General features: G+C 36.5%; 1 protein-coding gene across 8 annotated transcripts; it reads right to left on the bottom strand.

Annotated features, from left to right (window-relative positions):
• Window positions 1-26,229: 26,229 nt before the first annotated feature.
• LOC110466164 (protein FAM167B-like) lies at window positions 26,230-65,692 on the bottom strand. Of its 8 annotated transcripts, XM_021522521.1 has the most exons (5): window positions 45,521-45,620; window positions 42,028-42,155; window positions 41,113-41,189; window positions 28,350-28,938; window positions 26,230-27,968 (listed from the first exon to the last, which is right to left on the bottom strand). In XM_021522521.1, exons 4-5 carry the CDS (start codon window positions 28,857-28,859, stop codon window positions 27,714-27,716), a joined length of 765 nt encoding a protein of 254 aa, XP_021378196.1. In that variant the 5' UTR covers window positions 28,860-28,938; window positions 41,113-41,189; window positions 42,028-42,155; window positions 45,521-45,620; the 3' UTR covers window positions 26,230-27,713. The 8 variants fall into 8 exon arrangements, with proteins under 8 accessions (XP_021378196.1, XP_021378192.1, XP_021378194.1 ...); XM_021522517.1 differs by lacking the exons at window positions 41,113-41,189; window positions 45,521-45,620 and adding an exon at window positions 65,598-65,692; XM_021522519.1 differs by lacking the exons at window positions 41,113-41,189; window positions 45,521-45,620 and adding an exon at window positions 57,571-57,644.
• Window positions 65,693-72,089: the final 6,397 nt, after the last annotated feature.

Raw genomic sequence — 72,089 nt, 5'->3', positions numbered from 1 at the left:
TTATTATCGATTATACATAAAACTGAAAAAGTTAATAAACATCACTGGCTTAATTTATACAATTATATATTTCCTTAGGAATATTACTTTCTTCACCGGTTAGATATAAATATCATAAAATCATTAATCTTCGTGAAGATGTAGAATGACATAAATCCTTAAGGAAAAACCGGGATGTTTTCCGAAAGTGTGCAGTGATTAGATCGAATTGTCAAATCCAGATGTGTTTCGAAATGTTCCAGTTCGCAGGAATTGTGAAAATCAGCAGACTTTCATAGTCCGCACAACCGACGTTGGATAATGATAACAATAAAAGTGTTTGGATCAGTGGGAGAGTTACCAAAGTGTACGTGGGGTCAATTCAGATATCCTACGACAATAAATGGCCTGCTATGCCGAAAGCCCACTGAATGATAGCATGGTGTTACCTTTGCTTACCCCAAAAGCATGAATCGGTATTAAACACGGCGTGGTTTACCGCCAAAATCTCGATTTCCTTAACTTTTGTTGTTGTAACAAAAATACATGTTCTGCCATTCAGCAAAAGAATATCGGTACAGTCTTCATAAATAACTTTGTTTTTAAATGGGAAATTCTCGTCTTTAAATCAAATAAAAGTATCATATATCAAGTAACTCATTCTCATATTAGTACGGAGTACTCTGTTAACCCGCGCGACTCTTTTCTTATTCAGACTAAAATAACGTATGTAGCTGGATATAAAACCCGGAGATGTTTTATGAACCGTGTATTACGTACTTACACATCAAAAACCAGACCTGCTGAAACACGTAAACTGCTCTTAATGGTCTTGTTTATTAGCAAATAGAAATTAACGCCTTTATAATTGAAAAAGGAAATATTAAATTCTAAAAATGGAACTAATACACATTGGTCGCCCACGTGTGTCATATAATAAAACCATATATCAACATGTGGCCTGACGTAAGAATATTATTTCTGTTTCAATTTTTAGAAAAATGTTAAGATTTTGCACATGAAATCATTTGAAATGACTCGTTGTGCATCGTCAATTTGTATATATTATTGGTTGTGGTATGTTTACTGCAACTACAAATAATTAATGGGAATCATTTGTATTTACGTTTTTACTAAAGATTTAAAAAGACATTCAGGTATCGATGAAAATGGCATGCTTCGAAAAGATCTATTAAGATTGCGTACACGGATATACGATTGTGTACGCTGCCTAACACCGAATGCTCGTAATCTTTGCTAAAGTTCAAGATATGTGATATGTAGCAAGTGTAACATGTGTTAAGGTTGTATGCTACATTACACATTATACCCGAGTTAAGGTTGTATGCTACATTACACATTATACCTGTTATTTGTGGTAGAGTTAAGGATATATGCTACATTACTGTTACATTTCTGTTATATAAACTGTATGAATTTAACAACAATTAAAACACAAGTTTTTACGACGAATATAAGGCACACTTGTGGCCAGGATGTTAAAGCTCGGGGGGNATGTGGTCGGGCAAACTGACTCCATACCTTTTTCACGTCCGATCGGGGAATAGAACAACGGCCGCCTTGGTGAAAGGCAAGATCGCCATCCACTGCGCCAACCGACCGTATGACGAGTTGAATTTATTTATAAAAAGATAATAACTTGTTTGATGCTGGTATTTTTTAAAAAACTTTTTATGTTTTAAACTGTAAAATATGGCCAAAACGTCAGCGGGGACCAATCATATACGCTAAGTTTGATAATTGAGCCAGCTTGGTTCCCAAAAAAACGAGACACGACTTAGGATGGCTGGATTACCGATGATTACCTTTTTATACCATCAGTTTCCAAAAACATTCCCAAACATTGAAGAAGATATGTTGTATGAGAGTTTTTCTTGAAAAAAATGCTTGAATTCAGATTTACATTGTACCGTGAGACAAGCTTAGTGGCGTGGGTACTCGGTCTAACATTTAGAACAAGACTTTGGTCTATACAAATATTACCTCATATACACGGCTCTCGGCTGTACAACATGCTTAGCCACAGCGGGACCGGATTACACGATGTGTAAATAAATTGCATATTGGCATTTTAATGATGTCTTTGATGTCAAAATTAAGTACAAAAAAAACATGACGGGTTATAATTCCACACTGATAAATTGCTTTGGAGATTTACAGACACCATCAAGTGTGTTATCTTGTCAGGATGTTGTAAATGGGGCTGTATTTATAAGGAACCCAGTGGGTAACTAAATCTCTAGTACACGAGGTAGCTTTCTAGTGTAGAACGTAACTCTCCAGTACAGAAGGAAGCTTTCTAGTGAAGGACGTACATTGTAACTCCCTATTAGAGAAGGTAGCTTTCTAGTGAAGGACGTAACTCTCTAGTAGAGAAGGTAGCTTTCTAGTGAAAGACGTAACTCTCTAGTAGAGAAGGTAGCTTTCTAGTGCAGGACGTAACTTTCTAGTACAGGAGGTAGATTTCTAGTGTAGGAAGTAACTCTCTAGTACAGGAGGTAGCTTTCTAGTGTAGGAAGAAACTCTCTTGTGTTTCCGGGTTTTGGGAGTGCCAGTACACAAAACATACCACGGCCTTAATATTGTCAATATCTTACGTTTCATGGGAACAATTGCTTACATCTGAACATTTCATGATATATACCATCCATCGTTTGGCACTGCCAATATTATAACCTTATTACATTCAGTTGGCATTCATATAGGCTATGAATGTCATGAGCTGATTGTTGACGTTGGATACCACTGACCATCTATCGACAGAAGGCTGTTCTGTTTATTGCTCAAGTAATACATTAATTAAACTTAATGCTGAATATGGATAAATGTACATCAATGTAATTCAATTTTCCATTAGAAAAAAATATTCCAAAAATTCTAATGTAAGTATTTAACTATATTCAGTTATAATTCATACGCAATATGAATATCAACTTGGGGAAAGGCAAATTCAACAGGAAGCGCTGGCACGCTTAATTGAATTTTCCATCGTCCAGTTGGAATTCATATTGCCTATAAATCCAAACTGGAAGCAGTCCAATGTTTAAATGATATTCGGAGTTTGTATGAAAACATTCATTTTTTGTCCAAGTGTATTTCTATTGTCTGACACAGCGGAAGGCTTATTTAGCCACTGCAAGCGGCTTTTCTTAAACTTGTTCACAAATAACTAATAATGACCTAGAAATAATCTTCTAAATTAATCATTTGTATACGGAAAATTTGAGTTACACAACATTTTAACGAGGCATCATTTAGACATATCAGTCATTGACTGGTTTAAAGATTTAGAAGCATTTTATTTGGGAACAGTGGTCTGGTTTTAGTACTGGTCCTCTTGGAGTATCCGTCTTACTAGCCTCCCGGTGAAGCCAATAGTTGGCAGAACTGTCTATTACTCTGCCTTATACCCACGATGTGTTGTCGTTAAGGATAAGAGTCGTGTCCCTAATAGTGTAATGAACAGTTTATTAAGCAGGTGACTCTCGTTTAGTAGTTAAATAATTCAAGCGATCAGACCTTTGAGTTAATTATAGATTTGATTTTAAAGTAGTGATGGTCTCTTTATATACTTCAGAACAATTGTGCACCATCCCAACTCTGATAAAATGATAAAAAAAAACTATTTTGTTATTGATCGTCTCAAAATTGATATCGCATTTATCACTCGCACACAAACTCTACGATTTATGAGCTGTGGTTAGTTAGGAGAAATGCCGGCCCCTTTTTCTGTCATTGTAAATCTCTACATAAATCTCCACACCATCCTTTGAACTTGTAAAGGTTAGTAAATAGGATTTTTGAATGTACTTATCAGCGAAAAATACATTTATCGAATTTGAAAACTTATCTTTGTAACTTCGAGATTTCTGGTCGAAATGAATCATGTCAGTTACCAAATGCGTACTTATCAATATTATATTTACATTTGCGCTGCAACCCACTATTTGAACATTACCAGAAGAAATGCATTTCATAAGATCATGAACATATTACCTCTCGCCTCGCTTAACGTTCCTTTATTCTCGTAGAAATAGTAATACAGATATCTATATTGTCACTTGCGGAAGTTGTGTATTTATTGTTAAAGAGGACTTATTAATGCTATGATAACTTATGGATGTGTTTGATTCGGGTTCATCCTGGAATGGATGTTTAAATAATCCGCTTAATCGGTATGTATATTCTCCTAGTGTTTTGTTTTATAACAATTCATATGTCGTTCTAACCATTCAAATTTCATATAAAGGCATGCTTTATTATGATTTATCACAATTATTATGAATATTTACAATGTATAACAAAATATCCCTGCCGTCTTCGTAAACTCTTCCCTTCTTTTGTCTATAAACTGAGATTATTGTCTAACAACGTAAACTGTACATGATTTTCAACTAATAGTGCTATCAAATAAAAAAAATATAAAAGAGATTCATAGTACAACCGTAGAACTGTCCCCTCTTAAGAGGTTCATCAGGTAGAAATGATACATGTCAGTTAACAAAAAGCGTACTTATCAATATATTTACATTGAATCGTTTCCCCTGGTGAACCTCTAAAGATGGGAAAGTACTAGAAACGTATTTTAAAAGAAACTCTTTTGTCATCTCTTTTACATCTAACCATTTCAAAGAGTTTGGACTTTTAGCTTCGTCACTTCTTCAAAATGAGTATTACTTTTACTTGGCCTCTTTATTTGTGTTACTTACAATATCAAAGACATCGATCAATTAGCAAGTGCAGCCTCCTACCTTGTTTAAAGTCTTGAATGAAGAGGAGTTGTTGATGAGCCGTTGACAACACAGACCAATAACAATACGAGCGCTGCACCCATGTACGTAAACTCGCACGAGTATCCTACTGCAGAAGTGAGATGATATATACGAAAAAAGCACCTGTAATTCACACCGTTACCTGTCAATATCAGATCACAAACTATTGAACGATACAACATGTACCATAATACGAATTTCTATTGATTTTTGATATATTGGTATCACATATCTTATACTATAAAGGATACGATTGGTGGAGCAGAAAGTGGGCGGAGCTAGGTTGGGTTTCTCTGACTTCTGGGGTTTTAGATTTACAGAAACTTGTAAGAAGGTATGTAACTTACAACATATTGTGACATCTTTTCTACGCAAAAAACCCATTTAAACAGCATATTAACCGGACGAGTTTCATTTCATGTTTATCATATGACAACCGTGTTATGCAGTGTAAACATCCACGTTAGTGTAAAAGTGGGAATCTTTACTGTGTTGAAATGCTCCCGTTTCCGCGTCGAGTAATTTTCCATCCCGTTTCCGCGTCGAGTAATTTTCCATCCCGTTTCCGCGTCGAGTAATTTTCCATCCCGTTTTCGCGTCGAGTAATTTTCCATCCCGTTTCCGCGTCGAGTAATTTTCCATCCCGTTTCCGCGTCGAGTAATTTTCCACACCGTGACCAGTGTAAAAAGTCATAACAAAAAGATATCCGCTTTTACAATACACATGTTGTGTATTACCAATACAATAGCATCGATTGTGATGTCCAAATAGAACCAAAATACTTGTTGTGTATTACCAACACAATAACATCGATTGTGATGTCCAAATAGAACCAATATCCTTGACCTGAGATCCCATTGAAGAGGGTCGACATGATGTCGAAATAGTTGCCAATGAGGACGACACATGTCAAAGTAAAAATTAAACAAAATATTGCAAAAAGTCTGGATATTTTGACAACATATATTTAATATCATTGAAACATGCCTCACGTTTAGGACTTTAACATTTAGCTCGACAGTTTTCCTAAGTCTCATATGCAACAGATACACCGACACATCACTTCGATTTTATCAACATTCATTTGTCAAGTAGAGTTAACTAAACTTTCAATTTGACGATAATAAAAACAAAACATCCCGGAATAAAGGATGAAATTGGTTTTAGAAGATTTTACTGAAAATCTAACAAGCTGAAAAATTAAACCCGTCTTCTCCATTTTCGTATTGTAAAACATCTAAAAAAATCTACACTGATTCCCATGATGATGGAAACGTCTCTCCCGAATACAATACCTTCGCAACCAAAGTGACATAGAACAAGATGGTAATACGTTTGGTAAAGATGTTATTATTCTTTGGGTGCCATTTTAACAAAGCGTTAACATAAAATATCCGCAATCTACCTCTCGCCAAAAGCATCTGGTCTAGAAAACAGCAAAAAGGATAAATGTTGTTGTTTTTTTTTGTTTTTTTTTTATAATAATTAAAAATGAATCGGTCCAGAAACTCATTGACCTCTATATACTTATGTTAATATTAACATATTGAGATCGGTCAGGTTCAGGACAGGATTTTTTCATGTTTTTTTCTCTCATCTGAACTCAATTGAAGTGCTTTCTTTTGAATGTGGACTTCAGTTATTTGAATGGTTGACGTCACAGCTTATTTGTTGTTGCACAACGTACTCCATTTGTGCGAAAACGAGGCTTTGACTAATTGAATATGCTACCACTGTGCGATGAAGTTTAGCACGAAGCAGTGATTTGTTTTCTCCCACACTTTTCTACGGTAAAATGAATTGTAAGTGTACATGTAATAGTGTACCTAAAAAACACTGCAGTCATTAAGGGCATATTTAATATTTAATGTGTGACAAAATCGATGACGGTAATCTGAGTCACACTACATAAAGTGATGACGTCATGGTGACGTTTTCCTATTACAAGGTATTAGCGCGTTTTAGCTGTTTTTCTCAAGGTAGGCGAAGACAACTTTATCTTTAAAGTGAGAAAAAAAACGTAGCACCGTCAAAAATGCGGGTAACCCTGCCAAGCAGGCATGTACCATGTCGATAGCTTAATAGATATCTAACGTAGATTTTAGATGTAAACACTTTTAATTCCATCAGCTTGTCCCCGGGTCCGTGAGGTAATCATTACCAAACCTTGTTTACTTTATCTCCAAGTTACGGATAAGTCATTGACGCCATGTTTGTTTTGATGAAATCCACACCGTATGTAAACAAGATGGTCCCGCCTACTGTTGATAGGGTACCCGATGGTACAATAGATTTATCTATGACGCTATAATAGCCAAGCACAGGTTCTATGACTTATGACGAAGTAGTTTAACTTTTCATTCAAAACGATTATCAACATAGCTTCTGTCCTGTAAACCCAAGGCCACAGATGTGTTGGTTTTTAATACGGGGATACATTTTAGCATGTTGAAATTGTTTCACGAAAACAGAGATAGTCACCTTTAAGCGTGAACAGTTTTCAGTGTTTTGTCAAGTCAATCTTGCCCTCTTGGGATCAATTGTACGTTATGTAAACATGGGTGTTTTCGTCCATAACAAATATTAAATGTCATCAAATACTTCATACATTCTAATGTGTTGTGTCTTATTCTTCTGCAAGCGGGCAATGTTTGCAGACAAATATTAAGTTACACGACACATTGTCTGCTGGCACAGCTATATACTTATCATGTAGATTGTTGAGTGTGTTTCGGACAACGGGGTCAAGAAATAGAGACTTGTGTTTCTGTTTCCTTTAGATTGCAAGCAGCAAATTCATTTTTGGGTAATGGGCCTGCTATATTGATCTCCTCTGGAAGTGAATCCATTGCAGCTAGCTCTTGTTTAGCCTATCTTCTGTGTAGTCTCCCACATTCCCCGTTGGTATCTTGGAATTAGAATTCCAATTGAGTGTAGGGGTCTCTTGATAGTTAGGACCTTTCTTGAAAAACTCTTGTAGCTTTGCATTTTGATAAAATTAAGTTGGCTAGTTACGATATGTCCAGCCGGAGCCATAGTTGTATGGGCACGTGAAGCAGGAACATGTGGCAGTAGGAGTTATTCATATATAGCTGCTGTAGCGAATGGGTTAAGCAAAACTGACGAATTACTGGGTACTTGTGTATCTGAAGAAGAGTGGTACGTTAGCTTGGATGGAATTTTGATCAAATATGTTACTTGTGTTCAGGCTGTACACCTCTGAGAAGTCATAAACATCCTGACCTATCTTTGTTTCCTATACACATTTTTGGAAAAGGGAGTTTATGGAATGGCAAAAAATGCAAAAGGAATTGTATATCCGTGTGCTCTGTTTTTTCAGATTTAACGTTTGATATAAAACGTTCTGCTATGAAACTTTGTTAAATATTGAACGGATTAAAGAAAAGCAGGTTGCTCTTACTAAACCAGCCATAAAATGGGGGGGTCCGCGTGCTTTTTTTTGTCCCGATATTATTTGTGTCATTTTTCACCATTTCGGGATCAAAATTCAAAAGTGCTTCAATAACATTTAATACGTAAAATAAAATACCAAAAAAGTATTTTCCACTTTGTTGCAAATAATTTTCATTATCTAGCACTTTAAATAGTTGAACAGCAAAAATTAACTCGAGTTGAAATCTTGGCCTTTCGTGTAGTGTAATATAAACGAATTTTCAAATGGCAGCCGAATTGGTAATTTTGTAAACTTCCTTAGAAAATGTTCTTCAAACATCAGACATTTAAATTTTGTCATCTTTTTCATATGCGTGTTTGCTATTAGAATTGATATATATTTGTTAAATATTACAAAATCACCGTACACGAGATCAAAACGAGACTTGAACGTGGTTGAAACCTCAGAAGAGTACATCCTTGATGGTATCTATCCCCTTGTAAGTGGTTTCTACTTCCAAGAAATTTCATGTTACCGGAGAGCCGTATGTGGTGATGAAATCACTCTGACGTTATATCAGACACCGCCTTCACTTGTCTCGTGTAATTGTATGACGTCATTCCCTCGTGAAATTCCGAAGCCATGTTTTGAATCAGATTTTGTCTTTGTTTGTATTTATTTTTTTTAGTTGACATTACTGTCGGGAACTAATTTGATGATGAACTAGAGTTGACGAAGTTCTATTCACGTTTTCTAATGAATTATTAATGGAATGTTGATAACAAAATGCATTCATTTATCTACATGATAAACGTGTATCCGTCATCATTCGTTAAGTCTTTAAATTAAGACTGAAGAGTTCTACTTCTTCTTAAGGTATTATATTAATTACGTAATTATGTAAATTTTATTGCTTGAAACATGATGATACATTAGTGTATTAGCATTTAATTTAAATAAAGCCAAGTTAACCTTATATAAGATCCTTTCAGTGCAGCGCTATGGTATTTTTGTAATTTCGAACATTTTTTTTTTATTTATTTTTTTAACCTTTATTGCTGTAAATGATTTCATTGTTAGTAAACCATTTTCAGCAGACTGAAGGTAAATTTATATAGACAATTTCCATATAAGGAAAATAACGACGTAGTGAAAAATGTGCATAAAGTATTCCATTTTCTTTTTCGGTTAGGTTGTCAATTGTAGCGGGATAAAATAGACAAGACAACGAAAAACGTCGGTGCCATTACCGTGTCCTGAACTTATCACAACATTACCAGCCTAAAATAGAAAAAAAATCCTTACATATACAGCAGCAACTAGTCAATTCAATACCAGCATTTAATTCACATTCGTCAGTCATTACCGTTTTTGATGTAAATATGAACACATTTCCCGTACACAATTTAGAACAGCCTACAATTATAGTTACAGACTGACTCTCTGGTTACACTTTCTTGGTTCAAAATAAGTAAAGACATGGGAAGTCGATTTCAATATTTATTATAATATCTGCAAACCGACTGTCAGGAAAAAATATGTTTTTTCTTTCGAAATATTCGGTAATGTTTATGTTGGCATTAGGAATTACCCAATTTCACATCGTAAGTGATATCTGTTTATATTTAACAAAAGAGGCGTCTACAATAAAATTCATCAGTTTGGAAATATGCAAATCAGAGTTTTACTTTATAAACAAACAGTATACGTATTAAACGTGCGGCAACGTTAGAGACCGACTGGTCCCTTTGTCAGTCAGAAACGTACTATGTTTTAAAGCCGCATACTTTTCAGTTGTAGTTTAATTTGAATTAGCGGTTGTTTTGGTACAACATTGTTTTATAAACTAAGATATGTAGATATCTACTAATTTACCATATAATAGCAAAAAACCAGAACTGAGATGAGTAACTCTTTCCGAATGGTGCGTAGCGTCTCTTGCGTTACATTATTAGAACATGGCGCCAAAGTTATCATTTTCCCCATTTTATTTTCGGCAATGTACGTACTTAAGAAAATATTAATAAATAGAAAAAATCGCTTAATCTCTCATGCAAAATTAAATGATTCGCACTCTTAAAAAATGCCAGTATTCTCACATACTCGTTAAAATGGTAAAGTATCCAATGACTAGTACATAGTGTTAATGAATTAGCAAAGTTACCATAAAAAGGAAAGAACAACTTGGATTAATATTCATGAAGAAAATATTTTTCAATGTACGACTACGTAACAAAACGGATGAGGCATTCTCTCCCTGTACGTTATCATCGTGTTTGAATTTTCACAAGTTAATGATATTTTTTATAAAAACGTTTCTGTTTCCATTTGACTTAGGAGATGTAGTACAATAAATGATGGATGAAAAGTGGTAAAACACTTCGCTCCTATATCAAAATTCGAAAGATCTTATTAAGAGGGATTGACAGTAGTTGGAATAATATGTTTACACAAATATTTAATTTCAAATAAGTTTGTCGCCACATTACATGTATTTTGTTAAGAATCTACCTTATGTGAAGGAAACTATTTACATATGTCTTGTCCATCAAGCGTGTAATGTATTCACAATTTTATTGTAACAAATGAACAAAAACTACAGGCCGACATGTCCAATCAACACACTGATATCTATGTGATATGATTTACCTTTGTTGATGTATTGAAGTAGTGTATCTCTTTTTTACGCAAATACAGAGGTAATCCGTTTGTCTCTTCAGACGAATAACATTTATCAAGAAAACAAGCAAACTCCCGTTTTAAAAAATAGTCTTATTCGCTGTCGAGCTTCGACTTAAAAGTTAATGCATTCGTTAAAAGAAACTCTATTTAAAAGCATATAGTTTACACTCCATCACAAAATGGTATTCGCCCTATATACATTTTGTACCTCACAAAGGCCGTAATTACGACTCGTGTATTGCAAATAGCCTGTGCAAACGGCCTACCTAAATGCTCAAAGGGTGGTCTCTACACTTTCAAAATATATTTTAAAAACACGATGCTAAAGAATTTGACTGTCATTTTCGCGACGAGATTGAAAACAGAATCAAAATGTTAAAATCTAGTATTCATTCAAATGAAGACTTGTTTTTATATGATATTTTTACTTCTAGTGAAATCAATATAATTTGCAAAAACCTGAAGTCAAATAAAGCAGGCGGACATGAAGGCTGGTATATGAACATATTAGATATGCAGGAAACTCTGTAATTTACCATATATAGAATTTATTCAATCTTGTTGTTAAACAAGAATATATTCCTGGAAACAGGGAATTATAGTACCTCTATATAAAGGTCACGGAAAGCCGAAAGATGATTCTAACAGTTATAGGGGAATAACCCTTTTGCCAGTATTTTTTAAAATGTTTGAAATGGCTATTGCAAAGAGAATTAACAATATAATAGAGTCCAATATATTCCCAAACAAGCAACAGTTAGCATATCAGAAGAATCTATGTAGTCTTTGTACTGCGTTTAATTTGCAGGAATGTGTATTTTATAATATGGAAAATGGTTCAGATGTATATGTGTCGTTTTTAGATAGCACTAAGGCGTTTGATACCGTTTGGCACGACGGTCTACTAGTAAAATTGGATGATATTGGCCTTACTGGTAAAGTGTGGAATAATTTAAATTATATGTACACGGATATACACAGTTCTATAATTTTTGATGCTTTAACCTCCGCATCAGTAAAGATGGAGTGAGATATCTTACAAGGCGGGGCTCTCTCAGCCAAAATGTACTTAGTTTTTACTAATGCAAGCAGACGATATATGTTTGGTTAGTACAAATATTACAAGTCTAAATAAAATGTTAACTATTTGTGAATCATACAGTCGGACGTGGCGATTTTTGTATTCTTCATCAAAATGTAAAGTTGTCGTATTTTCAAATAAAATAATCATAAACATTAACTGTACTGTACGTCTTTATGATAATATATTGCCTGTCGATTATTGAATGCTAAGCACAATTCCATTGAAAGAACGAAACAAGCGTGTACAAAATTAAAAAGTAGTACTATGGCCCTTTTACGTACTGGGACACATCAATGCGCACTAAACCCATTAACTGTTGCTAAAATTGTAAAGATTAAAGTCTTTCTGTCTGCGCTTTACGGTTGTGAACTCTGGGTACTTTCAAATACTGAGTTATTGATGTTTGAGAGAGCCCAACATTTTATTGTTAAGTCAATTCAAGGTTTCGGAAAAAGAACAAGAACTGATATGTGTACTTCTTCAATCGGATGGTTTTCTATAGAGGCGTATATCGATATCAAAAAGCTTTTGTTTTTAGGCAGGATCAGCAAAATGAAAAGAAGTAACTTAATCTGCAGAGTATTCATTTTGAAGTATTTTATGTATAGAGTTAATAATTATAGTCAAAAAAGTTATATACCAGACATTGTCAGACTACTAAAGAAGTATAATCTTTATGAATACATTATACAATTTCTAGATGATGGTGTTTTTCCAAATAAATGTATTGGAAGTCATTGATTTATAAATCCGTAACAAACTATGAAACTAATACATGGATGCAAAGAATGTCTAATGACACAGACTTTACACGATTTTTATTTCTACATGACTGTCTAAAACCTCATAATTTATGGAAATTAGCCTTGCGTCAGCCAAATTTTCTTGACAATATCGGATATATAATGAAATTGATTGTATCGATACGTGTAAGTAACATATAACTTTTATGTCATCATTGTGGCTATTTCTACACAGATTTTGTATCTCATGTGAGTCTGCATTGTTCTGTAACAGAAAATTTTCGTGACAATTTATGGTGTATAATTGCCTGCATTTCAAGTATTGAACTCAGTTCATATCTACATTCACTGCCTGACTATTCAGTTATTCACATTTTACTAGGAGGCCCAATGACCTATAGTTTAAATGAAATTGATTTAGAAGAATTTAGACTAGAATCCGTATATGCGATAAAAAGAATATTTGACTTATATACGTAATAATAATTATTACAATAATGTCTTACAAATACTTGCCTTTTTAATATAAGGAAAATGTAAAAAATAAATAAAAATCGAACATAGGCAAGGTATTATCAGGGAGTACACATCCCTGGTATTATTAATATCATTATAATTTATTTATTTTTTATTTTATTTTTTATTTTTTACTGGCTACATAAACCAGTATTATATCACTGATATTTAATCATATGTATATACGTTTGTGAACTTGTATGAATGTCACGATTGTTGTCATTTTGTAAATAATGAATTATTCATGTACTATCATTGTATCATGCTCTCCAATTTGGAGGAAATAAAGATGATATAGAGATATCCAGCACAACTTATATAAAGCGTTAGGTAAAGCATGACGTCATATGCAACTTTTACAGATATTTTATTGCCTTTATCATTACAAGCCGTAATTTAAAGAGAATAATTACTGTGATCGAAGGTTATATACTTAACTAAAAAAAGCCACTTTGAGGATTGTGTTCATTTTAACAACTGCGCTAACACTTCTCTGTACTTGATACCGAGGATGTGTACACTAGAATATAAATACTGTACGAGCCGTTCTAAAATTTCCAAGTATTTAAGACAAACGATATGTAGTTTAGAAGTGAACTACTTTAGCCACTGTGTTAACATGTCTATGTACTTAAAACTAAGGGTACACAGTCTAGATTGGTCCTCTTGCACCCAGACACTCAATGTAGCCGACTGTTACTTTCGAAACACGCCGCGCTGTGTGTCCGCATACCAGCATCATGAGGAAGGTTTCCACACAAATTATGAATTAATGTCATAAAGATGTGTCACGATGCTGAAATATTATAAATAGACATTGACGCACTACACACCAGGCCCGGTTATATCATACTAACAACGGGACCACCAGCGGTACCTAAGGAGTCAGGAAAGCGCGATGTTGATGCGAAAGCGTGGCTATGCTTAGCATATCAGAGAAACATTCACGTTATGAACTCAAACTAATTTGAGCTCTATGTTACTTTGCATGTTGTTATTTCTGATGTGGGATATCTGATATATGTTTTATTGAATTATTTGAAATGCATGCTAACAAACTGTCAGGCAATATTTGATTGTATCAGCTGATAAGTTAAAAGTTAGTAACATGCCACTTCTAGTGATTGAAATTTAAACCTTGATAAATAGGACTGTTCGAGTCAGTACGTATGGCGGTGGCAATAAATGAAAGATCAAAGCAAAATGACACAGCCAAATAACGAGACGTGCGTGCTCCAGTGCACGTGTGTGTGCAGTAGACTGGAATAGAAACCAGCAGGACCTTGTGATCTCAAAGTGGTTCAATTGATCATAAACGTTAAAAAATACCAAATAAATTTTCAAGAAATATCCTGCAAAAACTGAAGATTTACTCTTTTTATACTATAATGCCATACGATGAAACTGAAAAAAAAACTGTTTGGTAATAAATTAAGCAATACATTTTGAAACAAAACTAAATGGTTTTTTTCATTTGCAAAATCTGAAACAGCCTATGCTCTACAATTCAACTCTTTTTATTTACAATGTAGATGGCAAGTTTAGGATGTTTGTGTGGGTGTCGAAGCAGAAAACAGAAACAAACTAGAAAGAAAGACCAGAAGATCATTAAAATAAATTAAATTCATTATCTTTCCGATTTTAAAGAGCCAATACATTTCCAGACACACGCAGGCATACACACATGAGGGAGATATAAGCCAGGTGGCATATGACTAGAGGTTAGCGCGTGATAAGGCAGCTCCTGCGAATTCCTCAAAAATTGTATTGATTAATGTGTATGATAATTGTGTTCAATGCACAATACATCTCCAGCACACAAACATGCATACAAACAAATGGAGATATTAGCCAGGTGGCATAGGGCGAGTAGTTAGCGCCTGATAAGGCAGATCCTGCGAATTCCTCAAAATTGTATTGGTTAATATATATGCTAATTGTATTGACTGTATAAAATTGTATATCTATGTACTGTAAAGCGCTTTAGAGTGGCTTATGCTAGCTAGATAGGGAGCTATATCAAATGTTGTATATTATTATCATCATGTAATGTTCTCTGGAATATGTCTCTTCTTCATTTTATATGAAATGATATTTAAAAACTATTACATCTTACATATATGCAGTGTGAGTGTATTAGACAAGCGTATACAGTTCAATATCTACTGACAACGGCAAACGTTCATGTTATATCACAAACGTCAGAGCAAAAGTCATAAAATGATTGATTAGGTTACACTTATCAAACAAAGTTGTACAGACGCAATCTGTCACGCAGGACAAGTTAATTATTTTTTAGATTTGTTTGGAAATTCCTACAAGTCAAATATACACTTCTATTGAGCGTTTGATGTATTTATCTCGTTTTTTATAACTGGACAGAAATACGATTTACTGACGAAAAGTCTTTCATGTCCTTGATTTAGACTGATGGGATATCGTACCATACTTTACCATGATGTACTATATTACCTATGGTGGCTCGCGTATATTAAGTTTTACAAGCGAGATTATTGATAATATCATTGACTGAATTTTGATGTGAATCAATACTCGTACTTCATCTTTGATTGGGGTGTTTTTGTTTTATCAATACCAGCTATCCAAATAAACAGAGTACATATGTACTTGCATAGGAACAATTTCTTTAAAAAAAATGTATTTTCTACGAAGTACAGGTAATATATATTATCGTGATTAAGTTATGTCGGATAACACGAAACACGATAAACATGTTGCAATTAATATTAACTCACCAGCGGTACTGGAGGTTGACAGGTTAGATCTGCCAATTCCAATGGTGGGGAATAAGTCAGATATCGATGCTGAACCCACCATTTGACATAATTAAGAATTGTTAAAAGTCGGAGGTTATTTATAAGAATCATTTTGATTTATAGACTAGCCGGAATATGGTGATCTACGCTTCACCACCAACGAAATTGACCTGCATAGTATAACCAAACTCATAAAGGAGAAATGCATGCGCCAAATACTTGCAGAGGGAACCTGCCAGAAATTGGGTTTTAACACAATGGACCTATAACTTACATATCAAACTATATTCATTAAGTGTATTATATCATGATGTGGAAACGTGCGTTCATGACGTCACAGACCTACGCACTACATTTCAATGTTGCATGAAAAATGTCGTTTTACATGAATAAATGACACAAATTTTGATTACGTAATAAAAAGAACCTTACACTCGTTTTCATTTCATATGAAATTTATGAAACTCGTCACGACTTTTTCATTTTAGCTCGCCTGAGGCTCGCTAAATTCAAAAATTCTTAGATTCGTTTCATAAATCTCATATGAAAGGAATCTCGTGTAAGATCATATACGTCTGATGTAAGAATATTATAACTATAAATAAATTTGTGGTTAGGGCTGTTTCTGGACCAGAACGGTGTATTACTTGGATGACTTTCTATATATAATGCCAGTTTGTTTCTTGTAAAGGACTCATTCAAATCAATCATTAAGTATAATTACTAGCTTTAATATTCAACATATGTGACAAATGTATAGATTCATAGATATGCCTTGTTGACAGTTTTAATGATATTTTAGAGTGTCATTACCTTCAGATCGTGACCACCGGAAGTTTACAACCAAAACCGGTGACAAAAAACAAAAGTTAAATTCAAACATCTGTCATCAGTACTTCTTTTTTATTTCCTTGGAGGCCGGATCTAATTTTAATAATGACTTAACAACGTGTGAAACACATGCTGATTGGCTGATTAAGTTGCGTCCTAGCCGGGCAGCTGGACAACCAGATTAGTGTGCCGGACTATAACAACGCGAAGCTGTAATATTACAACAAAACGAACGTTGTCGATGCGAAATAAAAACTGCTTAATATGTGAAGTTTAAAATGTAGAAAGTATATAAGCCCACCATTACCTTAGCAATGCTGCAGTTGTTTCTCTGCATATGGTTTGAACATAGAATTGTATTGACATTTGCATAAATAAAGACATATTAAATAAAACAGACGCCGCGAACAAACACAATGGCGTTGACATAATTTGATTAGAGTATTATGTATATACCTAGACTTACTACCGTAGTTTTGAGACTGACTGTAAGTGACTACTGTGTACTCAGTAACCCTCGTTTATATTATATATGTCTCGTCTTCAGGTTACAAATATATTTATGTTTTCCTGTCTGTAGGATATTTTTGAATCTCTATGAAAACAGTTTTAGTTTTGCATTTCAATGTATTTAAGATGCTAAATATTTTCCTGGAAGTACAATTTACGTTAAGTTGTCTAGAGCTAACTAGGCGTTAAATATCTCAACCTAAAACACACTATAGGAAGCATAAAGTCTACTCAATGTCAAGAAGGGTAACTCTTGGTTCTTTGAAACGTACCTTCTAAAATATGGGAAATACATGTAAGATTTGTCATAATAAATGTCTTATTTCTTTCTTAAATAACAGAACAGACCATCGACACAACAAGAATATACAAGGTCACACAGTATCTAGTAATTGTATTCAAGATATTATAATATATTTCGACTTATTCTGTAAAACGTATTACTACCAATATAGAGATACCATTAAATAATATGATATTACAACCAATAACTTCTTTTGAATTATTATTTGATAGACATATTCCAGTTATTCTTAAAAACATTTTATACTTTTGTGCGAATCCGAAGGTATTTATGTACCTATTGTGATATTTCGTTGTCGTTATTGGAGCGGAGGTCTCAATAACAAACGCCGAGCCTCCAGTATGTGTATACAAGTAACAAAGCGCGGACACGCACTTATGCAATTGTATAGGAGAAGACGTTACAATGAAAAGTAAATATTTACTTAGAGTCAAGTATCGCTTTAATGTCAGTCAAGTACGTGTATTATTCGGGAATAAACATACCAGGGGCCTCAAAACAGCGGTACGATAACAAACTTATGAGTGCAAGTGGGGAAAATTTAATTATCTTATCAAAAAAAATCTTCTAGAAGATATATGTACATAAATCCTTCTACAAAGAGATTATGTTGATTTGGTAAATATACTTCACACTTCACAAGATGAAATATGTAAATAAAGGTATAGGAGTATTGAATTTATTGAATAAATTCAAATCCAATTCTTTCGGCACCTGTGAAAAATATTTAAACTCAATTTGACCTCTCAACATTAACAATAAAATGGGAATTAATTACAGATGGAAATAATTCTTTTTTTAAATATGCAGATTTGGTGTCGATTTTTCATTGATGTGTTAGGTTCATCTATTGTAATAGGACCTATTTGATCTTATGAATGAGTGTCATGCTAAATTGAAATTGCAAATGATATGGTTTGGTCATTTGTAAGGTTCAAAAAGATATTAATAAAATATCAGGAATGAATTGTACTTTGTAAAGAGTTCATAAAGAGAGTGTTAGAAATGTGATATTTTTATTACAATTTCCCGTGCACGTATAATAGAAGGTAACAAAATGAAGGTATGTGCCTGATTAGGTATGTGCCTGATAGGAGTAACGAAATGATAGGTATGTACCTGCATGATACAAACATAAGGAGCTTTACTGTAAGGATTTGTCTTTATACTTCTTAAGCTATCCTGTTTTTAATTTCCATTTACAATATAATTCGATGACCCATCAAACTATTACATTATTAAATACAGCAAATATACAAATAATGATTCAGACTGAATCCATTTTGTGATTTGTTACACAAAATTAGGAGAAAACAATATTTGATGCATACATATGCATTTGAACCGAGAACAAAAACACTATGAACCCAACTATACCCTGTTTCTTGCACCACACATGGTTCCCATGGTGATGTACGCCGGAAAGGGAACGGTAGTAGGTCACATAGAGACGGAGACCAGAGGTGGGGTTGTGAGGAAGATTGTAAACGTTCTTAGAAGTATATCAGAGTGTTTCCGATAGACAATACCAGGCGGAGTAGATAAATGGTGTGGATGCAATTATTCAGAAGATTCTGTTGCGTGGACCTTGTATATCAAATGTGACGTGTTCACTCCTAAATCAGTGACTGTGAAACAAAACTTTACCTCAGAATATCACCTTACGGAGGACGTTTACAGTGAAACCTTAGAATGGTCATAATGATCCGCTATATTTAGTGTATAATACACCAAATCATTGTTGGGTATATCTTACTCTGAATGCAGCGGGTCTTTTTTGTAGATAGATTGATGTTTAATATCATTAGTCGCTGATGTTTAAAGTATTGCTTTAAAATATATTTTACATATGTGTGAATGTGAACGATATTATCAATTGTTTGTAGCATGCATTAACCTAACTTTAAACGATCTGTGGAGTTTTAATTAAGTGAAATATGTAGTGCAAACGTATGCCGTGGTCAATCACCTGTGTGTCAAATGTTCATCTTACAAATATCAACCTACTTTGTTGCTTAATACCATTCTGGGGTGGTTGGGGGGGGGTCTACTTTTGTAGTTTTTATAGTGTAATTACTTATCACAGTACATTATTACCATGTTTTTATTAACAGATCGCTACAACTCTAAATCCACTCTGGTCAGTTACAAGCTTTCCATTGCCATACAGTTTCTATGTATGAATATAAGACCAGTCTACTGTCTTAACACGTGTTCAAGGAAGCTTGGTGTTTTATCTTGCCGCTGACAAATTTTACCACAGAAGCACCTAACGCTTACCCGTCCGGGACACCTAGTGTTATTCCCCTGTAAATGTTTCTTTTGTTCATACTTTGGCGTAGTGTTATCGCTTTTGAGTTCGTATTACGGTTTTGTCGAAACTTCGGTATTCATTTGTTGTTTTCTTTTCAGGAGGGGTTTGTATATAAGTCAAGTAACGGTTGAAAAATCTGAATAAATTCTAAGTTAAAAAAAAAAGTCAAGTGACGGAAATTGTAAGTGTTTCTCAGAATTACCATTACATAATCTACACAGCAGATACGCGCACTGTAGTACATGTCCATGCTTTTGACTCCGGTTATTTTAGGCACGTGTCCGTTGTCCTCTTGGGTCATTTTAATACAGAATTCCAATTAAGATTTTTGAAATTACGTTTAATTTTGAACTAAGACATGTTTAAACCATAGATGAGTTTACATTCCATACCTGTAATGGGTGCAACAGGGTATTTTAAAACATCACCATCAGTTGAACCTTGTCCAGGCATTTTGGTTTGTGTGTAGTGGAGCCTTACTAGTCTGGATACTTTTGTTTGTGTGTAGTGGAACCGTAATAGTCTGGATACTTTGGTTTGTGTGTAGTGGATCCTTAAAAGTCTGGAAACTTTGGTTTGTGTGTAGTGGAACCTTAATAGTCTGGATACTTTAGTTTGTGTGCAGTGAAACCTTAATAGTCTGGATACTTTTGTTTGTGTGTAATGGAACATTAATAGTCTGGATACTTTGGTTTGTGTGCAGTGGAACCTTAATAGTCTGGAAACTTTGGTTTGTGTGCAGTGGAACCTTTATAGTCTGGATACTTTTGTTTGTGTGTAATGGAACATTAATAGTCTGGATACTTTGGTTTGTGTGTAGTGGAACCTTAATAGTCTGGATACTTTGGTTTGTGTGCAGTGAAACCTTAATAGTCTGGATACTTTTGTTTGTGTGTAATGGAACATTAATAGTCTGGATACTTTGGTTTGTGTGTAGTGGAACCTTAATAGTCTGGATACTTTGGTTTGTGTGCAGTGAAACCTTAATAGTCTGGATACTTTTGTTTGTGTGTAATGGAACATTAATAGTCTGGATACTTTGGTTTGTGTGTAGTGGAACCTTAATAGTCTGGATACTTTGGTTTGTGTGCAGTGAAACCTTAATAGTCTGGATACTTTTGTTTGTGTGTAATGGAACATTAATAGTCTGGATACTTTGGTTTGTGTGTAGTGGAACCTTAATAGTCTGGATACTTTGGTTTGTGTGCAGTGAAACCTTAATAGTCTGGATACTTTTGTTTGTGTGTAATGGAACATTAATAGTCTGGATACTTTGGTTTGTGTGTAGTGGAACCTTAATAGTCTGGATACTTTGGTTTGTGTGCAGTGAAACCTTAATAGTCTGGATACTTTTGTTTGTGTGTAATGGAACATTAATAGTCTGGATACTTTGGTTTGTGTGTAGTGGAACCTTAATAGTCTGGATACTTTGGTTTGTGTGCAGTGAAACCTTAATAGTCTGGATACTTTTGTTTGTGTGTAATGGAACATTAATAGTCTGGATACTTTGGTTTGTGTGTAGTGGAACCTTAATAGTCTGGATACTTTGGTTTGTGTGCAGTGAAACCTTAATAGTCTGGATACTTTTGTTTGTGTGTAATGGAACATTAATAGTCTGGATACTTTGGTTTGTGTGTAGTGGAACCTTAATAGTCTGGATACTTTGGTTTGTGTGCAGTGGAACCTTAATAGTCTGGATACTTTTGTTTGTGTGTAGTGGAACCGTAATAGTCTGGATACTTTGGTTTGTGTGTAGTGGAACCTTAAAAGTCTGGAAACTTTGGTTTGTGTGCAGTGGAACCTTTATAGTCTGGATACTTTTGTTTGTGTGTAATGGAACATTAATAGTCTGGATTCTTTGGTTTGTGTGTAGTGGAACCTTAATAGTCTGGATACTTTAGTTTGTGTGCAGTGAAACCTTAATAGTCTGGAAACTTTGGTTTGTGTACAGTGGAACCTTAATAGTCTGGATACTTTGGTTTGTGTCCAGTGGAACCTTAATAGTCTGGATACTTTGGTTCGTGTGTAGTGGAACCTTAATAGTCTGGATACTTTGGTTTGTGTCCAGTGGAACCTTAATAGTCTGGATACTTTGGTTTGTGTGTAATGGAACCTTAATAATCTGGATACTTTGGTTTGTGTCCAGTGGAACCTTAATAGTCTGGATACTTTGGTTTGTGTGTAGTGGAACCTTAATAGTCTGGAAACTTTGGTTTGTGTATTCAGAGGAACCTTAATAGTCTGGATACTTTGGTTTGTGTGTAGTGGAGCCTTAATAGTCTGGAAACTTTGGTTTGTGTGCAGTGGAACCTTAATAGTCTGGATACTTTGGTTTGTGTGCAGTGNAGTCTTGACATGTTTGTGTGCAGTGGAACCTTAATAGTCTGGATACTTTAGTTTGTGTGCAGTGAAACCTTAATAGTCTGGATACTTTGGTGTGTATGCAGTGGAGCCCTGTTAATCGTGATTATTTAGTTTGTATTTACAGTGGAACCCTGTTAGTCTAGAACAGTTTGGTTTGTGCGGACAGTGAAACCTTTTTTTTATTTTGTATACTTTGGTTTGTTTTTATATTTGAACCCCGTTAGTCTTGACATGTTTTATTTATACAGTGGACGCTTGTCTGTTAGGACGTTTTGGTTTGAATACAGGGGAATCGCGGTAGTCTACACATCTGCGTCCTGGCTTGGATTGAAATCTTGTCAGTAAGGAACTTATTGTCTGTACGTAAGACCACATCACATGATACGTTATCTTTCAAATAAGAAAGTTTACTTATGTTTTTGACAAGAACTAGTAGAATTATAAAATATTGGTTGAAACCCGTTATGTTAAATAATTGTATCTTAATCTCATGTAATAAAGTGTTATTTGATTCTTGTATGTCGGGTAGTGTTCATTGGTTAACAAATGTAAAAGAGTTTTTATGTACTTGTGGTTTTGCTGCGATACGGTATGCTCAGAACGTATTTAATGAAAACAAGTTTATATCTGAGCTCAAACAAAGAGTTAGAGATTGTCACCTACAGAACACTAAAATGCATTTTGTCAATTTATCAAAGTGTTATATTTACAAACACTATAATATTATTCATGTTAACATGTTACAGATAAGTATAAGAAAATAAGCTGTAAATATAGGCTTTCATCACATAATCTTAATACTGAATCTGTGCATAGCAATTTTGCGAGACACCTAAGAATTTATACCAAATGTTGATGAGTAGTAAACGAGTATCATTATATTCTAGTTTGTCATTTTTATTCTGATATTAGAACCAAATATATTAAGCCATATTTCTGGCGTCTTCAAGCTTGTACAACTCATGTCTGTAAGGACTGTTAAACAACTAAAAAATCTTGGTAACTTTTTGTGTGTTGCCACTGCCAGGCGTGACAGCTACTAAGATTGTGTAGTAAATTCGTCAATTAATGAATTCACGAACTACGACGCGGAACGGTACATTATCTTGTATACAACTCATTGACTACGTTTAACACATGTGTGTTATTTCATTGTAACACTCCTTTATGCTGTACTGCTTTTGGAATAAACTAAATATAATCGAGCTTAAAGTGTTGTTTAGAGTGACAGCTTGGTGTAGGTGTTAACCCTACCCAAGATTTACTCCTAACCACCTATTGTACCTCTCAGTCTTGTTTTTTCTCCTGACAAATAAATAACTACACGAGATTTCGGATTGTATCTCATAGTCCATAGACCACAATATTGATGCTAGCTGAGGTTTTGTATGTATTTTTCACATTTTTTCTGTAAAATTTCGAAAGCAGATGTAAATATAAGAATTTGATTGGAGAAGCAGGTACATCAACTTAACAAGTGTGAACGCTCGTCGTGGAATTAGAGTGACACTCCCCGATATCAGCATGTACATTACAGTAGTTCTTTTCATTCTACACATAAAGTGGTAGATATTGATTATGCAATCTAAAATTCGAAAAAAGGTTGTAAATGTAAACGCATCTGTTTAACTGAATATCATGTTTTGAATAAATTTCCACTTAAACAGTTAGAAACTTCTATTGATAACCAAATAAGTGGAATAGCTTAAGTCAAACATATCGTAATATAACGATACAGACAACTGCACTGTCACCGATATCTCCGAATGCTTCTGTTATACAAATACATTGCAGATAACGTTGTTCGGCGCGTCATATCACTTACCCAACGTGTGTACTTCGAATGATATAATCACGTTTTGTATATTCAAGGAACATTCATTTATTACGAATATATGACAACCGCATGGATGAACAGACGACCTAACACTGAAGTAAATAAACAAACTTGAGCGTCTACACACAGGTAAAATATACACAAATAAAAACACTCAGCACAAAACAGAGTCATACTCTAAAGCGGGCGGTAAAAATGGTTGGTGTTATTATAACTGTAACTGTTTAGCTCACATGGTCTGAAGAACTGTAGGACCTAGGGTCATGATATTTGGCCAGTAGGTACCTGGGATGGAGTGCTATAAAGTTCCCTCATGAAAATGACGACCTAATTTCAAGGTCACAGGGGTCAAATATGTTAAAAACTTCAAACAACAATATCCTAAGAATCATTTGGACTAGAGTCATGATACTTGGGTATGTTATGGAGACCAGCTGTGTGATTGGTGTTTTTTTACAGTAATGAGGTCAAAGGTCAACTTAAAGTGGAAGTCGGAGGTCAAAGGTCAAAGTGGGTTAAAAGCTTTAAAATAAAAATAAAAATTTTAAACAACGATATCTTCAGAACCGTTTAAGAGATGTTAAAATGTCTTGTGTTCTAGTTACCAAATTTGGTCTTAAGTTATACCTATATGTCAGTTTCATGTAACAAAAGAAACAGGTGAGCGATACAGGCCCTCTGTGCCTCTTGTTTGTTTGACACATTCGCAAGGAGTTGAACAAAAAAACTGATTTATAGTGTTTTTATTGATATATTTTTTTTATAAAATAACATATCTGACTCTAAAACGCACTTTAACATATTTCAAACAATCGCATGACTCAAAGTTTGTTTATTGGTATATTTTGCTTGGATGCAGGAATATAACATTTCTTGCGTCTTATGTAAAACTAAGGCAATGCGTCCTTCTTATTTTTATTTATTTATTTATCTGCTTTTCATGTACGGGAAAATGTTACAGTTTTTCGTTCATATCTCTTTCATGATATTTAAAATTAAATTTGAATGAAAATAATCGTTAATTCACCTATTTTGATTAAGCCAACACTTCATCGTGTAATTCACAGCAATGGCCAAAAATCCAACGCACATGTCTACACGAATAACAAAAACATAAAGACGTTATATGTATATTTTAAAAATGACTTAAGGATGTACACCTCTGAGAAGTCAAAAAATTCCTGTATTAAACTTTTTTTCTTATCTTGATTTTTGGAAAAAGGAGATAATGGCATAGTAGAAAATGCAAAAACAAATATATGTCCGTGTGCTCGTTTTTGTGCTATGATCGGCCAAAGATACCAATTTAACACAATATGTGATTTTAGGTAAATTTTCGGGTTTTGCCCATTTGCAGAACAAATTCATACAATTTCTTTCAAGTGTGTTATCAGATATGTATGAATGTTTGTAGAATTGATAAAAATATTATTTTCTTTGAAACTATGGAAGTAAAATGTCTTAATCTTATTCATTTTACTCAGAAATGCGATTTTAGTTACCCCTACCCCTTATTTTTTAATGAAAAAATGCACATTTTTCACCATTTTTTGCAGATTAAACGCTTGATATAAAAAAATCCTGTATTAAACTTTTTTTAGTATTCAATGAATCAAAAGAAAATGTGTTTCTCTTTCTAAAACAGCCACAAAAATGGGGGGTCGGTGTGCTTCTTTTTTTGTCCCATTATTATTTGTGTTATTTTTTTACCTTTTTCGAGGTCAAAAATCAAAAGTGCTTCAGTTACCCTAATATGTAAAAAATTATATCAATAAACTATAACTTTCCACTTTTTTGCATATTATTTTAATCATATTGAACATTATAAAATTGTACAGCAAAATTGAACCTGCTACAGTTAAAAATGGTGACACAATGACAATTCAAGTGATCAATCTAGTGCCAAAAAAGGTGAAATTTTGGCCCTTTATGAAGGCAAGAAATTCACATAAATACACTTTTTCAAAATGGCCGCCAAATTGGTCATTTTTTTAAAATTCTTGTAAAAAATGTTCTACACACAACAGACATCTAGGTTTTTTTATATGTTTTTCAGATGTGTGTGTGCTATTATACCTATCTTAATTTGTTAAATATTACAAAAACCCGTTACACTAGATCAAAACGAGACTTGAACGTGACTGAAACCTCAGAAGAGTACATCCTTAATAACAATTTAAACCAGCAATATAATTCCACACGTGTCTATATAAACAAATTCTGCAAACCAAGAAGTTTATCTATAATTCAACATATTTTAATATACTGATGTAGCAGTTTATTTTGTGCACAATATACTCTTTCAACATATACAATGTTTAATCATATGTCAATCAAAACATCACTTTCACAGGAAGAGACACTTTCATTATTTGCAATCTATAAAAAGTGGCCTTTTGTTTCTAATAAATTCAATCCAATGTCGTCATATACGGTATGTATCAACTGATTTACTTAAGGATCCCACTGCCAAAAACCGTAACCTCACATTGAAAACTGTCTCTCCTGGCACAACTATAGCTTTGATAAATCATTGCTTAAAAGAAATCATAATTAAATGAAAAAATACAACAGTTTTCTGAGTGTAAATAGCAGCTGGACTGGACCGAGATTCAAAACCGGAACTTAAATTTTTTAATTTGGTCCAGGCAAATACGGCCTCCTGGTTTCGTCTCAGAAGGTTCCACACAAATCACACAAAACAATTTACTGAACCACAAGTAGTAAATAATAGGAAAGACTATGTACATGTCTCACTTGTATCAAACAGTTTCTAATCTACTGAGTGTGTGATAAGACTTTTTAAAAATTCGATAAGCTATGCATGAATTAACAACAGGGTTACAGATTCAGATAATTTTGGCACGGAATGAGGAATGTGAAGAATGGTATTATGACACTCTTCAAAAGGGGGGTTAACTGTTATAAGATGTCCAGTTACTATTCGTTGGAAGGAAACATCATTCTTTATCAAAGTATTATTGGCATATATATATTTAAAAAACGGTGCACTTTTCTTTATGGTTTTGTAGTATAATATTTTCATACAAACTGCGATACAGTTACTTCCAAAATGATTTTAAGGGGAGGTTACTGTATATAAGAAAAAAGTGAAGTAGGACAGGTACCCTTATGTAATAAAGAAGTATATCCGATGGTTTTAGACATTACTTCACCATTTACATTGTAACAGCAGATATGGTCATATTGCATTTAACAAACATGTTTGGTCGTGGGTGGAATTTAACTTCCATCGAGGCGAGGTAAGTTCTCAGCGTTTTGTAATACGATTAATGAGATTGCTGAATAACTTCATATGATTGTGTGTGTATTTTCCGTTTTTATGAATAACAACAAGAGATACAGATAATATCGAAAATCAACGGAAACAATACATTCAAAATAATTTTATGTTACTGCACACATGCAATAAAATGCATGAATATTATTTGTTCACTTAACTCAAAACTGTCAGATAATTAACCAATAGTAGTCGCTGTTATATTGCAAAAACGGGCACGTGGCGTAATATAGGATACTCTCGACGTATGTCCTCATTGTTGTTAGAATTAGATTTAGTTCTGTTAGCACGTACTGAAACGTCGTGCACTTAAATGCATCCTCGTCACACCTAGATGTTTCAGCGGATTAATATCAACTGGGCCAAGCGGCAGATCACAAACGTCTTGAAGAACCTGACGCTCCTCCAAATCACACGTGACTTCTTCCATCATTTCTTTGTGATCGTCACAACTCCATTTCAATTTTAATGAATGCATTTCGTGCCGCAGAGACAGAAGTTTTTTCGCCAGGTTCTGATCGAATATTCTCATGGCATGCTGCGAAATAGATTAAGATTCAGTATATAACTTGTGTATTATGTATAACCTTTATTATAAAAACGTACATTGAAATTTACGTAACAATTTAGTGACAATGTTTATACTCGTGTGTTTGTAAACACAAAATATGCAAACATATCCACCTAACCATGGTTCCCACGAAATTATCCAAACATTAACGTGAGAAAATGCAATTCAAAAGATAAGAACGGTGTAATTATAAAATGTTTGATCAACACGCACTGAGGAGACACGATTAAGGAGTGTATCTATAGCACATGTCTCCCTCTGTCTCTACTGTCCCAATCATCTCATCAACTGACTAATAAAGAAAGAATTTGTCATCATACAAAATTAAGCACCTTATGATAAACTCACCAGTTCTTTCCGGATCCATCCGATGTCACTGTTGATTTTTTCTTTCCGTTCGGGTGTAAGGCTTTGGTCATCCTGTGGATCTTTGACCACCTCGTGCTGTAGCCTCGCTTTAAATAACGCACCGGATCGAACTAACTTCTCTGTTTCCCATGTCACATAACTTGTTCGTCTGGTTTTTAACTTTAGTTTCGTAGCTTTTTCCTTTAATGTTCCAAGGTCATTGCCATTGCCTGTGTCACATTTCTCACATTGATCGTTTGTTCTGTGGAGATCATTGTTTCCATGGAGATCATTGTTTCCATGGAGATCATTGTTCCCATGGAGTTCATTGTTTCCATGGAGATCGTTGTTTCCGTGGAAATCACTGTTTGATGTTTCGTTTCCTTTATCAATGTTATTATTGGGTTCAATAAAGTCATTTTCTTCGGTGTCATTTTTTGTAACATCGTAACTTTCTGTTGTCGGAATTTCTTCAATTACAGATAGCGTCGATATTCTATACTCCTTCATTTTTTTAGATTTTTAAATTCAAAACGTTGTTATTATATGAAGGCCCTTCACTGTGCTATTACGCCATCTAATGGTGTTCCTGAAATGTATAAGATATATAAATATATATAACAATTTTTTCTTGATAAAGTCTGTTGGCTGATATTTCTAGAATATATAGCGTCTTGAATTTACGTATGGAACAAATATAATTTCAATTGATATTACTGATAATAGAGTAAAAACAATGAGACACGTCATTTCTATAGTTTACCTGTGTAAGAACATATAAATCCGAAAAATGCATTTCAAACATTACAAACACATCCTCTAACGTGTGTAAGGAGCAGGTAATACATTTGTAACACAGGTAGCTGATCAATTTCCACTTGCAAAGACGACCCCATACTGAAGGTTGACTAGAGCGTGGGTTTGCTTTCTCTCGGCATTTCAACACTTTTATTTTCACCTGTACAGGTAAAATATCTCCGGTAAACCTGTGTAACTAGTTGATTGATTACGAACCACTCATCCTTCACAATTGAGAAGATCAATTTAAGGCGTTAAGTCAGGTTTTGACCAAGCCTCAGCATAGGAGGACGAATCAGAAATTATACATTCGAATAGCAATAAGTTATTCTGGTTGGTAAATTATAAAATCTGATCCAAGCGTATCGACAAGTCTCAGTTAAGCAAACGTCATATATTATACAGACAGATTGACATCACTAATTTGTTTCCTCCCATTAAGTAGTTTCGTAAGCTTGAAGTAAATCTAGAAGATGTTGTTAATTTCTAAAAAGTTATATAAATAATTATTTTTTATCGATTAATAAGGGTACAGATAAGTGCCTTGACAAGATATATAGTTTGTGTAAGTATTACGTACGTAGTTATATTGTAAATACTACAGGTGACTATACAGGTGAGACAGGTACACAGGTGTACATGTATCAATCAAATATACTCTACCACATGTAAAATAGTATAGGAAATATACTTGCATATATTAATGATTACATGTCATGTACGCAATACAGTTTATCAAGCTGTGAATGAGTCCTTAAGTCAAAGTTTCAATTTATTTTATAAGAAAAATATGCAAATATAAATATTTCTGTTAATATTTTCTGAGGGTGACCATTTTTGATACAATTTGCATATTCTTATTGTATTTTACCATCATGGAATTATCACTGATCTAAAGTTGACTTTGATATTCGATCAAGCTAACAAAACTTGATATAAATCTCACAATTATGTAGATTACAGATGACATTTTAAGTGGTGCACCTAAGTATGGTCAACATATGGTGTTACTTTTGTGTACTGTTGAACAAGTTTCTCACTGAAGGAAAATAATCCTACTGTCTTTGGTTAGATTTAGGATTTTCCACGAGAGACGGTAGAGCAACCTGACGTTCTGTTTATAAACCGATTTATAATATAATCTTACGCTACATTGTGAGAAAATGATTGTTTAAATCCTAAACTCACATCTCATAATCAATCGTGTTTCCTTTACATTTAAACATGAATAAAAACGCGCATTAGATACATGTTAAGTTAAATGTACGACTAGGAAGGTCAGGATATAAACTTATTCCACTCAGATTCCCGTCATTTCAAATTAGTTTATTTGGTATATTTGGTAATCATAATCACACTATTTCAAAACAAAGTAAACTTATGATTATAAAAGGGAAAAATAAAGTATGTCCTGAAATCTTTTTCAACTCATTTTCATTGTCGATAAAATGTCCAATGGTGCAAACAAATATTGATAATACAAAAGTAAAGTCGTAAAAGAGTTATCGGCTACTAAAGATAGTAAAGATATTCTGACATAAAAGTTAGTATCATCAGGGGTCAGAACATCGTTGAATAAGAGGCTAGATTACTTAATACGTACCAGGAACATCTCAGACACCGTCATCTATTTCACAAACAAACTGGATCAGTCGACAAGTCATTAGCAGAGTAAAGATGACTGAAACAACTTATTTTTTAAATGTAAACAGTTGTTGCTATAGCAAACGTTCTAGAATATTTTTCAACTGAAAACTCCGTTAAGCATGTTTGGACTGAGGATTTCAGATAATTGTTTTATATGATATACTATGGTTTTGAATGATGGAACCACGCAACCGCTTAACGTTTTAAATCTGTTCGGTCAGACGACATAGAAAAACCCGAAAACTATTTTATAAATGCATGAACGGCCCAATAATAGCGATTCACTTTCATTCAAACATTATTCACCCAATAAATCTAAACCAAGATAAATGTCTGATAGATGGGTTTTAATGCAGTGTAAAACATCAAAGATTGACATACTGGACCAAGCTCGACAACGCCTGGTTAGCTTGACGTTACATTACTGTAACATTGTAATCAATCATAATATCATATACAGTATCATTTAGTATAGAAACAAAATACGTGTCTAGATTCTAAATGATCTTCGAGTAATAATATACAGAGATATTACAATTACTATATATATATTGGCAATTATTTGAAAATTTCTGTCATCAGTTGAAGCTCGATAAAACTCAATCCTGATATTTCAGCTAAATAGATATTTCGCTTTGATGATTTATTTCGGCATCACTAGCATATCAATTGGGATTTTAATGTATATTAGTATGTGGAGTCTGGCCATACAAATGTTATAAACGATAACGCATTACCTACGTATAGTGGAATAGTTATATACAACTTGTACAGTAATTATAAAAGACGTCATACTTAAAAATAGATTAATAGTTTCAAGTTTATTGCTCACGTTTAAGTTTTGGTTCTGTTCCAATATTGCAGTTTAGAGTAGAATGGGCGCCAACGTGTACTTAAATAATTTTCACTTTTCTACATATGATCCCACATCAAAAACATTATTACCGAGCACATTTTTTTTTTAAATATATGTGTTATTAAACGATTTAAGCTTGATACGAATCCAAAACTAAGCAGAATTTTAAGTAAGTGCGTACGACTTTTATTCTAAAACTTGAAATTAAAGTCACTACCTATCCTCTTCTTCAGCTTTAAATAAATATTTTGATATATACTATAACTATGTACCTAATATCCTATAATAATAATCCTCACTCTCAAACTTTCTTACAAACATAACTGCGTTATTTCAGGATCGTTGTTTCCTTTAATCAGAAGCAACCTATCTCTATTGGTCATCGAGTTTGTCAAAGTTTATAACTGCCCCAGAACCTGTTATAGACAAGGGTGAACGAGTCCTTATGATATTATTTACAGCCAAAAATCGTCATACTATCACTATTTATCTAAAACATAACTTGCTATACTATCACTATTTATCTAAAACACAACTTGCTATACTGTCACTATTTATCAAAAACATAACTCGCTATACTGTCACCATTTGTCTAAAACATAACTCGCTATACTGTCATCATTTGTCTAAAACATAACTCGCTATCCTGTCACCATTTATCTAAAACATAACTCGCTATCCTGTCACTATTTATCTAAAACATAACTCGCTTTACTGTCACTATTTGTCTAAACATAACTCGCTATACTGTCACCATTTGTCTAAACATAACTCGCTATCCTGTCACCATTTATTAAAAACATAACTTGCTATCCTGTCACCATTTATCTAAAACATAACTCGCTATACTGTCACCATTTATCAAAAACATAACTCGCTATCCTGTTACCATTTGTCTAAAACATAACTCGCTATCCTGTCACAATTTGTCTAAAACATAACTCGTTATCCTGTCACCATTTATCTAAAACATAACTCGCTATCCTGTCATTATTTATCTAAAACATAACTCGCTATACTGTCACCATTTGTCTAAACATAACTCGCTATCCTGTCACCATTTATCTAAAACATAACTCGCTATCCAGTCACCATTTATCAAAAACATAACTCGCTATCCTGTCACCATTTATCAAAAACATAACTCACTATCCTGTCACCATTTGTCTAAAACATAACTCGCTATCCTGTCACCATTTGTCTAAAACATAACTCGCTATACTGTCACCATTTATCAAAAACATAACTTGCTATCCTGTCACCATTTATCTAAAACATAACTCGCTATCCTGTCACCATTTATCAAAAACATAACTCGCTATCCTGTCACCATTTGTCTAAAACATAACTCGTTATCCTGTCACCATTTATCTAAAACATAACTCGCTATCCTGTCATTATTTATCTAAAACATAACTCGCTATACTGTCACCATTTGTCTAAACATAACTCGTTATCCTGTCACCATTTGTCTAAAACATAACTCGCTATCCTGTCATTATTTATCTAAAACATAACTCGCTATACTGTCACCATTTATCTAAACATAACTCGCTATCCTGTCACCATTTATCAAAAACATAACTTGCTATCCTGTCACCATTTGTCTAAAACATAACTCGCTTTACTGTCACCATTTTCCCACAAAACCAAACTTTTGTTTTTTATCATTTATCCAGAAAACCCTCGCTATACTGCCACTATTTCCCCAGAGAAAAATTGGCTCCAATTTTATTTATATCAACACAGAGTTGATGTCGTTAAATTCACATTACACAATGAATACGAATGACACTTAATTATTCAATTTTATTAAAATAAATATCATTTTATCGATATTTCCCTCTCAGTACATCGTTATAAACAGAACGGTTTATGTTTATTGTGAACATCATACAGAACAGAGAAGTATTTATTGAATTAAGATCCACGGCAGTAACACCATTAGTCAATGTTTACCGTCAAAAACGTAACTCGTGACTTAAAATAAGGCCTGGGAATGGGAAATAAAACTCCTGATGGATCTATGTTTCCGGTGATACATTTTCATCCAAATGCGTTTTTCTGGTCGACAAAAGCGTAAACAAAATGATGCACTATATGTTACCGATAGGAAATTGGAGGGTTAACCGTTTAAATTTATTCTACAGTTACATGCTTGGCAAAGACTATCAACTCCTCATTTAAACTTAATTAAAACGCAGTGTGATGTTTATTCACGGGGAAGGGGGTACTAAATTTCAATGTAATGTTAATAATATATGTATATAATTAACTTAAGTATAACATGTATACATATATATCATTTGTTTTCATTTTTTCAATTTTCTTTAATATAAAGAGAAAGAACAAGAACACATAGGTACCATACTTTTAACACAAGGACAAACTTGTAGTAGCTTGAACAACAGAATATACCAATCGAGATCAAACAAAGATGGAAACAGTTCTTTACGGGATATTTACATTTATTAATGAATCTTTCATTCTTTCGATTAAAACTGCATGGTGCATAGAAACCAAATCTAAAATGGTTGTCATTTCAGATTGTATACCTGTAACGGACCGCCGCTTGATAGCTGCCATATTCAGAACACACAGACATATATAGTCCAGATTGACATATGACGTGGTACTGGTCAGTCAAAACAACAAGGAATAGACCGTTCTCCTCAGGTATATATCTACCTGACATGGTGATATACGTGAACACACCTTAACATGAACTAATAGGAGCGTGATCGTGCGTCATCCGTTACGCCCTCATTGTGCTGGTAATGGTATAATAGGTTCCAGGCAATTTCCCTCGGATACCGTGTGGTGATTCTAACGTGTGACATACGAGATACTCGTGTGTCGGTAACTGTGATACTCGTGTCACATTTACTTCCAGGTAAATATTGGCATCTTTATTTCCCCACGTATGTTGTCAATGGAACGCTCAGCTTGGAAAGGGTATTTGAAAAACATGCAAAGAAAAGGCTGGATTGTAAAATAGTGTATGGTATATAAACAAAACACATGTGACGTAACAGTAATGTTTGCAAGCAGGAGAGTATGAATAAGGAGACAATATATAATAAAATGGTGGAATGGTAAAACAGTATGCCGAGGAGGACGTTGTGACATGTACAATAATGACGTTACAATGCACATGACGACAAAAACCTCTGTGATGTGTTTTGAATCGCTTCTACCCTATAAATAACTGTACGTAATTTGGCCTAAATAAGAACAGAATTTAATATTTAAAATATCTGAAAATGTATCAAAATTTTACTACAGATTACTCTTTTTGCTTCAACACGCGCCAGGCATCAGTCGAGAATTTCCAGGAGGAGATTTTTGAAATCTACAGAAGCCAACGTCAGCATTAAGTTTCATGATCCAACGTCAAACAGAAAGAATAAGTATGTACAAATTAGTCTCCGACGAAATCCGTGCTTACTTTACCATAGGATTTCAAACTTTGTCAAACGTTATATGCCTGAAAATGGATAAAATACATTTCATTCTAATGTGGTAAAACTATTTATCCGGAATATTAAGTTATGCAAAACAGAAAATATGAAATATGTAAAAACGTTAGATTTAATGCATAAATACGTTATAGAAGCATCTCTATAAAATAGAGTTTTGTCCGTTCAATCCCAATATGAATTGCGACATCCCGTGGTCTTTAAACGGGTTCTTGTACCTTAAACAGTTTCTTGTTGACAGAAACTAGCCCCCTTGGTCATGTTAGTGGGTGTATAAAGTAAAAAACCAATGTCCGATTAAGGTGTTGATTCATCCAGAAATGAGGTTCTGCCGATTAAAGCAGCGTCACTGATGTTATTCTGGGGACCTATTATACTCTCTGAATCAAATCGACCTTATGTTGTCTCGGTTCAGATACTTTCGATTTCCTTAAACGTCCTTTCAGTAAATAAACGAGAGTATTTAACGTCTTAATACAGCTTAAATACTGAGGACGTATTGGATATTTAAATCACAACCGCGGATGAGTAAGCAAGATGTCCTCTGGGGTGTCTCAGGGAGGATCATGTGGGATTTCATCAATTCGGTTATATAGCAACTACTTGTAATGTATCAATTTGATAAAAATATATCCGATTGACCGAATGCAAAACACTAAATAAAATGAAAAAGTCTTAGTTTTCTGGTTTTGATTGTAGGGACACCAGTTGCATGACGACATTGTTTGATCTTAGGTAATGATCGACGCTACCACTAAAATTGTTTTCGTTGAAAATAATGAATGTTTCCTGAATTTGTTTTGATTCAGAGCAAGTTTCAATACCTTTACCAGTGTGACAAACCTTTCCCCTATATTCATTAGGCCTTCTGAGCACAACCAGCCCAGTGTACATGGTGATGTACCCATTCACCCACACTCACCACAGTGACCGGTCTTCCCTATACTTAATCTCCAATATCTATCCTAGGCTATTTATAAAGCAGGGATAGTGTCCTCTCATCATGGGGGATAACATAGGAACAAAGACACTGACCACAAGTTCCTCTCGCCGTTAACAGTCATCAGTGTGGTTCTTTTGAAGCATTATATTAGAATACGCGTTTTTTTGGATTTCTAGCTGGATACGTTCCCTACACTCGAGTTGCTGAATGAGTAAGGCGAGTTCTATTTTGTCGCCATTTATCCTCTGAATTTCTGTATTCTATATTGTATTCTTTATACCATCACGATAATAGCCTTGCTGGACACTTATATATATGATTTACAGACATTATTGCGATTGAACACGTCACTAGTTAGGTATCACACTATTTAAGACCCAACATGTAGTGTTACCTCCAGTGTTTCCACTTCCCTGTTTTCAGTTTTCAAATTTCCAATTTTTTATCCATTGTACCAGTCGATATGTTTTTGTTGGATACTGCCGTATCAAATGCCTTGCCGTACTGATATGTAAGTCAAATGTTCAAATAAGTTGGCTAAGTAATATCGGTCGTAATATGAGTGTGTTCACGAACATTACACGCAGGTCGTCATAACATATTTCGTTTCATGTTTCAACAATAATTAAATCATCAAAGATCACAATTTATTTTACCTCTGAGGGACATTCATTTACAAAATTTGATAAAACTGATGTTTCAAAAACAATCACACTACTTTATGATCCTCTCTAACACGTTCTAATGCAGGAAGATGATAAAGATATATTGCAGACAACCACTTTCTATCGTTCTATATGTAAGTTACTAGTCCGCTAAACACAACGGTTTTGATATATTGACGTTAATACGCATTTCACTTTAAATACCTTTTTTTTTACCTTTTTTAACATTGATAAATAAAGACCTGTACCTTGTTATCGGGATGTGCTAACTAAAATGAACTCTATCAGTGTACTTTTCGGAATTATGACATATTTTGGATAGTTTTTTCGGTTTTAAAACCTTATCTAACATATATCATATGAGTCAGTCGACTAGTGCAGCCTTAAATATGACCTGGTGTTCACGTGCTTTCACATATTTCTGCGTTTCATACAAACAAAATATGTCATATCAATATTTCATGAATCACAGAAAATGTATATAGAAGCATCGATCACGTCAGGAGAATGCAACACTCTGATAGATGTACGTTTCGTGTTTGATACACTTATTTTGATTCTACACTTACTCAACTCCAGACCTCACTACTCCGCGCCATCACCCTCATACATATCTTACGTCTTATACATAGGAATAATTCAGAAGGCACTCTTATGTCATGGTTTTGGTCATTACAATGATGGATTCTTCAGAGTAGTTAATCCACTTCTAAGATATTCCCTATTGGAAGTTTTCTAGTTATGAGTTAGTGTGTGTATCACATTTAATAGGAATCAATGGCTAGTGATGTGATATATGATATATACTAATTCAACTTAATTTCTATTTTGACGGGCAATACTACCTTAATATACGCAATTTAGCACTTATAATCGTTATGCATGAATTTGATATGAAATGTACAGAACAATGTAACATTATATTTCAACGATGCGTTTAGAGGACCTTGAATCCATTTTAGTCGCTAAGATATATTTTATCTTACCTTTTTATTTACTTATATAGGGTGTATCAAGCTACATGCACCATCAGTTTTCCTCAGAATAACAGCATGCAATGAATATTAATGAATTTTTGAATCTCTTGCCAAGATTCATACAGTCTATTACTCATAAACAATTTTAAAAACTGCTCCCCTTTATGCGCTTGCGCACTTTTGGGAGATATCAATATAGTATGATGTAGCTAAAAGTATTTCAGACAACAATTTAGACACATTCGCTTGTAAAAGATTACGCAAATACGATTAGTCATAGTTTATAACACTGATATCAAAATAAAGGGAGACAACTAAAAACAGAAGAATGAACCAGTAATATATAGCTTTTTTCCAGCCACCTTCAGGTTGTCAACAACAAGAAATTGATTAAATATACCACTAAACCACGATTTAAAGGTATGCGTTCTTCATACCCCACTTTTCTATTACAAAGACACCGTGCAGATGTATTACTCGAGGAACTGTCAATCATCTGCATAACGACAAAATTCTGCTTGACAAAGATCCTGAATAAAAAAAAATGTAAATTGATTTATCTATAACTATATTGTAAGAACATAAATCAAGTGATATAATAATTTTGTTTAATTTGACGACACGATGAGCAGAATACATCAATGATAATCAGTAAATTGTGATACTTGTGATTTACGGGAAATCACTGAATAACAAGGTACAAAAGGCATTGTTGACACTTCCATCATTTTTTAAGTTTCATTGTTGCGTTAATATTTTTGGCAGTATCTATCGAGGGACTCGTTTAAAGAGAGGTGGGAAAGGAGACATCTAAAATGATGGCTTTGAGTCAGGAAGCAAATGTCAACTAAGAGTTTCATAGCGGGATGTAATGCGTATCTACATTTATACATTAATATGACATCATTTGTGACATTATCATGCGTTCATAAATCCTACCTTTATTTTACTTCACTCAAGAATTTAAACAGCAGAACCTTTGATATGGCATTATGCATGAAGTGTATTACTCTGACATTCAATACAAAATGAACAAACGTATTGCTTCCATACCGTCTGATAACCTTACGAAACCCTACAGACCTATAACCTTACGAAACCCTACATATCTATAACCTTACGAAACCCTCCAGACCTATAACCTTACGAAACCCTCCAGACCTATAACCTTACGAAATCCTACAGACCTATAACCTTACGAAACCCTACAGACCTATGAACACGCGTTTTTATTGATTGTACATCGATAAATTACCAATGTATTTATCGACACTATAATCTACACGATAGTTGTAGTTGGCCTAGAATAAATACGCTATACTGTTAAACGTTTCAGGGTCATTTTCAAACTAAACATCTTAACATGACAATCTAACGAAAATATCTACCTGGTATGTAATCAAAATAGTTGGAAATTATAAAGTTATTTAGGACGTATAACAAATAAAAACCTAAGTAAATTCGGATATATAAAAAAATAAAACCTAAATTTTGTAATGATAAATAACTGCTTGGTCAACTACCAAAACCGCCATCACTCTGACCCATGTCAGCTACCGTGACTTGTCAAAATGTAAGGTCGGTGTCACCAGGTCATGTGACATAGATTTCCATTTCAAAACTCTAGTTGTCGTTTTACGCCGGCCAAGGCTAACGACCAAATTATTCACGTTCCCTTTATTTTCCAATTTTTATCTTTCCCTTGCATGTTTGTGCTCACTGAACGTATAAATTGTTCTCAAATATCTACTTGACATAATTCGTAACAAATAATAACGATATTGTTGTAATGAACGGCACACATTCGTTTGAAATCAAGCTTATTTTCTACAATGACTTTTTCATTGGAATTTTTTTTTATTATTATTTGTTACACGATAGGTTTTTTCTATTTCACATGCGATAATATTTATTACGAGTATCCGTGGACCTATATTCGAGATAGAAAAAGACAGTTTACATCTAAGTGTTCACGAGATCGACCTTGTTCTGCAATTGTTTTTGCATTTAAATATCATATCTATTAATTATCATTAATATTAATTATCTTGTTCGGAAATAAACAATACGTCACATTTTCAAACAAAATTCGCATACATAATTGGAGCTACTGTAACGACAGTCTTTTTAGACATTTTGTTTCATACATTACAGTAGAACTTACGTTTGTGTTATTCCAATTTTGTATTTTTTTCTTCATTTCCCCCTTATCAGAGATTTGGAAGGCTGACAATGCTTTGTAAGTTTGGTACGTGTCCGTATGTTAACTCAGCGCTAACGTGTTGGTGTCATATTAATTATTCGTAATTAGACATTGATTTATTCACCCCATTCAGGGCTGTTTATGTCAAAGAACTGTAAGCCAATTATCATTGAAAGCAACCTTTCCTCAACAGGTGATGAAGAAAAAATGGCAACATACACAGTAAACTATAGCTCTCACGAACTACAGAGAGAGATAAAGAAATGATAAACCATTTTGGGATAAATACCATCGAATATTATAATAGCTAGATAGGGCGCTATATCAAATGTTGTATATTTGGGTTTTTTCTTATCTATCGAATGGGGTCTACAAGATAATTGTATACAGAAATGTGGTTGGGGTGGGAGTGGAAAATGGAGGGAAATAATATTTGGGGTTTAAGTGGTTGTTCATTAGAGGTAGTATATCAGTTTAGTTCTCTCAGAGATTTATTGAACAACCTTGGCAAATTCAGAACAAAGTACAAATGTAGCTGCCCAAGGCAGAGAGACACATCTTGGTCTTTTACGGGGATGTATGTCAAACTCATTTTTGTATTACAGAATGTAACATTCATATGAAGGCGGTGTACGCAGGTGATTGGACTAAACGCGGGCCACGGAACAAAGGAGAGGGAGAGATCTCGGACACACTGAGTACAAAACAACGTTGATATACTTCCAGTAAATTACGTAACAGGCCCCATGCTTCTGGTTATTCCATAAGGATATGTACTATTTCAGAGGTATTACGTATCAAGCCCATGCATGTTAATCCTGGTCACTATTTCCTGTTATCCGGCTTACCACAGCTGCATAGGGAGAAACCATCGGAGGGGAAGAGTTGGAAGATGACGAAAGCTGGAGGTCCCAATTAATGCCGGGGGACCTTGACTTTAACAATGTCACGTGTGTAGAATTCTGAAGACACTGAGGTCATACTATAAAACTGTGTTCAGCAATAACGATAAATGATTAATGACTGCTAAGCGTGATTTAAACTACGCCTTGTTAACATATGGGAAGAGTTTTATTATAAATATTGAATTGCTTCCTGAAGGAAAAGCGCGGCTATAAACAGGAGTGTTTAGAATTAAGGTAAGAAACGTAGTCGTCTGTCATGATCTAGGCCTAGTAGTTGTGAGGTACTTTACCTTCTGTTGACTCTCCTTTGACATGTTTTGGTAAGTTATATTCCACCGTGGTGTAGAGAAATATCGGTACGCTACACCTATTAAGGGAGACAGACAATCCACATTTAGTGTCAGTAGTAGAATTTGCAATTGGTGTTGAATGTTAGACAGCGAACAGCACGCTCGCGTGATACACTGGTTGGATGTTAGACAGCGAACAGCACGCTCGCGTGAGACACTGGTTGAATGTTGGACAGCGAACAGCACGCTCGCGTGAGACACTGCTTGGATGTTTTCTTTTGACAAACAAAGCAAAGCAGTACATTGGTACGAACTTAAACAAAGGAATCGAATGTTTTACATTTATTAAACTTTACTTAAATATTTCATTTATAATATTTGTATGCATATGTGTCATGATCATAATTTTAGTACAACCCCTTTTTAATGAAATGTTTTTATTAACAAATACGCAGAAGTGTGGTTGACTGATAATGTGAAGAAATTAAACTCTTTAATTCAGTATATGAAACCGAAAGGTATTTCAACTTTGTCTTAATATTATCACAGAGAAGGTTTGTGCAATGTTTTGCTGGGGTAGCCATATTACTTTTAAAAATGGAAGTCATAGACTTTACGACCCTGTACCTACAAAGGCGGCTGTTCCGCCACTTTGTAAAATGTTTAAAGTTTCCTAATCAGAAGGAAACTTCCACTATAAAAGGATTGAAAGGTCAATGATGAACATTCATGAAGGATATGTGACACTGTAACTTCCAAACATATCTCTAACTGTAGCTGTAGCTAAGAAGCCGACGTAAAACCAGATATTGCAGAATCGTTGGTGTTTCCTGCGCCACACTTGCCACCGGTATATTTTGAGATATGAGGGAACTTGTAATAATTATTTACAAGTAACCATTACGAAATACTTACAATCAGACTCACAGTTCATAACAGAGGCGACATCAGAACAGAACACGTGGGAAGTAAACTCCTTCAGTCAGATCAGATCACGTGATGACTTCAGTCGTCTTACAGGTGATGGGTACTGGCAGGAAATTCTGTTGGAGAGGCGAGAGAAATATTAAAATAGAGAAATATTAATATCCAATTCTATAAAACATACTCCTCAAAACGAGTTTTATTAGATTCGTGATTTTACTAAAACACTCGGTCCCGTATTCATTAAACCACTTTCATGCTCAAGCATGAATATGTGCTCAAACAACGTTTCTGGTAACTCGCCTAAGTCGTATGCCAAAGTAACAAAACAAAGTCCAGTTGAAAAAAAAAATAAAAAAATGTCTATGGCTTTAATTCTCTCCTAAAGTCTTCATAATTATTGAGGAAATGAAAAGTATCGTCATTTCAGCAGCGGGACGAGAACATGGGCTTAAGCACAGAACCTGAGTTGAAAAGTTGAAGGCATGGAAACGGGTTCCATAAACACAGGCCCATGAGAATGAAGCAACGTTTTAAACACAAAGGGAGACAATCTTTACAAGCTTTATGTAGCTTGTTTTAACATATTGCTTAAAACTATCTGATTCCATGTTTTATGTTTTTACTATGCTTATATTTTTTTTTTAATCAAACATGACCTTACCACAGATGTTTGTAGTCTTTAGAGTCTGAGAATTTGTTTTGATCTACAGTAAGGAAAATAGTGTCTAAGCACACTGATGATAACTGTTTACAAAGCTTACACAATGTTTACAATGACAATACATGTATATGATGTACTTTTCAAATGATCATAGCTGTAACGAGCAAGCAAAATCCTGAACAAACAAAAATCCAATTATAATCTTCTAAAAATCATAAATCAATTTAAGAAACTTTATCAAATACAACCTTACCTCGAACTTCGTTGTCCTTAAAATACAAATCTTGTTTGTAGACCATGGCTACTCAATTTTCCATAGATGTACATTGTAACCTAGACTAGCGGTACAGCTGTCACGTCATGATGCAGTCAAGCAGGTAATAATCTATTAAATAAACACCTACTCACGAACTTGAGAGTGCAGACTGCCTATCGAAGTATTAAGAAGAAAAAATGTAAAAATCTGCATCTAATCAACCAACAATCAGATATAGGCGTAAATATAAAACGGTATGTCACGAAAGACGGAGTACGACTTGAAAAGGAAATGATCGACAGTTATCATGCATTCTATTGAAAAATTGAAATTTAGATTTAAGCAATTAAAACATTAATTAGAACAATGATGTATTGATCATTGTTTTAGCGTTGAAACAAATTAGCACAAAGCGATATACAAAAAGAATACCAATAAGAAACACCTGTAGTTTTTACACCTGCATACTTGCGTTTGATCCTTAAATATACCATATTTCTATACTAACATAGTCTTTAGGGTCACAAAAACGATTTCAAATCTATCCCCGTGCATTCATATGAAGGAATTCCGTTATCTGTTACTGAGACACGAATAGCCTAACTTATCGACGATATCCCTCGTGACACTAACGAGTAAGCCTTTTTTGTTGTGTCTAACGACCAACAGTTCGGGTTTTTCAATTACACAGTATATATATATATATATATATATATNCCATAGTAACAATTGAAAACACAGTTAAATCTGTATAACGAGACCATCCAAGGAAAGACTGAGAAGTCCACTCTTATATATATATATATATATATATATATATAACCCTACCAAGTGTGTACATGTATGACACTAATACCATAACCTCATGTTGACGTCATCATTACTATGACGTCATAATTGTAACGTTAGATACCCTTCATACATGTACACTAATTTGAATCCTACACAACATTTTATTCAGTAGGTTATATTTTCTAGGATACGAATTTATTGAAATACTCCAAAATGGAAAATATAATGCTGCAACTGTAACAGCGCAAGTGAGCTATATTTTTCCTATATATGTTAAGACGGGCTTGCACCTGTGAAGTGTGAGAGAATCGCGTTTCCTACCGCAAAGGCTATTAATAGTTGAGTATGCAGAAATGGAACAATAACAGTATAACCTTATCAGACACGTGTACAATTCGTGCATTCAAGTCAATGGTATTTTCTTCGGAATCCTTTCTAACCCTTCTCAATATAAATATATAAATAGACAAAAGGTGTCCGTCTGTTTTCAATAATTCACTCCGTACCGAGGCCATCGATATCACGGATTTGAAATGTCACAATATGCTAAATCAAACAATCAAATGCTATAAGGTACACTCAGGAATTTCAAAACATCCCACTTGTCACACTCCAGGTCCCTCTCGATATTTTATTGTGGTGTGTAGGTGCGATTTTCCCGTAATCTTACGACTGTTTACCATATAGGAGTGTGTATAATGGAGGCTACATACACCTCGGGTAAACACACTTCCCTCCTCCACCACACCCAAACACGACAAAATAAATAAACATAACACTTAAATGTGCCGTCCTCATGTCCCGTGTTCAATTTCCATCCCGAGTTGTCGTTCCTTATTATTGTCAAAAACGGAAATTATCAGACGTTTTTTTTCTCTTCAACGGACTCAATGAAGATTAAAAAGATAAATTTGTCATGATTCTATTTAAAAATATGTAAATGCTATCTTTATCTACGTATCTGTAATTCGCCAGAACAGGTGACTGTGAACGTAAGATAACAAATAATCTGGGTAGAGATTGTCACTTGGTAAAACACGAATACATCTGATTAAAATCGCATTTAAATATTTGACTTCTGTGTATGACTCGTGAAAGCATACGTACGACATCAAAAAAGATAATGTACGAGGAAATAAAATTTGAAAGGCTTCTTTTAGTAGCTGTTATTATTAAATTCGAATATTAAATTATACCGTCTGGAGTAAACACAGGTATATGGGTCAAAGGGACGTCACTCGTCCGTTCTTGTTTTGTATAGGACACAACAAACCCGTGATTACATTGTTACAACCTTCCTCAAAGTCGGAGAGCTACATATATTTCCAGTACACAATATTTGTATATATTTTACAATACAGGGTTTCACGATACTCCATTTCCCATCATTCTCAGCAGAAGAGGATGAGCCGAGATATGAAGGAATGACTGGGAAATGTGTGAAATAAAAGACGGAGTTAAAGTCTGTGGTGACTGTTTTAGGTTATGATAAAAATGAAACAATGTTTATCCAGCTAGGTTTTCTATACATGTGTTCAATTTTGTTAAATTACATAATTCAGCCATAAAAACGATATCAGTTTCATATTTCCTCAATTCAGCAAACAATGGAATGATTACTAGTACATTTTGGTACAAGAGTTATAAACTAACATCCATCTCGTTACAAATATCTTTTATAAACATCTATTTCAAGTCATATTTACAAATATCATATCGTACCAAGTTACACGAAAAGGTAAAGAAACTGCTTCGGAACACAAAGTACACACCTACCTGTCCAGCGCGTGGCCTCACAAAATAGTCCCTTGGAAATATGCTAGTGTGTTTCTGAACACGTTGAAAATACAACCCTGTCAGTGATAACATATATACACGGTAGTCGATGTCTTAACGAGATCATTCGCTGATAACTTTATATATACTTTGCGCTCATGAATATTCATCAAAGTAGAGTTTGAGTTGTTATGGTAACGATTGATGAAGCTTTGGAAAAATTGATAATTAAATTCATTTCATTTCTTTTATGATTTTGTTTTCGATCTTTACATGACAATTCAATATTTGATTGATGGATTGTTTAGACTCGGATGTACCTAGCACGTTCGCTCTTTCACATCTGACGGTAGAAATGTCATATATGGGGTTTTTTTCATTTACTTTTTTCCATTGAAAATAAAATATTTCCGCTCTAAAGAGAATCTGATGACATGCTGGCAACGAAAATCTTCTCAAAACATGTTTGACACATCTCGACATATAAATGTTGAAGCGTAGTAAATTTCGTTTCTGCTTTTTCATAATGAATTGAAAACCTGCAGGTACACTGAGTGATATTGACAAGGAAACATTGAGATGATGGAGAACCACAAGGTAATTAGTATATCATATAAAAATTAAAAGCTTAATTAACTTCTACACAAGAAATGTGCATCTTCAGGCTGTTAATTTACTGCTATATCATTATTATATGATTGTCGTGTCGAGATTGATAACATAAACGATAAAAACACGTGTTTTTAATCAAAGATAGCAACTAATTTACATAATGTACATTTTTATCAGAAATGCGCATATGAAATGATTAATAATTACGAGGATATCTTAATTTGATATTTTCTTTTCAAATAAAGTTCAACTTTAAGTTCAAGTTCATCTATTATACGTTAAAGAAAACAGTTTATCGTGCAAACAAAAGTCCTATTAAAGCCATTAAAAAGGCGATATTTTTCAGATGTGTCAGATAACACAATGTCAGTTACCAACAGCAAGACGGGCTTAATCAAGTTAATCGATTGATAAAGGTGTTAATGAAGTGTCACGTGTCAATAAAGTCACGTGTCGATAAAGACACGTGTCGGTATAGTCAGGTTTTAAATTACATGTACGGTAAAATCAGGTGTCAGTTAAGTCAGGTTTCACTGTATCTTGTAGTTTTGACTTAGCAACATAAAACACAAAATATAATTAAATAATTTGCCTTAATGCTCTCTCGTATTAACACATTATTCTGACAGTCCGGTAAAAGTCCGTTGAATTTCGTAAATGACAACAGCATTGTTGTATTATTGTTAATATCAATAACACATATAGAATACATTGTATACCAAATATCAATATTAGTATGTATAATTGGGTCTATCTTTGGGCCGAGCGGTCATTTAAGGCGATATAGGATATTAATCGCTTGTTTTTGTTTTGCATTTTTTTTAAATACGCCTAAATAAATATTGAGATACGTTTTTATCCTTATAAAGCTTAATAATCATTTTAATTCCACATAAAGTAGGTCATCAAATTAAAGGTTTATATGTGTAAGGATTATGCCAAAATACTCCAGGACATTCGTAACAGAATATGCTTGCTATGTTTATTATAATGCATTATTAACATCTTTGAGAGACTGGGGAGTTTTATTCATTATGGTAACTGCCTACCAGGAAATTGGTGATTGTAGATCAACAAACCTAATTTTCGCCGTCTGTAAAGGGGAATTATTCGCCACGGATTGGGATTGTATATAGTGTTACAACGTCAAACGTAACTATAAATAATAGGTCATCGTTACTATAAATAAAAAATAGTTGTACAATAACACGAATTCCATTGAATCAATCAAATTGATAGATTTATAAAAGCTCAAAACTTTCATAATATATTTTTATACTTTAGTGAAGTTGAAAAATTGATAAACGTATTTTCGCAACAATGTTAAAATAGATTCAAAGGATCCTTGCAAATATCATTTGTTTGGTTTTTCAGGTCAGCAGTTCAAAAGTTTAAAAAAAAAAAAAGAAAAAGGGCATATGTACCTAGAAAATACCTCATTCATTAAGACTAACACATCTTATTGAGTAGACGTGTGTGTGTGTACTTTAACCCCCGGGGAATCGCCCCCTTGCCCTATTGTCCAAACCCCAACCAAGTCCCCCCACACATGTTCACATACACGTTGGCAAACTTAAGGTGTTTAACCATATTTAATTTGCCTCAATGCAGAAAAGTGTGTAAAGCTTGTCATCAAGATTGATCATGATGCATTTGGATTTAAATCCGAAGTTCGTATGTATTCTTCTGTTGATAAAATAACGACACCATTGTATTTCAGTACAGAACTTCCGTCCATTACACTACTGTAACGTATCACCGGTATGTGTGACGTATGTTAGTGACATGTGTTAGTGACATATACAACTCACAAAGGCGTTTCTCTGCTAAATTTGCGGTCCTATCTATGATGATATACACTGTCGTAAGATTAATTTTAAATGTGGACGAATTACGAAAATGATGCATTTGGATGTGTTCAACAATATCCGTGTCTGATTGTGCGTCTTTTCTGTAAAATTGAAGGATGATATCATTTAAATGTATCATTATCGTAATCGCTGTTTTATGATGAATATTTGTTTAAGTCAGTTTCTACAGAGGTATTACATTTAAACCACATATTACGATGCATTTGACAGAATTGCAGTCGATCGAAATTTTAGTATTGGATAAGAGTTCAAACAAAAGGCCGAGAGGGCCTGTATCGCTCATCGTGATATGTTTAAAGAACTTGTAATGAGGTAAATATGTACATATGAAATTTCAGAAAGATTCATCCAGCGCAATAAAGAGATTTTCCAAAAGTAGTATAAAATACCTGTGTGGAAAAAAGTTTGTGGGCTTCTTTGATTTATATAAAAAAAAACAATAGAAAATGAAATAACAAAAAACAAAAGAGTGGCCGAGATTTATAAACCATGGACCTTCAAAAACTAAAGTCTCTGTATCATTTGTTCCATGGAATTATCTTGTGTTTTTGCGGTAGGATAGGTAGCATTAAGAGAGATTTTTAAGTTAAAAATAGATCTTAGTTAAAATGGATGTTAAGTGAAACTGACAGAAAAAAATAAAACAATCGCTATAAACTAAGCTTTACAATAAAAAAGCAATGGACAGAGACACAGCTCAAACGTACCTCTGGTCACTCGAAGGAATTCAGACAAAGCTCACACTAACCTCTGGTCATTCATGATCAAAAGAATTCAGACAAAACTCAAACGTACCTCTGGCCGCTCAAAGGAATCCGACACAGCTCAAACGTACCTCTGGCAACTCAAAGGAATTCAGACATAGCTCAGACTTACCTCTGGTCACTCAAAGGAATTCAGACAAAGCTCAGACTTAACTCTGGCTACTCAAAGGATTTCAGATACAGCACAGACTTACCTCTGGCCACTCAAAGGAATTCAGATAAAGCTCAGACTTCCCTCTAGCCACTCAAAGGAATTAAGACAAAGCTCAGACTTACCTCTAGCCACTCAAAGGAATTCAGACAAATTTCAAGCGCAAAGGAATTAAGACAAATTTCAAGCGTACCTCTTGCCCTTACCTCTAGCTACTCAAAGGAATTCAGACAAAGCTCAGACTTACCTCTAGCCACTCAAAGGAATTAAGACACAGCTCAGATTTACCTCTGGCCACTCAAAGGAATTCAGACAAATTTCTAGCGTACCTCTGGTCACTCAAAGGAATTCAGATAAAGCTCAGTCTTACCTCTAGCCACTCAAAGGAATTAAGACAAAGCTCAGACTTACCTCTAGCCACTCAAAGGAATTCAGACAAATTTCAAGCGTACCTCTTGCCACTCAAAGGAATTCAGATAAGCTCAGACTTACCTCTAGCCACTCAAAGGATTTCAGATAAGCTCAGACTTACCTCTGGTCACTCAAAGGAATTCAGATAAAGCTCAGACTTACCTCTGGCCACTCAAAGGAATTCAGATACAGCTCNAAGACACAGCTCAGATTTACCTCTGGCCACTCAAAGGAATTCAGACAAATTTCTAGCGTACCTCTGGTCACTCAAAGGAATTAAGACAAAGCTCAGACTTACCTCTAGCCACTCAAAGGAATTAAGACAAATTTCAAGCGTACCTCTTGCCACTCAAAGGAATTCAGATAAAGCTCAGACTACCTCTGGCCACTCAAAGGAATTCAGACAAATTCCTAGCGTACCTCTGGTCACTCAAAGGAATTCAGATAAAGCTCAGACTTACCTCTGGCCACTCAAAGGAATTCAGATACAGATCAGACTTACTTCTGGCCACTCAAAGGAATTCAGATAAAGCTCAGACTTACCTCTGGCCACTCAAAGGAATTCAGATACAGCTCAGACTTACCTCTGGCCACTCAAAGGAATTCAGATACAGCACAGACAGACCCTAGACTACCGACACATCCGGAAAATGTTTGACATTTTATAGAAAAATGCACCCCTGAACAAAGTCATAGGAAATCAGGCAATCTGATTGGTTTTAAAAAAAAAACTTGCGAAACGATTATGCATTAATTAATTTAGCTTAAATTGCGATTACATGTCGTAAGTCGTGGTAGGGCATGACTGCTTCATCCTCAGTATGAAATACATTTACACCTAAACTATTAACCTATCCTAAACATAACCCCCTTTAAGAAAAATAACAATACACGAATTTGAACTTTAAAAGTTCATGTCTCCTAAATTGCACGGCGTCACACACAGCTACCGTAACACGTACGGGGGATCCATTTTATCGTAATTAATTCTAACGCTCACTCTGAAAACTTAATCTAGTGAATTAAAGTTTATTAACTTAAAACTTATCTATTAAATCTCCAATGTATGCGGTTGTAGGGGTTAATGGGTGTTACCAAGCTGCATGTTTGCGTAACGTAGAAATATGTCGTGTTTGGTATAAACAGGGTCGAGTTTATATACGTTACGATGACCGAACGCTTAGATCCTTTCTGGTAAACATGATATACCAGATATCCACGCTTCTTGCTTTGTAACTTTATTAATTTATCATATAGCTATAAAAAGATTTGACGCTATAACTAAATTGAATTATAGGGACATTTGCCGAAGGTTTGTCGCGAACGGGAGACACAAATAATGTCATGTGTTCTATTTATTTTCCTGTGGTTTGGTACGTTTGTAACATCGATTTAAAACGATTGTTTTCAGGTTCTGTCAATTACTATTGAAATTGAATATGTGTGTAGGCCATGTGATGAACAGAACCCTTCAGAACCAACTTTTGAGTAAACTTATTATTCACGGCGCTTAAAGGTTATCCGGGAAAGATCGATTTACTTCACAATATTTCATACATGATTTACAATTTTGAAATGGAATATATACAATAACTGCGAACATTGCTCTCTCAATCACGCAAAAACATGCTCCTACATATAGTCATACCCCTACCGAAGATTGACTACAATCAATAACAAAAGAAATGACCCCTCCCCATCACTGACTCAATCCATGTCAGAAGACCGGACCCCTCCCCCTCACTGACTCAATCCATGTCAAATAACGGACCCTCCCCCTCAGTGACTCACTCTATGTCAAATAACGGACCCCTCTCCCTCACTGACTCAATCTATGTTGAATAACGGACCCTCCCCCTCACTGACTCACTCTATGTCAAATAACGGACCTCTCCCCCTCATTGACTGAATCCATGTCCAATAACGGACCCCCCCCCCTAACTGACTCAATCTATATCGAAGAACGGACCCTCCCACTCACTGACTCAATACATATCAAATAACGGACCCCTCACACTCACTGACTCAATGCATATCAAAGAACGGACCCCCCCCCCTAACTGACTCAATTCATGTCAAAGAACGGACCCCTCCCCCCCACTGACTCAATCCATGTCCAATAACGGACCCTCCCCCTCAGGGACTCACTCTATGTCAAATAACGGACCACTCCCCCTCACTGCCTCAATCCATGTCAAATAACGGACCCCTCCCCCTAACTGACTCAATCCATGTCAAATAACGGACCCCTCCAACTCACTGACTCAATCCATGTCAAATAACGGACCCCTCCTCCTCACTGACTCAATACATGTCAAATAACGGACCTCTCCCCCTCATTGACTGAATCCATGTCAAATAACGGACCCCTCCCCCTCATTGACTCAATCCATGTCAAATAACGGACCCTCCCCCTCACTGACTCACTCTATGTCAAATAACGGACCCCTAACTCTCACTGACTCAATACATATCAAAGAACGGACCCCTCCACCTAACTGACTCAATCCATATCAAAGAACGGACCTCTCCCCCTCACTGACTCAATCTATGTCACAAGAACTGACCCATCCCCCTAACTGACTCAATCCATGTCAAAGAAAGGATCTCTCCCCCTCACTGACTCAATCCATTTCACAAGAACTGACCCCTCCCCCTAACTGACGCAATCCATGTCAAAGAACGGACCTCTTCCCCTCACTGACTCAATCCATATCAAAGAACCGACCCCTCCCCCTCACTGACTCAATCCATATCAAAGAACGGCCCCCTCCCCCTCATTGACTCAATCCATGTCAAATAACGGACCCCACCCCCTCACAGACTCAATCCATATCAAAGAACTGACCCCTCCCCCTCACTGACTCAATCCATATCAAATAACGGACCCCCCCCCCTCACTGACTCAATCCATATCAAAGAACGAACCCTCCCACTCACTGACTCAATCCATGTCAAAGAACGGACCTCTTCCCCTCACTGACTCAATCCATATAAAAGAACGGACCCCTCCCCCCCCTTGACTCAATCCATGACACAATAACTGACCCCTCCCCCGAACTGACTCAATCCATGTCAAAGAACGGACCTCTTCCCCTCACTGACTCAATCTCAATCCATGTCAAATAACGGACCCCTCCCCCTAACTGACTCCATCCATGTCAAAGAACGGATCTCTCCCCCTCCCTGACTCAATCCATGTCACAAGAACTGACCCCCCCCCCTAACTGACTCAATCCATGTCAAAGAACGGTCCTCTCCCCCCTCACTGACTCAATCCATGTCAAAAGAACTGACCCCTCCCCCCAACTGACTCAATTCATGTCAAAGAACGGACCTCTCCCCCTCACTGACTAAATCCATATCAAAGAACGGACCCCTCCCCCTCCCTGACTCAATCCATATCAAAGAACGGACCCCTCCCCCTCATTGACTCAATCCATGACACAATAACTAACCCCTCCCCCTAACTGACTCAATCCATATCAAAGAACGAACCCTCCCACTCACTGACTCAATCCATGTCAAAGAACGGAACTCTCCCCCTCACTGACTCAATCTATGTCACAAGAACTGACCCCTCCCCCCAACTGACTCAATTCATGTCAAAGAACGGACCTCTCCCCCTCCCTGACTCAATCCATGTCACAAGAACTGACCCCCCCCCCTAACTGACTCAATCCATGTCAAAGAACGGACCCCTCCCCCTCATTGACTCAATCCATGACACAATAACTGACCCCTCCCCCTAACTGACTCAATCCATGTCAAAGAACGGATCTCTCCCCCTCACTGACTCAATCCATGTCACAAGAACTGACCCCTCCCCCTAACTGACTCAATCCATGTCAAAGAACGGACCTCTCCCCCCTCACTGACTCAATCCATGTCAAATAACGGACCCATCCCCCTCATTAAATCAATCCATATCAAAGAACGGACCCATCCCCCTCACTGACTCAATCCATATCAAAGAACGGACCCCTCCCCCTAACTGACTCCATCCATATCGAAAAAACGGACCCCTCCCCCTCACTGACTCAATACATGTCAAATAACGAACCCCTACCCCTCACTGACTCAATCCATATCAAATAACGGACCCCTCCCCCTCACTGACTCAATACATGTCAAATAACGGACCCCTCCCCCTCATTGACTCAATCCATGACACAATAACTGACCCCTCCCCCTAACTGACTCAATCCATGTCACAAGAACGGACCCTCCCCCTCACTGACTCAATCCATATCGAAGAACGGCCCCCTCCCCTTCACTGACTCAATCCATATCAAAGAACGGACCCCCCCCCCTCACTGACTCAATCCATGTCACAAGAACGGCCCCTCCCCCTCATTGACTCAATCCATATCAAAGCACGGACCCCTCCCCCTCACTGACTCAATCCATTTCAAATAACGGACCCTCTCCCTCTCACTGACTCAATCCATATCAAAGAACGGCCCCCTCCCCCTAACTGACTCCATCCATATCGAAAAAACGGACCCCTCCCCCTCACTGACTCAATACATGTCAAATAACGACCCCCTACCCCTCACTGACTCAATCCATATCAAATAACGGACCCCTCCCCCCCATTGACTCAATCCATATCAAGAACGGACCCCTCCCCCTCACTGACTCAATACATGTCAAATAACGACCCCCTACCCCTCACTGACTCAATCCATATCAAAAGAATGGACACCTACCCCTCACTGCCTCAATCCATGTCACAAGAACGGACCCTCCCCCTCATTGACTCAATCCATATCAAAGAACGGACCCTCACTGACTCAATACATGTCAAATAACGAACCCGGACCCTCCCACTCACTGACTCAATCCATGTCAAATAACGAACCCCTCCCCCTCACTGACTCAATCCATGTCAAATAACGAACCCCTACCCCTCACTGACTCAATCCATATCAAATAACGGACCCCTCCCCCCCATTGACTCAATCCATATCAAAGAACGGACTCTCTCCCCCTCACTGACTCAATCCATGTCACAAGAACGGCCCCTCCCCCTCATTGACTCAATCCATATCAAAAACGGACCCCTCCCCATCACCGACTCAATCCATGTCACAAGAACGGACCCTCCCCCTCATAGACTCAATCCATATCAAAGAACGGACCTCTACCCCTCACTGACTCAATCCATATCAAATAACTGACCCCTCCCCCTCACTGACTCAATTCATATAAAATAACGGACTCCTCCCCCTCACTGACTCAATCCATGTCACAAAAACGGACCCTCCCCCTCACTGACTCAATCCATATCAAATAACGGACCCCTCCCCCCCATTGACTCAATCCATATCAAAGAACGGACCCTCACTGACTCAATACATGTCAAATAACGGACCCCTCCCCCTCACTGACTCAATTCATATAAAATAACGGACTCCTCCCCCTCACTGACTCAATCCATGTCACAAGCACTGGCCCCTCCCCCTCACTGACTTAATCCATGTCAAATAACGGACCCTCTCCCTCTCACTGACTCAATCCATATCGAAGAACGGCCCCCTCCCCTTCACTGACTCAATCCATATCAAAGACCGGACCCCCTTTCCCTCATTGACTCAATCCATATCAAAGAATGGACCCCTCCCCCTCACTGACTCACTCCATGTCACAAGAACGGACCCTCCCCCTCACTGACTCAATCCATATCAAAAAACGGACCCCTCCCCATCACTGACTCAATCCAAGTCACAAGAACGGACCCTCCCCCTCATTGACTCAATCCATATCAAGAACGGACCCCTCCCCCTCACTGACTCAATCCATTTCAAATAACGGACCCTCTCCCTCTCACTGACTCAATCCAGATCGAAGAACGGACCCCTCCCCTTCACTGGACCCATCCCCCTCACTGACTCAATCCATATCAAATAACTGACCCCTCCCCCTCACTGACTCAATTCATATCAAATAACGGACCCCTCCCCCTCACTGACTCAATCCATGTCAAATAACGGACCCTCTCCCTCTCACTGACTCAATCCATATCGAAGAACGGACCCCTCCCCTTCACTGACTCAATCCATATCAAAGAACGGACCCCCTCCCCCTCATTGACTCAATCCATATCAAGAACGGACCCCTCCCCATCACTGACTCAATCCATGTCACAAGAACGGACCCTCCCCCTCATTGACTCAATCCATATCAAAGAACGGACCTCTACCCCTCACTGACTCAATCCATATCAAAAAACGGACCCCTCCCCATCACTGACTCAATCCATGTCACAAGAACGGGCCCTCCCCCTCATTGACTCAATCCATATCAAAGAATGGACCCCTCCCCATCACTGACTCAATCCATGTCACAAGAACGGACCCTCCCCCTCATTGACTCAATCCATATCAAAGAACGGACCTCTACCTCTCACTGACTCAATCCATAACAAAGAACGGAACCCTCCCCCTCAATGACTCAATCCATATCGAAGAAATGACCCCTCCCCATCACTGACTAAATCCATGTCGCAAGAACGGACCCCTCCCCCTCATTGACTCAATCCACATCCTCCATTTAAATTCCCTTTGCCCAAAGATGCTCGGTACAAAAGGAGAAGGATCTTTAATGTTTTCCTTTATTTCCCCTAACGGGCCCCACCCATATGTCCCAAAGAAGGGGGTCCACACACACCTCAGTTTATACAAAAAATATTCTTTTGTCCCTAAGCATGCTTCAGACTGCATTGGGTTTAAATCCCTTCACTTGTATAGTAGGAGAAAAAATGTCCTCTATTTCCCATATTGGACCCCGCCCCTCCGCCCCTGGTAGGGCCACACTCTCCGTTTATACAAACTTGAGGCTATTTTGTCCAAAGATGCTCACGAACAAATTTGGTCAAAATCCTGTTATTGGCTGAGAAGAAGTTTTTTAAAGATTAGCCTATTTCTCCCCTATTTGGCACCGCCCCTCTGTCCCCAGGGGGACCATACCCTCCGTTTATACAAAACTGAGAACCCTTTGGCCAATGTTGCTCCAGACCAAATTTGGTCAAAATCCTCTGAGCCGTTAAGGACTAGTAACGTTTTAAACGTTTATGAATAACATACACATAGCCCTGTAGGTTTTTTTACGGCGAACAATGTGAAAAATCAATTATACAGTAAAATAGCAAATAGATTTAAAACAGCATATGTTAAGAACAAAAAGAGAACAGACTATATCACATGGGAAATAAGCGAAATATCACAGCATGCAAGATGACAAGAATAAAGTACCAAAATATTAAGCACAAACTCATAAATCACCTTGTACAAGATAAAACCAAAATAAACTGCCCACCCCTTCCTTTAGAATTCCTAGTTCTCACAAACTCCATGCTTTCTACGTTACCCCACCCCTTCCCTTTAACTCCCGGCCCCTAAATGTCCCTGCCCTTTACTGCAGACTCCATGGTCCTTAACTGCCACACGCATTCCCTAAGACTCCTTGTCTCTAAAACTGTCCCGCCCCTTCCCTAAGACTCTCTTGTTTAAAGCTGTCCTATCCCTTCTCTTTGGCTCTATGACACCTTCACTGGTCCGCCCCTTTCTGTAGACTCCTAGGTCCTTAACTGCCACATGCTTTCCCTTTGACTCCATGTTTCCAAAACTGTCCTGCACTTTCTTTAAGACTTCCTAGCTTGTGAGCTGTCCCGCCCCTTCCCTTTCACTCCATGGCCCTTAAACTGCCCCGTGCCTTCCCTGAGACTTTATGACTCTTTGCATCTCCTATTACTTCGAGGTGTTTTCCTGGTCCCTAAGCCGCCACGTCCCCTCCTTTAACTCCCTGACACTTCCACTTCCCGCCCCTTCCCTGATAATCCCTGTCTCCTAAACTGCCCCGCCCATTCCCTTAGAACCCTTGGCTCCTTAACACCCAAACCTCTTCCCTTAAACTCCATGGCTTTCTTTACTGCCCGCCCATTCCCTAAGACCCACTGGTCCCTAAATTGACCCCTTACTGTGGATTTCTTGGTCCCTTAACTGCCTCGCCCATTCTCTAAGACCCCCTGACCCGTAACCCTCAACGCTTTTCCCTCTGGTCCCTTAATTGACGCGCCCCTCCCGTTGACTCCGGATCCGTGGCTATAATATGTATCCCACCACTCCCACCCTAAGCAGTTATCTCCCTTTCCTTTATTGTCTGTGTCCTAATCTGCCCCGCTCCCTCGGGTCCGACCGCATACATATTACGTAGAGTGTGTAAGTACTACTTACCTTTACGCTGATCGCTATGATACACCTGTACATGTCTACCTGTAATAGGTAACTAACACCTGATCATGTTGTCGACAGGTAGCAGAAGAAACTAAAAGCTTATCTATCATTATAAATATCTCTTTAAACTTCTATACGGGTCAAGGGTCACATGCTACTCTTCGACAATAGGGTATTATTGTTAAGAGACTGTAAATTATTTTCACCTGTCCAAATGATAATCAGGCGAGTGAAGGTCACGTGTTTCGCTCACCTGTATCATTACCTGTCCCTTAATATAATTATAGTCTGTTGTATCACTAACGACCAAAGAGAATGTGGAGTCTCCATACCCAAGCCCCCTTCACTTCAACGCCTTGATTACTATGAAAAATTTGAATCATAAAATTTCATTTATGAAATATCGTCGTCACAATGTTGTCTGCAAGTTTTAATTGCACATACGGTAATGTCGCCTTCTAACTTCGAGCTAGAATGTATTTCCCTTTCACCCAATCGGTAGAGCAGCGGACTGGGAAGCTAGGGATCGCAGCTTCGATCCCCGGCGGAAGTACCCTACTCTCATCCCCGTCAAAAAATGGTGTCCATGGGCCCCCTAATGGTGACATGGAGTTAGAATCTGGATTTTGGTAGTGTTCGAGATCAAATACATTTAAAAAATGTGAGGGGTGTGTGTAGTGCGCAGGTTTTATTGTACATAGGATTACGGTCGTCGTCTAGCCACGTGCTGAAGGAATTATCGATAGAGCTGCGGTCTGGGAAGTTGTGGATCGGTGTTCAATTCCTGATGGAAGCACATTACTCTTATACACTTGCATTATGGCGTTATCATTTACGGAAATACTGTACCAATGAAAGACGTCAAATAGTATTTTCGATAAGAGTGATTGTTTACGTTTTTGAATTCATTTTATAAGAAACAAAATGCCCAGCTCGTAGGAATCTAACATACAATCATCACAAGTTGGATATAGACCCAGCATCAAACTTCAAAAAACGTTATCCCCATAGCCCGGGGGTTGAAATTTCTGTTTGTCAGGCATGGTTCATTATTTTGCTCCCACACTTTTCTAACGTAAAAAAATAAGTTATAATAATGAAACCAAAGCATCGCGCCAGCATCAGTAGGCAGCGCATGAAATGTGTAAGTTGATGACATTACGTACCCTGGTAACATCGCATAAAGTGATGACGCGATGTTGACGTGTTCGGGAATAAAAGTGCTTACAAGCTAAGTGGGCTGTTTATCTTTGTCCTGGCAAGTGTTGAGAAGAAGCTTTCCGTAGAGTCGAATAAATGACATAAGTTTTTCATATCGCTTTTTAACATTTAAATCACTTAAATACCAGTTCTATTAAAGTTTTTTGAAATCGACAACGTGTAACATTTCATCCTGAGGTATTATGTTTCCAATACCCTTGTCAACAGTCCTAACCTTTATACACACATATATATAGAGAGAGAGAGAGAGATAACGGGCGCAATGGCGTTACAATGTATTTACAGATATGGAAAAAGGGAGACTTAGCTATAGGCGTGTAGTGTATCTGGGATTTAATTCAGCTCAAAGGGATTTGGAGGTTTAAATATCTGGTGTGAACACGATAGCGTCCCCTACTTTGTAAATAGCGACAGAAATATCGGAAGAAATTCACAAAATAACACAGTGTCTGCCTTGTTGTTTAGTACGAGAGTCAATCTTATCGGCTACAGGTCGGGTTTAGCTGTGTCGCGCCACCGACCCATCGCTTATATATGGTGTATTTGGAAAATCTTTTTTATCACAAAGCGAATTTGAAATGCATGTTTATTTCGTATATATGTTTCTAAACAAACAACAGAAACCAGAGCACACAAATGTAAATTACAAGATACGAATAGCTTGACCTCCAAGGAAAACAAACATATTTACTATAAATTTTATCGAAACAAATAGTAGATAGGGTTGTACACGGGTGAAAACCGGAGTTGGTTGCATGCATGGGCCTTTAGTCTCGGTCTCCAGATTTCTCCTATTTTATTGGGCGTAGTTAGGTTTTTGAGTAAAATAGAAAACATAATTAATAGAGTTAAGTATCATCGATCAATTAAAAAAGAAATAAATTGTCATCGCGTATGTATTAATTGATCATATACTTCATTATTGATTTAATTTATTATTGAAAATTTTCCATCCTGAAAAAGACCCAAGGAACACCACTGTCATAGTTCTATGAATTAAGTTGAATGTTAGAAGTTAAATATTAATATTCAACTTGTATGTTCTTCTTTTATACGACTTTAAACAACTGTCAGTAAAATATTTGTTACTCATTTTGTTAGCTTTAAATACATTATTTTAATTCAATTCACGGAATAAAATGTTGACTCCGCCAATAAAAATGGAGCAAAACCTAGATGTTTACACACTATTTAAAGAAGGTACACATTTGAAATTCGTTCAAATGACATACCTGATTGACAAACTTACAAATAATAATAAATATGATCGTCAGTTATTGCTGTCAAAGTTAGTGATGAATGAAAACTGGTAGAAACTATATCTTTATAAGGAAAACTTTTCGAATATTATATCATTAAATATGGTGGACTAAAGGGTAACAGGCCATTTGGACCCTCTTTAATATGCAGGTACACCTGTTAGCGTTGCAGGCCATTTTGACCTTTTGTTGCATTCGGGTACAGCTGTTAATATTCCAGGCCCGAGTGATCTCTTGAAGCATTCATGTACAGCTGTTAATGTTGCAGGACCGAGGGACCTTTTGTTACATTCGGATACAGCTGTTAACGTTAAATGCCAGATGGACCTCTTGTAACATTCGGATACTACTGTTAACGTTACAGGCTCGAGATACCTCTTGTAACATTCAGGTACAGTTGTAAACGTTACAGGCCAGTTGGACGTTTTGTAGCATTCGGGTACAGCTGTTCACGTTGCAGGTCCGAGTGACCTCTTGTAACATTCATATACAACTGTTAACAGTACAGGCCCGAGGGACCTCTTACTACATGTAGGCACAACTGTTAACCTTACAGGCCCGAGGGACCACTTGTTACATTCGAATACAGCTGTTAACATTACGGGCACAAGAGACCTTTTGTAACATTCGGATACTGCTGTTAACGTTACAGGCCCAAGGGACCTCTTGTAACATTCGTGTACATATGCTAACGTTACAGGACGGAAGGATCCCTTTTTCATTCGGGTACATCTTTTGACGTAACAGGCCCAATAGACCTCTTCTTACATTCAGATACAGCTGTAAACATTGTAGGCCCGAGGGACCTCTTGTAACATTCATGTACAGCCGTTAACATTACAGGCCCATTTGACCTCTTGTTACATTCGGGTTCAGCTGTTAACGTTACAGGCCCGAGGGCCCTCTTGTTACATTCGGGCACAACTGTTACGTTACAGGCCCGAGGGACATTTTGTAACATTCGTGTACATCTGTTTACATTACAGGCCCATTTGACCTCTTCTTACATTCGGGTTCAGCTGTTAAAGTTACAGGTCCAAGGGACCTCTTGTTACATCCTGGAACAACTGTTAACGTCACAAGCCCGAGGGCCCTCTTATTACATTCATGTACAACTGTTAACGTTGCAGGTCGGAGGGACCTCTTGTTACATTCGGGAACAACTGTTACGTTACAGGCCCTTTTGACCTCTTGTAGCATTCGGGTACAGCTGCTTACGTCACAAGCCAGAGGTCCCTCTTCTAGCATTCGTGTACAGCCGTTAACATTACAGGCCCATTTGACCTCTTGTTACATTCGGGTTCAACTGTTAACGTTACAGACCCATTTGACCTCTTGTTACATTCGGGAACAACTGTTACGTTACAGGCCCGAGGGACCTTTTGTAACATTCGTGTACATCTGTTTACATTACAGGCCCATTTGACCTCTTGTAGCATTAGGGTTACAACTGTTAACGTTACAGGCCCAAGGTTCCTCTTGTTACATTCGTGTACAGCCGTTAACGTTACAGGTCGGAGGGACCTCTTGTTACATTCGGGAACAACTGTTACGTTACAGGCCCTTTTGACCTCTCGTTTCGAGATGGTCTATGATAACTATTCTCAAACAGTAACGTAATGAATCTTGGTAGAACCATGGGGAACATCTTCTAACACCCGAGAACTGCTGGACGATACAATATTTTGAACACGTAAACAAACTTTCACACTTTCACAAACTCTGTCCCGAAATTCACCACAATATTTACCTTATTTAAATTACAAACTTCTGGACATTGACCTCTCAGTGACCGACTGTTGCACGTGCCACTCGTGAGAGAGGATACTTGTACCCAGTAATTATGTTTCCGTGAAGGAAATTTGATAATGTTGTGTGTATAATTATAATACGTACTTGGTCGACACCCCTTTATATAATGTAAATATCATAGGGAAGGAGGAAACGAAACGGGTTCACTTTGTATACAGCTGACAGAATATGGAGCTTTTATCGACAGTGTAGACCGATAAGATTTTGATAACCTGAATATTCATATTTTGGTCTTTGCCTTTTTAGAAACGACAAAATAACATCAAACGTGAATATTTTATAAACAATGACAAACTTATAGACACTGAAACGTATGAGTGTTATCGAAAGTACCACGGAACTGCACAACATAGGGAACAGTGTACACACTGCTGGCTGAATTGGGGCAGCAATTTCTATTGACTACAAAACTTTACAGGAAAGAATAATGAGCTAGAAAAAAATACGACTTCCCAGAGCATACAGACAGTCTCCAACTAGTCTCGTTATACCTATACGGTGTATACAAAACTCTATCATTGCCTATGGTTTATAAACGAGCTTGAGCAAGACCGATTTTAAGATTCCTTCATCACCTGGTCGACCTTAGTATACTCAGATGGCAAACATATTCTGTACTTCCATAATTTTACGTTCGTTTATACAAAATGAAATAGAATGACAGATCTTTATGATAAGAACTCTCAGTAAGTTAAAACGCTATATACAGGTAGTACGCACCTGTATAATGACAACTACAGATTTGTATACCCGTAATTAGTTAGTTAATATCATTAATAACAAAAGTACAAATACGTCAAACATAATTCCGAAAACAGATGTCTCGCTATTGTGTTGTTTCCTGCTACAACTTACATCAGGGGCGTCATACCTGTAGCACAGTTGGTAGCGCGTCGGCCTAATTATCGTAAGGTTGTAGTTCTAACCCTGTGTGTATATAACTGAGCTAGTCAAGTTACCCGTGTTGCTCGTCTGAGCCTGTCTAGAGTGGAGTATGATACTGTCTAGAGTGGAGTTCATACTGTCTAGATTGGAGTATGATACTGTCTAGACAGTATCATACCCCACTCTAGACAGAATCATACTCCACTCTAGACAGTATCATACACCACTCTAGACAGTATCATACTCCACTCTAAACAGTATCATACTCCAATCTAGACAGTATCATACTCCACTCTAGACTGTATCATACTCCAATCTAGACAGTATCATACTCCCCTCTAGACAGTATCATACTCCAATCTAGAGAGTATCAACTCCACTCTAGACAGTATCATCCACCACTCTAGACAGTATCATACTCCACTCTATACAGTATCATACCCCACTCTAGACAGTATCATATTCCACTCTAGACAGTATCATCCTCCATTCTAGACAGTATCATACCCCACTCTAGACAGTATCACACTCCCCTCTAGACAGTCTCATACTCCACTCTAGACAGTATCATACCCCACACTAGACAGTATCATACTCCACTCTAGACAGGATCATACTCCAAACTAGACAGTATCATACTCCGCTCTAGACAGTATCATTCTCCACTCTAGACAGTATCCTACTCCACTCTAGACAGTATCATACTCCATTCTAGACAGTATCATCCCCCACTCTAGACAGTATCATACTCCAATCTAGACAGTATCAACTCCACTCTAGACAGTATCATACCCCACACTAGACAGTATCATACTCCACTCTAGACAGAATCATACTCCACTCTAGACAGTATCATACTCCCCTCTAGACAGTCTCATACTCCACTCTAGACAGTATCATCCTCCACTCTAGACAGTATCATACTCCCCTCTAGACAGTCTCATACTCCACTCTAGACAGTATCATACTCTCATACTCCAAACTAGACAGTATCATACTCCACTCTAGACATTATCATACTCCACTCTAGACATTATCATACTCCACTCTAGACATTATCATACTCCACTCTAGACATTATCATACTCCACTCTAGACAGTATCATACACCACTCTAGACAGTATCATACTCCACTCTAGACCGTATCATACTCCACTCTAGACAGTATCATCCTCCACTCTAGACAGTCTCATACTCCACTCTAGACAGTATCATACCCCCCTCTAGACAGTATCATACTCCACTCTAGAGTGGAGTATGATACTGTCTAGAGGGGGGTATGATACTGTCTAGAGTGGAGTATGATGCTGTCTAGAGTGGAGTATGGTACTGTCTAGAGTGGAGTATGATACTGTCCAGAGTGGAGTTGATACTGTCTAGATTGGAGTATGGTACTGTCTAGAGTGGAGTATGCTACTGTCTAGAGTGGAGTATGATACTGTCTAGTTTGGAGTATGAGAGTATGATACTGTCTAGAGTGGAGTATGCTACTGTCTAGAGTGGAGTATGATACTGTCTCGAGTGGAGTATGATACTGTATAGAGTGGAGTATGATACTGTCTAGATTGGAGTATGATACAGTCTAGAGTGGAGTATGATACTGTCTAGAGTGGAGGATGATACTGTCTAGAGTGGAGTATGATACTCTCTAGAGTGGAGTTGATACTGTCTAGATTGGGGTATGATACTGTCTAGAGTGGAGTACGATACTGTCTAGAGTGGAGTAGGATACTGTCTAGAGTGGAGTATGATACTGCCTAGAGTGGAGTATGATACTGTATAGAGTGGAGTATGATACTGTCTAGATTGGAGTATGATACTGTCTAGACAGTATCATACCCCACTCTAGACAGTATCATACTCCACTCTAGAGTGGAGTATGATACTGTCTAGAGTGGAGTATGATACTGTCTAGTTTGGAGTATGATACTGTCTAGAGTGGAGTATGAGCCTGTCTAGAGTGGAGTATGATACTGTCTAGAGTGGGGTATGATACTGTCTAGAATGGAGTATGATACTGTCTAGAGTGGAATATGATACTGTCTAGAGTGGAGTATGATACTGTCTAGAGTGGAGTATGATACTGTCTAGAGTGGAGTATGATACTGTCTAGAGTGGAGTATGATACTGTCCGAGTTGGGGGTTACGGTATCTCTGTTGTAGTATACAACTGCCAAAGTACTAAAAACAAGGCGTTAGAAATGCAGACCGATAACAAACAGAATACCTCTACAATCTCTAGCACAAATTTGGATGTACTCCACACCACCCGACTCATCCATAAACATGAGCACGTATGCTTTTACCGATAAAATGACCAACTGGAAAAATGCATTTTTCTAAATCACAAACAAAATACACAGTAAATGCTATGCTAGAAGAAAGTAAACAACGGCATTCCACAAGAATCTGTTTTAGGACCACTTTTATAAGTCGTATATATATATAAATTACCACCCATACATGACAAGTACGGATACAAAAACAAAATGCTTTTACTCAGATGACACAATATTTTACCGTCCCATGTTCAACACCCAGGAGTACGACTACGCTTGGCCCTTCCCAACACTTCTGTGTTGACTGATCAGCTGCTACACTGTATACCAGTTTATGATCAAATCTCATCGAATCTAAACTTCTTTCCGTGCCAATTCTTCTTTATTCTTCCATCCTTTCGGTTTTTAAACGGTTTTTGATAGTTCGTTCCCATTAAGAACGTGTACCCATCTCCATTTGCAAAATATTTTGGATCTGTACCAGACAATTTTTATGCTACGTGTACAGGTATTCTATTTGCCGTCATGATGTTACATATTCTAAGTAATACATTGAAACTACTTACTTACCTTTATGAACTAGGAGAAATCAATCGCGTTCACCGGGTAGTTAGATATTGTGATATTTGACTGTAAAACTTCTGGTTGATACCTGCTGGTCTACTTCCGGTTCTGCCGGTGTAATCCGGTTGTCGTGTCTACACCAAACACAGCCGATACTAGTATAAATCTATGATAAGGTAATGTGAACTCGAGTACGAGGACACAATTATCGTTAAACAATCATTAAGTACATGCTTGTCGATTAAAAAAACACTTCAATTGAGGCATCTAACAGTTTTGAGAGAGAGAAAAATGTACATGCATAAGGAAATTGGAATGTTACCAAAATTTTTGTTACTGAGAATGACAATACTTCAGCGGGACGAAAGGAAACGTTGTCACAAATAACACTGTGAAGAAAATTTCAAAAGATGAAAGCTTAAAAGATAAAAGCTTAAGATAAAAGCTTAAAAGATAAAAGAAGAACAAAAGGGTGTCCCACAACGCCTGGTCCCGTAGTAAAACAAAGTCTATACACATCATTTCACCTATTAGATTATAAATGTAATCAATTTGCCAAAAAGACAGTCTTTATGTACATGTGTATTTACTGTAGTGTGCATGTGTATATGCGTATAATTACCTGTATATGTTTATTACAATTTCACCAGTGATATATCAGAAATTTAAAAACATACAAAAAATATCTTCACGAAGTATAAAGTATAGTGTCGATTTTATTTTGGCCAATCAGAACGGTCTATTATATCCACTGCCTTCAAAGCCTCGGGTTAACGACGGTGAGGTAATTGGCATACAATACTAAGTTTTCAACATAACTGCATTATTGATAGCATTATAGTAAGCAGATCACACCTCATCACACCAACTCGTAACTCAAAATGGCGCGCAGTCTTGATGTCAAAATTAACGTAATCATAAACGTTACGTGGCACCAAAGATTACGCTTCTAAATCCTATTGCTGATGAAGTGATATTTCGGCGTAATATTTTCATCAATGCACTTCAAGTTTCTTATTGAATACTGTCCATATATAACGATAGTTTCACTTGCAATTTTCACTCGTCGGAAATATCGATATTCTGCCATGCTCGTGAAGTATAAGGTTTTTAACGGGAAACCATTACACATTCTCTTACAGTAAAACAACAGAAAATAGGCATTCTTTTACTTTTGCCTTGCAGCCCTGCAAGTCGGGGATCGAGAAAGGAACATACCTGCTGTTACTCACTGCAGATATCGTAAGAGGCTACTAATACTAAACCCCCTGCAGAATGGGGGATTTGCTTTTGTGCCCTCTGCTTGGGGACACAAGAGTGACCAAAATGAATCTGCAGCACCCCTTGCAATATTTGAGATCCTTATACTTCTCTCTACTTCTAACCAACTTTTATTTCTTAGCGCCTTGCTTGGCAAAAGCTCACTTTTGGCTTAAATGTTGACTGTTGAACGTTTGCCCAGATGAGGAAGGCAATAAGGTCTGTTCCTAGGCCGAGACGTACCAAAGTCCTTAAAATGGTCCCTCCTTAACGTTCAGCATTTAAGGTAATTGCAACAACTGGTTCACCCGTTGTCAGTATAATGTGACTGGGCATAACGCTGTATTTGGTGCCTTCGGCATGGTATTTCAGTGGGATAGCACTATAAAGTCGGCATCAGATCCGCGCGATCACAAGGAGGCAAGCACACCAACATACCCTGTTTCCGGCATACATACACACATTCACGCTTACACAACACACATAGAGCATGTCCTTAAATGACCTTAGCTGTTGATTGGACGTTAAACGAAATAAAATCAAACCAAAAGAAAATCTTGCCTTGTTCGGGATTCGAACACGCGATCTCTGGTGCCTAATCGCCAAGCTTGAAAATATACGTGCATGTACACAGACAATATACATTGTATATCTAAGATATTCGATTACGACAGGAAAATTAAAAGGCGCGCAATTAAATCTGATCGAATAGCTACAGAAAGCTCAGTTTGTGTTCTTTAGTGTGAGCAAATATCACGTACCTTACAATAAACTGTATTGCCAAATTAATCACATTGTAATATCTCAATATATAACATCTTTATACAAATAAAAGTCCATTATATAAGAAGACCTACCTTGTGACAATAACCCTCTGTCCAAAACCAAAACGTTGACAGTCACATTTACAATATGAAGTGATTCTGAACTGATCATAACGACTGCAGCTTACGTTCGAAATACCTCTACTACATCTGGGACCGTCCGAACATCAAGCATCACCACGGAGTAAACATCGATATTATCTTGTTTAACATTACAACGTATCCGGCGCCTTGTGAATAATTCACACAATTTCTCCTGGACACATTCCAGGATCAAAGACTGTTATACATATGTCATCGGCAAACTGTCATATTTACATGAAGATATACCTCCGATTCAAAATGGTTTATATGTATTTATTGATGCAACTGTGCTTTTTTCTTTTTTTTTTTTTTTTTTTTTTTTTTTTTAGTATTGTAGAATATGAAGTTTATTTGATCTGGATGTGTTCCAACATAACATCTCAGTACGGCTTACAAGCATTCTCCTGTCACAGAGTAGAACAGTAGTCATTATAGATACACGATTTACAGGCGTTCTCCTGTCACAGAGTAAAACATCAGTAATTATAGATACACGACTTACAGGCGTTCTCCTGTCACAGAGTAGAACATTAGTAATTATAGATACACGACTTACAGGCGTTCTCCTGTCACAGAGTAAAACAGTAGTCATTATAACAATATTAGCTAGGTACACGACTTACATGTGTTCTCTTGTCACAGAGTAAAACAGTAGTCATTATAACAATAGTAGCTGGATACACGACTTACAAGCGTTCTCCAGTCACAGAGTAAAACAGTAGCCATTATAACAATATTAGCTAGATACACGACTTACATTAGTTCTCTTTTCACGGAGTACAAAACAGTAGCCATTATAGATACACGACTTACATGAGTTCTCTTTTCACGGAGGACAAAACAGTAGTCATTATAATAATATTAGCTAGATACAAGACTTACAAGAGTTCTCTTGTCACGGAGGACAAAACAGTAGCCATTATAGATACACGACTTACATGAGTTCTCTTTTCACGGAGTACAAAACAGTAGTCATTATAATAATATTAGCTAGATACAAGACTTACAAGAGTTCTCTTGTCACGGAGGACAAAACAGTAGCCATTATAGATACACGACTTACATGAGTTCTCTTTTCACGGAGTCCAAAAAAGTAGCCATTATAACAATATTAGCTATATACACGACTTACATGAGTTCTCTTTTCACGGAGTACAAAACAGTAGTCATTATAACAGTATATAGCTAGGTACACGACTTACAAGAGTTCTCTTTTCACGGAGTACAAGACAGTAGCCATTATAACAATATTAGCTAGATTCACGACTTACATGAGTTCTCCTTTCACGGAGTACAAAACAGTAGTCATTATAACAGTATATAGCTTGGTACACGACTTACAAGCGTTCTCTTGTCACGGAGTGCAAACAGAAGCCATTATAACAGTATTAGTTAGATACTTGACTTACAAGCGTTCTCTTGTCACAGAGTGAAACAGTAGTCATTATAACAGTATTAGCTAGGTACACGACTTACATGTGTTCTCTTGTCACAGAGTAAAACAGTAGTCATTATAACAATAGTAGCTAGATACACGACTTACAAGCGTTCTCCAGTCACAGCGTAAAACAGTAGCCATTATAGATACACGACTTACATGAGTTCTCTTTTCACGGAGTCCAAAAAAGTAGCCATTATAACAATATTAGCTATATACACGACTTACATGAGTTCTCTTTTCACGGAGTACAAAACAGTAGCCATTATAGATACACGACTTACATGAGTTCTCTTTTCACGGAGTACAAAAAAGTAGCCATTATAACAATATTAGCTATATACACGACTTACATGAGTTCTCTTTTCACGGAGTACAAAACAATAGTCATTATAATAATATTAGCTAGATACAAGACTTGCAAGAGTTCTCTTGTCACGGAGTACAAAACAGTAGCCATTATAACAATATTAGCTAGATACACGACTTACATGAGTTCTCTTTTCACGGAGTACAAAACAGTAGTCATTATAATAATATTAGCTAGATACAAGACTTACAAGAGTTCTCTTGTCACGGAGTACAAAACAGTAGCCATTATAGATACACGACTTACATGAGTTCTCTTTTCACGGAGTACAAAAAAGTAGCCATTATAACAATATTAGCTAGATACACGACTTACATGAGTTCTCTTTTCACGGAGTACAAAACAGTAGTCATTATAACAGTATATAGCTTGGTACACGACTTACAAGCGTTCTCTTGTCACGGAGTGCAAACAGAAGCCATTATAACAGTATTAGTTAGATACTTGACTTACAAGCGTTCTCTTGTCACAGAGTAAAACAGTAGTCATTATAACAGTATTAGCTAGTTACACGACTTACATGTGTTCTCTTGTCACAGAGTAAAACAGTAGCCATTATAACAGTATATAGCTAGGTACACGACTTACAGGTGTTATCTTGTCACAGAGTAAAACAGTAGTCATTATAACAGTATATAGCTAGGTACACGACTTACAGGTGTTATCTTATCACAGAGTAAAACAGTAGTCATTATAACAATATTAGCTAGGTTCACGACTTACAAGCGTTCTCCAGTCACAGAGTAAAACAGTAGTCATTATAACAATATTAGCTAGGTACACGACTTACAAGCGTTCTCCAGTCACAGAGTAAAACAGTAGCCATTATAGATACACGACTTACATGAGTTCTCTTTTCACGGAGTACAAAACAGTAGTCATTATAACAGTATATAGCTAGATACACGACTTACATGAGTTCTCTTTTCACGGAGTACAAAACAGTAGTCATTATAACAGTATATAGCTTGGTACACGACTTACAAGCGTTCTCTTGTCACGGAGTGCAAACAGAAGCCATTATAACAGTATTAGTTAGATACTTGACTTACAAGCGTTCTCTTGTCACAGAGTAAAACAGTAGTCATTATAACAGTATTAGCTAGTTACACGACTTACATGTGTTCTCTTGTCACAGAGTAAAACAGTAGCCATTATAACAGTATATAGCTAGGTACACGACTTACAGGTGTTATCTTGTCACAGAGTAAAACAGTAGTCATTATAACAGTATATAGCTAGGTACACGACTTACAGGTGTTATCTTATCACAGAGTAAAACAGTAGTCATTATAACAATATTAGCTAGGTTCACGACTTACAAGCGTTCTCCAGTCACAGAGTAAAACAGTAGTCATTATAACAATATTAGCTAGGTACACGACTTACAAGCGTTCTCCAGTCACAGAGTAAAACAGTAGCCATTATAGATACACGACTTACATGAGTTCTCTTTTCACGGAGTACAAAACAGTAGTCATTATAACAGTATATAGCTAGGTACACGACTTACAAGCGTTCTCTTGTCACGGAGTGCAAACAGAAGCCATTATAACAGTATTAGTTAGATACTTGACTTACAAGCGTTCTCTTGTCACAGAGTGAAACAGTAGTCATTATAACAGTATTAGCTAGGTACACGACTTACAAGAGTTCTCTTGTCACGGAGTACAAAACAGTAGCCATTATAGATACACGACTTACAAGAGTTCTCTTTTCACGGAGTACAAAACAGTAGTCATTATAACAGTATTTGCTGGATACGCGACTTGAAAGTGTCCCGAACTCGCCAGCAGTCGAATAATCTACATATACCATTTTGAAACACTTGTGGTTGAAATGCATTGTGGATTTAAAAAGAACGAGCTGGCGTTGCATACAAATTTATTTTCGGGTACAAGCTTGTTGATTGATGCAAAATCACACAGCTACTTTATAATTTTGGTGTTCCATGCCCGAGTTGTATTGGAAAGTACTTCAAATATTTTGATATTGCTCAATTCTAAGCAATCATGAGTGTTCGATAAATAACCCTATGTAGAAGTTAAGTATATTTTTGGGATTTTATCGTGGATGAAGAAACACAAAACAAAGAGCGCTAATCTTTACGATGTTGGGAGTTGTTGATAAACAGCTGATTAACACTTGTGTTGTATATAAGTCTCACAGCTCTGCTATTTTATGGATAGCCTTTTAGTTAAGTTTGGTTTGGTTAAATATTGTTTAACGTCCTATCAACAGCTATGGTCTTTTAAGGACGATCTCACCTGTGTACAAGATGCATGCGTGTAGTGTATGCGTGTGTGTTTTGGGAGGCTGCGATATGTTCGTGTTTGCCTCTTTGTGATAGCGCGGAACTGATGTCGACTTTATAGTGCTACCTCACTGAAACATACTGCCGAAGACACCCAGCAGGACACCCCATGCGGTCACATTATACTGACAACGGGCGAACCAGTCGTCCCACTCCTAAATTGCTGAGCGTTAAGCAGGAGTAGAAACTACCATTTTTACAGACTTTG

The sequence above is a fragment of the Mizuhopecten yessoensis genome, unplaced genomic scaffold (genome assembly GCF_002113885.1).
Source record: "Mizuhopecten yessoensis strain PY_sf001 unplaced genomic scaffold, ASM211388v2 scaffold11121, whole genome shotgun sequence".
Lineage (NCBI taxonomy): Eukaryota > Metazoa > Mollusca > Bivalvia > Pectinida > Pectinidae > Mizuhopecten > Mizuhopecten yessoensis.
The sequence above is the reverse complement of the archived record's forward strand: the minus strand, read 5'-3'. Positions and strand labels throughout refer to the sequence as shown.

Coding starts and splice junctions, on each gene's coding strand:
- LOC110466164 (XM_021522517.1), bottom strand. CDS start 28,859: ATGAAGGAGTATAGAATATCGACGCTATCTGTAATTGAAGAAATTCCG. Junction 27,969..28,349: donor GATGGATCCGGAAAGAACTG/GTGAGTTTATCA, acceptor TCTATTTCGCAG/CATGCCATGAGAATATTCGA.